The sequence below is a fragment of the Cnephaeus nilssonii genome (genome assembly GCF_951640355.1).
Source record: "Cnephaeus nilssonii genome assembly, chromosome: 13".
Classification (NCBI taxonomy): Eukaryota; Metazoa; Chordata; class Mammalia; order Chiroptera; family Vespertilionidae; genus Cnephaeus; species Cnephaeus nilssonii.
In genome coordinates, this window is record NC_137084.1 from 3,238,606 (window position 1) to 3,307,529 (window position 68,924).

General features: G+C 55.4%; 3 protein-coding genes across 3 annotated transcripts; all 3 read right to left on the reverse strand.

Moving 5' to 3' along the window:
* Positions 1 to 10,902: 10,902 nt before the first annotated feature.
* LOC307109956 (mammaglobin-A-like) lies at positions 10,903 to 13,829 on the reverse strand. The gene is made up of 3 exons (XM_079788954.1): positions 13,724 to 13,829; positions 13,149 to 13,336; positions 10,903 to 11,093 (listed from the first exon to the last, which is right to left on the reverse strand). The coding sequence occupies exons 1-3, from the start codon at positions 13,776 to 13,778 to the stop codon at positions 11,055 to 11,057; spliced, it is 282 nt and encodes a 93-aa protein (XP_079645080.1). The 5' UTR covers positions 13,779 to 13,829; the 3' UTR covers positions 10,903 to 11,054.
* A 14,269-nt stretch (positions 13,830 to 28,098) lies between these two features.
* LOC307109982 (secretoglobin family 1D member 2-like) lies at positions 28,099 to 29,858 on the reverse strand. Its single transcript, XM_079788981.1, has 3 exons — positions 29,802 to 29,858; positions 29,183 to 29,373; positions 28,099 to 28,223 (listed from the first exon to the last, which is right to left on the reverse strand). Exons 1-3 carry the CDS (start codon positions 29,854 to 29,856, stop codon positions 28,185 to 28,187), a joined length of 285 nt encoding a protein of 94 aa, XP_079645107.1. The 5' UTR covers positions 29,857 to 29,858; the 3' UTR covers positions 28,099 to 28,184.
* A 9,318-nt stretch (positions 29,859 to 39,176) lies between these two features.
* Positions 39,177 to 42,110, reverse strand: LOC307110292 (mammaglobin-A-like). Its single transcript, XM_079789354.1, has 3 exons — positions 42,005 to 42,110; positions 41,430 to 41,617; positions 39,177 to 39,367 (listed from the first exon to the last, which is right to left on the reverse strand). The coding sequence occupies exons 1-3, from the start codon at positions 42,057 to 42,059 to the stop codon at positions 39,329 to 39,331; spliced, it is 282 nt and encodes a 93-aa protein (XP_079645480.1). The 5' UTR covers positions 42,060 to 42,110; the 3' UTR covers positions 39,177 to 39,328.
* Between the last annotated feature and the right edge of the window lie 26,814 nt (positions 42,111 to 68,924).

Below are 68,924 nucleotides of genomic sequence, written 5' to 3' on the forward strand. Positions count from 1 at the left end.
GGCGGGAAAGGTTTCACTCTGACCCGTCCCCCTCCCCACCTACGGCACCCGGACCGGAGAGGGTCCTCCCGGCCGCTGGTGTCTGCGTGAAGGGACACTCACCGTCGGGGCAGCAAAGGGCCAGAGTGACCAGCAGCAGAGGCAGCGCCAGCTTCATGGTGCCTGTGGCCGGAGCGCAGCTGAGCCAACAGGAGCGAGAGGAGCTGGGTGAGCAGCCCGGGCGCCCCGGGCTCTTTGTACCCAGTGAGCCGCACGGTCCCGCCCACAGGGGACGGGGCAGGTCACAGGCCTGGCTTCCAGCGCCACAGCCCGGGGCCTTGGGCAGAGCCAGGCCTTGCTGGCACCTGCACGGCTCCCGGAGCCCCGCCCGAGGCGGGAGGGTCGCAGTGCGCACCCCTCGGGGGAGGGAGCCCCTGGGAGTCAGCTCCCTCCATGCGGACGGGTCCGCGTTCCCATCTCCTCACCCAGGGCCTGGCGCAGAGGGGGGTCGTAACGTGTCCCTGCGGGAGATAAGCGACCCCGAGTGCAGGAGCCATCAGTGTGGCTGGGCCGCCCCTTGAGGGCACACGGTGCCCGCTGTGCCAGGGCTGCTGCGGGCACTGGAGGGAGCCAGGTCCGCGGTATCCGCTTCCCCGGAGAAAACAGTGCCGAGAGGAGGACGGCCCTCCCACTGCCACCTTCCGACTCCAGCTCCTGTGTCAACGCCGCCACCCCCCCCCCCCCCCCGATTTCAGACCCATCAGCGCGCACGTGTCCTGGTGGACGCTCACGTGTCGGGTCAGGGGTGGCCCCTGTGGGCATCGGGCCCCGCAGCAGACGCGCCCGCAGGCCGGTCCTCCGCCTGTGCCGACCGCGGCAGCTGCTCCATGGGGCCAGGGAGGCCGCACAACTCGGAGAAAGGCCTTGGGGAGCAGGGGACAGGGCAGCGGACTTGAGGCCCCGCAGCGCAGACAGGATTGGGACCGGTGTCGGGCAGTGGGGACACGCGGACGGAAAGGGGGTGCGTGGCACCGAAGTTCTAGCTCAGCTGCGTGCCTCTGGGTTTCTGCCTCCATCCAGGGCTCTCGCTGACGGCCACCTCGTTCCTCACCGCTCAGCCTCCTCCTCCTTTTCTGTGCAGAAAGCTCCCGATGGCCACCTCGTGCTGGGGGCTGCGGGGCGGCAGGGGCTCGTCCTCCTCGCTGGAGGGGACGCACAGGAGCTCGGCCACTCGGCAGGACAGGGGGGCAGGTCCTTGTGAGCCACACGCCCTCTCACCTCACACCCGGCCCCGCACCTGCGACCCTGGGTCCCTATGGCACAGGGCCTGATGCTGACTGGGAAGCTGTGCGTGTCCGGAAGGCGGGGAGGGGGAACCTCTCTCTACTCTCTCTGTTTTCAATCCACCAGGGCCATGGGGAGCGCCAGCGGGCCCTCTGTCCCTGCTGGACGGGCACTCAGGCGGCAGCTGGGTGGGGCCTGAGCAGGAATCCACCCGGCAACCCTTAGGCGCACAGAGGGACGCTCAACCACTGAGCTGCCCCGCCAGGCTCTCGCTACTTTCTCTGTTTTCTGGGAACTAGAAGCTGCTGTGAACAAAGACCAGCAAACACAGAGGCTCTCCTCTTGTTGAAAACCTTCCCTTCGAACCAGGGGGCAGCACACAAAACGCCATCAACAAGTTGGTCATAATGAGCAGATAATTAATCAGCCGTCGGAGAAATCTAAGACGGCCTCGTGAGAAACGTAGTGAGCAGGATGGAAGCTGATGCTGGAGCTGAACACAGGGTCGGCCCGGGGGACACCCCTCCTCCCTGCAAACCTGTCGCCGTAGACCTAACAGACACAGTGGCCCCTTGGCGACGGGACCCGTGGCAGCAACAGAACACACTGACGTCCACACCCCTGCAGCCGGCACACCCTGAGGGGGCCCTCGCCGCCATGTGCTCAGAGACGGACGCGGGACCTGAGAGCCCCGCGCACACGCCCTGCTCCTAGGACACATGAGCGTGCTCAGTGCACCCCTGTCCTCAGACTGGGGCAGGTTCGGTCCTGCCACCTCGGGGTCCTAGCCGGCAGCGTCACACATCGCTGAGGATTCTGGGGTGGCGTGTGGGTCTCTCTTTCAAATGGGGGCCGTTTCCCTTAGGGGGGTGTGAGCAAGAGCCCACCTTCAGGGCCAGACTCCCGGGGCTCAAGCTCAGCTCTGGAGCTTCCCGCTTGTGGGGTCTAGCAGGTGCTGACCCTCCCTGCCTCAGTGTCCTCGTCTGTAAGACAAGGGGGCACCACGGATGTGTGAGGACCCGTGGGTTCATCCAGGACAAATGCTGGGCACAGTGCCTGGCCGTCAGCCTCAGCCATTCCAGTTCTGCAACGAAACGGAAACTGTGAGTGACAGGAGAACAGAACACATGCCTCGTCCCCAAAGGCAAACATCAGGCGACCTGACCACTCGGCCAGGAGGGCGCCGGCCTCCCCTCCGGGCTGCCCGCTCCTGCGCTGGCTCTGGATTTACTGGGATTGCTCTCAGTCACCACCAGCTGTCACTGCCCAGTCACTTCCCTGACTGTCTAATGGGCACATCGGAGTGAGGCTCACTGTGACTCCATAAGCCTTCACACGGGCATTGGAGTCAGGGTACAGGAGGGGGGTGGGGACAGGGATCATGTCCCCCGAGGCCTCGGGGTCTCTGCTCTCGGTCCTCAGCAGGATGCGCTGGCCACGCGGGCCCCTTGGGTCCCAGGGCCCCTCCCGCGCTCAGGTTCTAACTGGTCCCCAGGCGCCTGGGGGTGGAGGCGCCTCAGACATCACCTCTGGGTTGTGATGTCCCCGTAGCCTCTGGAGACACCGGTCCCCATGGGCCCCTCCCCGTCACACACATCCTGTTCCGTGTTACACGACGGAGGCGGCCACGTCGTGTCAGACCCTGCCGGCACTCACTCCACAGGTACAACTCTCGGTGCCAATGAGCAAGTGTCAGTGATGTTTGTGGAACTCTGTGTCAGTGGCCTCCCTGTCCTCGCATCCAATGAAACAAATAAGGACTCTTAGCCATGGCTGACAACTCCTTAAAAATAATTTTCATATATTTTTATTGGTTTCTGAGAGAAAGGGACAGGGAGAGAGTGATACAGACATTTATGATGAGAAAGAATCATTGATCCACTGCCTCCTGCACGCCTCCCAATGGGCATTGAGCAGGCAACCTGGGCACATGCCCTGACCGAGAATAAAACCGTGACCTCCTGGTTCATAGGTTGATGCTCAACCACTGGCCCCACTATAATAACTGTGAGTGATAGACCCAGGTCATTTCTGACCCATAGAACCGAGTGACATGGCTCATTCTCTTCACATCCGTACACTCATGGGACAAGCATGTTTGGAGTCAGGCCCCTAAGGATGGAGCCAGGACTGAAAGGGCTGCCATGAACCCATTCCAGCATGTGATAATTACAAGAGTTCCCTCCAAAGGTTGATGGGACTTGGGCGGCTCAACAAGGCTGAGCCACACATGTAGTTTACCTGTTGCAATGGCTAAATGGCACTTCCCCCAAACCTGAATAGGCTTGTCTGCTGCCAGACAGCTCAGGGCATCTTATTGCCTCCTGTTGGCCAGACACCTGACCAGCTGTAGGCTATTCCCCAAACTGACAATGCTTCTGTTATCCTACCCTTGGAAGTGTATTCTCTCCCCCTTGCCTTAGGACAGTGGTCCGGGAATAGCCTACAGCTGTTCAGGTGTTTGGCCAACAGGAGGCAAGAAAATGCCCTGGTCTTTATTCACAGCAGCTTTTAGTTCCCAGAAAACAGGGAGAAAGTAGCGAGAGCCTGGCCGGTCAGCTCAGTGGTTGATATTTAGCCAACAGTGCCAAATATCAACAGTACAACGATTGAAATTTCTTTGGAGAGCCCAATTTTTTAAACTTAAACTTCTTCTAACGCCACTTCTTCAAAATAGGCTCACCCAGGCCATGGTATTTTGTGGAAGAGCCACACTCAAGGGGCCAAAGAGCCCCATGTGGCTCGCGAGCCAAAGTTCGCCGACCACAGCCTTAGGACAAATTGTGTTAAATAAATACCACGGGGTCCTGAGACAAGAGTGAGTCTTTAGCTCCTTTAGCTGAAGATCCTCTGACCCCCAATGCCTTTCAAAATTATCTTTGTCCCCGGACTCTTTAATCATCTACGCGCAGCCCCTTTCTCCAGAATGCTGAACCCTTTGTAAGGGTGGGAAAAGAATCCCGACATTATGAGGCCCTAACGAGGGACACCAATAAAGGGCCTCCGTTTGATCAATAAATAACACCCCCATCGACACAGAACATGAAACCTGGCCTCCTTCAGCGCATTAAGAGACGCACTGATCAACAGCATTTCGCTTTGATAAGAAGCATCAAAAACTGGAGGGTCCCGGATGGCGCCCAGATCACCAACGTACCTCACCTTACACACTCCACAAGCCACGCCACTGCTTCTCCCCTGCCCTTGTGCACTGAGCCCGAGATCCAGGCCCCAGGCTCCCGGGACACACATGAGCTCTGCCCACGCCTCGCCCCCCACAGAGCGCCTGCCGCAGCCCCTGCACCCAGCGATGCTCTGACTTCCTGCTCCGTGCTCTGAGCTGCAGAGGGATCCCACGACGTGGGGGGGGGGGGGGGGGGGGGGTCGGGGGGGGGCATCAGAGATGGTCTCCTTCCTCTGCTCTTCAACTCTCGCCAGAACTCAGTCGTCCTGTGGGGGCTCAGTGTCCTCTGTCTTTCCAGCAGGTCAGCAATGAAAGGGAGGCGCCCGGCCGGCCTGGCTCAGGGGTTGAGCCTCCACCTATGAACCAGGAGGTCACGGTTCCTGAGTTGCGGGCTCAATCCCCACCCCCCACCCCATTCCTCCTCTGCACAGAAAGCTGCTCGCTCTAGGGAGTTTCTCCAGCCCTTGCTGGGTCCGCAATCCCACTGCGGTTACCTCTCAGCAGGAGCCCCCCTGCGCTCTATCCTCCTGGAGCCTCTTCTCACCAGATGTGGCCACCTCTCTCCTCCCCCTGCCCCGCCCTCGTACTGGGGACTTGACTGCTTTTTCTTCAGTATCCCTCTGTGGTTGATAAGGCCACGTTGTGATTTTGTATTTAATATTTGGGGGGAATTTCAAAGGAGGATGGGCAGACATGGACGCCAGGTTCAATCTGTGCTGTGGACTCAGCCCAGGTGACGTGGATTCCCATTGGGGTCGGGGCTTTGACCTTGCTTTGGCCAATGGAGTGCATTTATGGGGGTTTTTAAGGAAACGTAACTCCCTCTCGCTCCCCTTTGGACATTGTTTCTCTCCAACAGCTTGGTCTCCGACACTGGATGACAGTGACAGAGGAGAGGCCGTGGTGATGGGGTGACAGTGACAGAGAGGAGAGGCCGTGGTTATGGGGTGACAGTGACAGAGGAGAGGCCGTGGTTATGGGATGACAGATACAGAGGAGAGGCCGTGGTGATGGGGTGACAGTGACAGAGGAGAGGCCGTGGTTATGGGGTGACAGTGACAGAGGAGAGGCCGTGGTGATGGGGTGACAGTGACAGAGAGAAGAGGCCGTGGTTATGGGATGACAGTGACAGAGGAGAGGCCGTGGTGATGGGATGACAGTGACAGAGGAGAGGCCGTGGTGATGGGACGACAGTGACAGAGAAGAGGCCGTGGTGATGGGATGACAGTGACAGAGGAGAGGCCGTGGTGATGGGATGACAGTGACAGAGGAGAGGCCGTGGTGATGGGATGACAGTGACAGAGGAGAGGCCGTGGTTATGGGATGACAGTGACAGAGGAGAGGCCGTGGTGATGGGGTGACAGTGACAGAGGAGAGGCCGTGGTGATGGGGTGACAGTGACAGAGGAGAGGCCGTGGTGATGGGGTGACAGTGACAGAGGAGAGGCCGTGGTGATGGGGTGACAGTGACAGAGGAGAGGCCGTGGTGATGGGGTTACAGTGACAGGGGAGAGGCCTTGGTTATGGGGTGACAGTGACAGAGGAGAGGCCTTGGTGATGGGGTGACAGTGACAGAGGAGAGGCCGTGGTGATGGGATGACAGTGACAGAGGAGAGGCCGTGGTGATGGGGTGACAGTGACAGAGGAGAGGCCGTGGTGATGGGGTTACAGTGACAGAGGAGAGGCCATGGTGATGGGGTGACAGTGACAGAGGAGAGGCCGTGGTGATGGGATGACAGTGACAGAGGAGAGGCCGTGGTGATGGGATGACAGTGACAGAGGAGAGGCCGTGGTGATGGGGTGACAGTGACAGAGGAGAGGCCATGGTGATGGGGTGACAGTGACAGAGGAGAGGCCGTGGTGATGGGGTGACAGTGACAGAGGAGAGGCCGTGGTGATGGGGTTACAGTGACAGAGGAGAGGCCATGGTGATGGGGTGACAGTGACAGAGGAGAGGCCTTGGTGATGGGGTGACAGTGACGGAGAGGAGAGACCGTGGTGATGGGGTGACAGTGACAGAGAGAAGAGGCCGTGGTGATGGGGTGACAGTGATGGAGAGGAGAGGCCGTGGTGATGGGGTGACAGTGACAGAGAGAAGAGGCCGTGGTGATGGGGTGACAGTGACAGAGAGGAGAGGCCGTGGTGATGGGGTGACAGTGACAGAGGAGAGGCCGTGGTTATGGGGTGACAGTGACAGAGAGGAGAGGCCGTGGTGATGGGGTGACAGTGACAGGGGAGAGGCCGTGGTGATGGGATGACAGTGACAGAGAGGAGAGGCCGTGGTTATGGGATGACAGTGACAGAGGAGAGGCCGTGGTGATGGGGTGACAGTGACAGAGGAGAGGCCGTGGTGATGGGGTGACAGTGACAGAGGAGAGGCCGTGGTGATGGGATGACAGTGACAGACCGGAGAGGCCTTGGTCTTAGAACAGACCTGCCTCCTCGGCAGCAGGTGCAGCCACGCTTTCCACTCCACATCCCCTCACTGACCAGCTGCCCGGGCCCTGGCCGTGTGGCTCCCTTGGTTGGAGCCCCGTCCTCTCCGTCTCCAGATGCCAAGGGAACTTCAGAGCTGAGTCCAGGCCGCATGGATGGACGGACAATCACCTGGTATCTGGGTCGTTTGCAAACCTTTTGCAGGTGAGGGCGGGGTTCCCATGCCTGCTCTTCTCTCCTAGACCTTCTCGAAGGACGTTTGCATCATGGAATCCCAGAGGGAGCCCACTACCACGCTCCTGCCCAAGCAGAGTTTACCCAGCATGCACTGCTGCTCAGCAGACAAAGCTGCCCACAGCCCAGACGGAGCCAGGAAGCCTCTGAGCCTTAGGAGACCTGAGCGAGACAGGGAGTGGCAGGTGGGCAAGGGGACGGGCTACAGTTAGGGGCGGGCTTGGCACGCGTGGTTGGGTCCTGTGGAAGCAAGAGAGCCTGGATTAGGGGTGGGGAACCTCTTCTTCCGCCAAGGGCCATTTTGATATTTATAGCATCCCGCGTGGGCCATACAGAATTATCAGCTTTCAAATGAGCCTGCTAACTTGGAGCACACATTTCATTGGCTCGTCCCAAATGCCTTGGCAGGGCGACCACATGATTTCTGGGCCTCATACAGCCTGCGGGCCGGACGTTCCCCACCCCGGACGAACCTGCGTCATCCACCTTCACTCTGACCCGGTGGAGATCATCACCAACTCTAGTCCCGGAATGTGGTCGGTCATTCGCACCATAGCCTTAATGGGGAGGGCGCGGGTGGGGGAAATGCTGTGTAACAGTGACTTTTAAAGAGCAATAAGTTTTAAATTTTGATCATTTTTTTCGTCTATAGTTCCTGCTCTTTTGCCATGTGTAAGAAATCCGTGCCAAACATAGAGACACTGCAATTTTGTCCTATTTTCTTCTAGGAGTTTTATATTTTTAGATTTTACAGTTAGTCCTATGATACATCAGGAGTTAAATCTGATATACTGGTGGGGCTGGAGATTTTTTAATGTAGCCAGTTGTTCCAAATCAATTTGTTGAGACGCATCCTTCCCCCACGGGATTGCTTCTCCACCTTGGTGAAAAGCCACGTGACCCTATGGACAGAGTTCTGGTTCTGGTCTCTACAGTTCCTTAGCTCTGTTTGTTCATCTTTACATCGAGACCATGCCATCCCGACTACTGTAGCTTTGTGGTACATTTGGAAGTCATGTAGTATTGCCCCTCCAAATTTGTTCTATTTTTCAAAAGTGTTTTAGCTATTGTAGGTCCATTGCAATTAAATATAAATTTTGCAACCAGATTTTTCATAAACTTGCCAAAACAAAACAAGCCTATCTGGACTTTGGTTGAGAGTTCATTGCATTAAACCCATAAATCTATTTGGAGAAACTGACATCTTAAGAATATGCTTCCTATCCATGAACAGTATGTGTATCCCATGTAGGTCTTCCTGAATTCCTCTCAGCAATATTTTATACGTTTTACTCTACAGGTCTTTCGTGTCTTTTATTCAGTTTACTAGAGGCCTGGGGCATGAAAATTCATGAACTGGAGGGGGTGGTCCCTCAGCCGGGCCTGCCCCCTCTCACAGTCTGGGAGCCCTCATGTATTGGTTTCCCTCGTTTGGGCGCCATATGCCGGGATTCTTTGCCCAGACTTACGAAGGGTTCAGCATTCTGGAGAAAGGGGCTGATGTGTAGATTCAAGGAGGAGTCCAAAGATGAACGATAATTTTGAAAGGCATTGGGGGGGTCAGAGGAGCTACAGCTGAAGGAGCTAGAAGACTACTTCCTTGTCTAGGACCCCATGCTATTTATTTGACACAATTTGTCCTAAGACAAGGTGGAGATATACACTTCAAAGGGTAAGGTTTCAAGGGGTATACAGAAGCATTGTCAGTTTGGGGAATAACCTACAGCTGTGCAGGTGTTTGACCAACTGGAGACAAGAAAATGCCCTGAGCTGCCTGGCAGGAGACAATCCTATTCAGGTTTGGGGGAGGTGCCGTTTAGCCGTTCCAACAGGTAAACTACATATGTGGCTCACCCTTGTTCAGCCGCCCAAGCTTCACCAACCTTTGGGTGAAACTCGTGTAATTATTACATGCTGGAATTGGTTCCCGGCACCCTCAGGGTCGGGAGGCAACCCGGCGATCAGGGCAAGGCGATGCCCCCATCACACCTCTGCTGCTGCCACTGCCGGCAGCACAAGCATTGGCTGGCCCTTGTTAGGGGAGCCTCAGGCGGGCCTGGGCAGATGGGCAGATGACATCCAAGGCTTGCCTGCACCTCGGGCCGGCCCTGGGTGGCTGGGGGCTGAGGCGACTGGGCGCTACCATCTTTGAGTGCATGGCAGTCAATTAGCATATTCTCTCCTTATTGGCTGTGGGCACCGCCATCTTTGTCAGGGCGTGGCTGTCAATTAGCATATTCCCTCTTTAGTAGATAGGATTCCTAAGAGTTTTGATAATATTAGACATTTTTAAATTGCACTTTCTGATTGTTCAAGAATATAGTAATAAAATTAATTTTTGTATATTTATCTTATATCCTGCAACCATGCTAAACTCGCTTAACCCTTTGGTAGACACTCTGAGATTTTCTACAAGTCATCTCTGAAAATAGTTTTACACTTTATCTTAGCCAAAGTAGTGGTTTTACCTCCATCATTTTTGGCATTGGTCATTTCTTTCTCTTCATCCTGTTCAGTCTAGACAGGTGTATGGATTGTTTTTGAGCTTCTCAAAGAACCCGCTTTTGGTTTAAATATTTTCTATAACTTTTTCCCAATGTCATCGATTTCTGCTCCACCTTTGTTATTTCCCTCCTTCTGCTTATACTTTTACTAGAGGCCTGGTCACGAATTCATGCCTAGCTGGGGTTCTGCCGGGAGATGAGGACCTGAGAGGTTGGGGGGCAACCCCGCCCCCAATAGGGGTATGGATGGCCGATCCGTGGCGGGTCTGGCGGGGGGGGGGGGCAGGGAAGGGCCCCCACAGACACTGACTCTGCTGGCACCTTGACCTTGGAGTTCCCAGTCTCAATAAATGTTTGCTTAAGCCTCCTGGTCTATGTACCTCCTTAAGCAGCCTGAGCGGACTAGGACAGTATGTACGGTCTGTATCCACTCAGAACTCTGTGCTTATCATGTCTCGATGTGTAAAAATATAGAGTTTTCAACTGAGGTACCATTTCCTTTCAACTCAGCAACGTTCAGAACGCAGGGCCTTCAGCGGCTCCACCACCATGTCCACGCCCACGGCAAAGGGACAGACGCCTCTCCCAACGGCCGGGTCCAGCAGGAGCAAAGGCAACTTCCCAAAGGCCTCAGAGCCCAAGACTGCATGGCCCACGAGTTCTCACTAAAGAAATGTGTGTGTGCACGCGCAGGTGTGCATGTGTGCGTGTGTGCGCTTGTGTCTGTGAGTGTGTGTGTCTGTGAGTGTGTGTGTTTGTGTGTGTGTGCCTGTGTGCATGTGTGTGTGTGTGCGTGTGTGTGAGTGTGTGTTGGGTAAGCTATAAGCTGTGGGTTGGGGAAAGGGTCCTTTGCCTGGGCCTAGTGGTGTAGGGGGCCGGGGTGTTCTGGAGAAGTGGGAGGACATTCAAGCCAGGATGGAGCCCCGCTTTGCCCGAGTCCCTCTCTCACTGCTCTGTTCCCTCCCCGCCCCTCGGTCAGGAACAGAGAGCAGACAGAGGGGAGCCCGGCCCTGGGAGAGGGTGCAGTGTGGACTTGAGGACATGGGGGCGTCCTGGAGCCTGAGCGCCCGAGGTCGGATCAGAAGGTCCCAAGAGGTGGGGGGAGGGCACTTTCCCAGGGACAGGGTCCTGTTGGGCTCAGGATGGTCAGGGGCAGGGCACCCTGCAGATCCCTGCGTCTCAGCCACGGGTTCTGAACTGAGCGCCCGTGTCCCAGCGTGTGCGCAGCGCAGTGTGCGGGAGTCTCCGCGGGCCCCGTTTGGTCAGTCACCCAAGAGAGCGCTGGTGTGCAGGCACTTTATTGAAATGAATGTGGGGAGGTTTCAACAATGTCTTGCGGTTTCAGGATCTAAAGGCCCAGAGGGGCGCTAAGCTGTGGTCTGCCGGGGAGAGTCCTGGCTGGCCGGTCTGTCGTCGGAGGAAAGGCCGTGTGGGTCAGTAGGAGGCACACTGCTCACTGTTGTATATGGCGTCCTGGAAAACAGACAGAGTTATCCCTCCCACTCTCCCACCAAGGCCCCTGAGCACAGACGTGGCCTCTCCTCGTCCTCCCGCCACGGAGAGGAGCGGGCGCGGGCGTTCAGCCGGGGTCTCCCCTTGTTCTGGGGCTCAGGAGGCAGTGCCTGAGGTCGAGGCCGCGCTGCTTCCAGACCCGTCCCCCCGGGCGCTGGGCGCTGGTCCCTGCGTGTGTCCTCCGCTGGGGACGAGGCCTCCGTGCCCAGGCTGTGCTGCCCCTGCTCCGTGTCTCAGCCCCAACACGCGCCCGTGAGCAGCTGGGGGGCTGCGGGCCTGCACCCGGATGCCGGCCACGTGCCTGTGGCCACAGAGCTGAGGACACGCGCACCCGAGGGGCTCGTCTGACCTCCGTTTGCAAAGAGAAGGCCGCACCCGCCATGGAGGGCTGCTGAGGCTTTCAGGTGGAACCACGGTGAGCGCCTGTCCCAAAGCGGGACCCTCCCTCCCCAACGTACAGCTTCGTCCTGTGACGGTCCCCACCTCCAGGGCCTCTCCTCTCGCCCAAGTGCAGCGCCAGGCCCTGAGCGCCCCCTCCATCCTCCCCCCCCACTTCCCGGAGGCCACGCTCTCAGAGACCGGCCTGCACACATCCCAGCAGGTGCCTTCCCCACGCGCTTGGATTCCTCCTCGTTCTTGCAGGTCCCCCAGCTCGTCAGCAGCCCGGCGTCAGGAAGCGCTCCATCACGCAGAGCGGATGTCTCTGCCGTGGCCAGACCTCCCACTGCTGCCCGGACTGCTCCCCGGGGCTATTAGGGTGGGGACTGACCGCCAGGAAGGACTGAGCCCTCTCTTCTCTAATCAGAGAGACGGGCTCACCGTTTACACTGACTCTTGTTTCAACAACCCGCCCCCCCTGGCGGTTCCCAGCCGAGGTTTCCCCTGTCACTCACGGGGCTGCCGCAGGCCCAGGCCGGCCGGCCAGGTGCACTGGCCGACGTGGGTGCCCCAAGGGCCCGGGCACCGCGTTCCTGAGAGTGGGCTCTCCTGACGGGTGACTCTGCTCTCTTGTGAAGAGTCTTTGTTCAAAAATGTATTTTTATTGGTTTCAGAGAGGAAGGGAAAGGGAGAAAGAGATTGAAACATCAATGATGAGAGAGAATCATTGATTGGCTGCCTCCTGCACGCCCCCTACTGGGGATCTAGCCTGCAACCCAAAAGTGTGTCCTTGACCCAAATCAAACCCGGGACCCCTCAGTCCCCAGGTAGAAGCTCTATGCCCTGAGCCAAACCGCCCAGGCAGTGGTCTGCAGACTCCTTAGTCAACAGAGCCAAATACCAACAGCACAACGATTGAAATTTCTTTTGAGAGCCAAATTTTTTAAACTTAAACTTCTTCTAACGCCACTTCTTCAAAATAGACTCGCCCAGGCCGTGGTATTTTGTGGCTCGCGAGCCGCAGTTTGCCAACCACGGCCTAGGGCTTTAGAAAATGCTTTGAAATGCTTTCCTACCTGTGTTTCTCACTCTGAAACTTGAGGGTCGTCTCGAGAATCAGAGCTTTGGGGCCTGAGGGGTAGACAAGCCTTTGCCCACACGCTCTCCTCCCTCGTGGCCTCTCTCACAGAGAGACTCCACCACGTGGGCAGGCCCAGCAGCCCCAGGCCTCGGACGGCTTCCTGGATGTGAAACTATTCACACTCCCAACAACCACATTCCCTGAGATGACATGAAGCGTGATCAGCACTTGCTTTCAAGACGTCATTGCCACCCTAGCTGGATGGGCTCAGTGGAGGGAGCACTGGCCTGAAGGGTCCTGGGTTTGATTCCGGGCAAGGGCACATGACTGGGTTGTGGGCTCGATCCCCAGCAGTTGACATGCACCAGGCAGCCGATCCATGATTCTCTCTCATCACTGATGTTTCTATCTCTCTCTCTCCTTCTCCCTTCCTCTCTGAAATCCATAAAAATACATTTTAAAAAATAATAATTGAGAAAAAAGTAGTTAGTAGCGGACTGAGAGCCCGCTGGTCCCTGGCCAGAGCGGCCAGAGCGGGAAGAAGAGGCCGCCATTACCATCATCACGGAGACGTTGCTCAGGGTTTCGTTGCTCTGGTCGAGAAAGCACTGCTTAAACTTCCTGAGGGCGTTCTCAGTCGGTTTATTCGGGATGAACTCCTTAATGTCTTCGATGAATTGAGACTGGGACTCTGCAGGATCAATGGTCTTATCGATCACATACTCTATGTCTGCGCAGCCAGAACCTGGGAAGAAAGCACACAAAAGCGGGCTCAGACCCAGAGGCACCACCTCCTTGCTGGGCGTAACCATGACGATGGCCATCTTCTTACCTCCCTGGAGAGACAGACATTCAGAGAGCTTATGGGCAATGGTCGGAGTCCTCTGTTCTGGGAGAGCGAACTCGGGGTCTAGGATGTTCTCTGAGCCCCAGGATATCTGCCTCCTTGTCTCGCCTCCCGCACCCAATGCCCCCAGCTCCCTGGCTTCCACAGCCCAGAGAGCCAAACACGATGGAGCCAGGAAGATGGCAGAGAAATGAGGTGCTCTGGCCTGGGGCTTGGGGAGCAGGAGGTCTGCCCCAGGGGCCCTGACACCACCTCCCCCCGAAAGCCTGGCGCTGCCACACTCACCGGCATAGCAGTAAAGGGGGAGGGCGGTCAGCATGAGCACCACCGCCAGCTTCATGGCTCAGGCAGCTGCTGCGGGCTGGTCACTCGGACGTGGCCGGGAAGAAGGACTCACTTAGGAGGTGAGAGCCCAGACTCCTTCTTTTATTCTCCTGGCGGCCACTTAGCCCCTCCCTCCGATGATGGGATGAGTCACGGGATGAACCTGGCGTTGGGCCCAGAAAGGACAGCGAGAATCATCTAGAACCCAGCCCGCCCGTGGTCAGTTTGTAGAAACCAAGGAATCAGAGCCTTAAAAACCCTCATAGATTTCATAACGGCAATCATGGAAACGAAATTAGATAAAATTAATGCTGAAGTGCTTGCTAAATAAAGTAAGTTACAGCATTGTGAGTCTGTGTTCTCATTCTTGTTTTATTAATATTTGGTCCTCACTTATCTCTTCCTCCTCCTCCAGCTCTTCCTCCCCCTCCACGTGTCTCCTCCCCTCCCCTTCTCCTTCTAGCCCCCTTACTCCTCTCTGTTTTCTTCTGCTTCTTCTATAAGGTACGGACATCTTCATGTTCCCTGCCTGTGCCTCCTGCCTCACCAATCACCTGGGCTGGGTGCAATACCACCCAGCACCTGTGGAGGGCAGACGTTCCTCACCTGTACACTCAGTCAGGTGCCTTCTGTTGGACAATAGCAATAGCTTCTCACCTTGGTTGAAGGTTGTTGGTACAAAGACTATCTCACTTAGTTAAGCCAATTTTATAAATCCTATATAATAGAAGGCTAATATGCAACTTGTGCCCTTGGCTGGGATTTCAACTGGGAGTTTGACCAGGAGGCGGAGATGGCTGGCCAACCGCCCACAGCCCCTATCCCCAGCGGCCCCCGCCCCTGATTGTCCCCTGCCACCCTGATTGGGGCCAGGGCTAGCTGGCCAACTGCCTGTGTCCCCTCCCTACATGCCCCCTTTGACTGGCCTGATTGGCCCGATCAGGGCAGGCTGGCCGGACTCCACCCATGCACAAATTCATACACTAGGCCTCTAGTTTAGTTATAAATGTAGACTTACATTTTGTTCCGTTTTGTTAGCTTTAGGGTTTTCCTTCCACTGATTCAGGAGATGATGTGAGAAGTACAATCCCTGATGCTTAAGGGAGGCAGCACTGGATGGTGGGAGATATCTGGGCCCGTGCAGATATGGATTTGCATCTTGGATGCCACCGCTAACCACGAAGTGACCTTGGGAAAGAGAGTGCTGATTGTCCCGAGCTTCCGTTTCTACAACGAGCATAAATGACACCGAGGCGGCTTTTGTAAGAATGCCAGGCACTCCACATAGAAGCTGAGCACAGGGCCTAGGAAGGGTAATCATGACTAAACCACAGGTTTCATCTACACATCCATGCATACATACATACACATATATACATACATACTTTCATCCATCCATCCATCCATCCATCAATCTATCCATCCACCTGTCATCCTCACATCCATCCTTCCAACCATCCATCTACAGTCAACATCTATCCAAATATCCATCCATCCATCCATCCATCCATCCATCCATCCATTTCTTTATGCATCCATGTTCATAACAACCAGGATTCTCCTAAGCCTGGGCCCTGTGGTTCATGTCACAGATTCAGCCATAGGAACGAGTTAAAGCAGGAACTTACACCTGTGCTGCTTACCTCGAACTGGAAGTTAATAAACAAGCTTCCCATTGAATCCTATCTAATAAAAGAGTAATATGCAAATTGCCCATCACTCCAACACACAAGATGGATGCCCCATGTGGACACAAGATGGCCACCACAAGATGGCCTACAGGGGAGGACAGTTGGGAGGGATTAGGACTGCAAAGGAGGGCAGTTGTGGGTGTCAAGCCAGAAGGGGAGGACAGTTAAGGGTGACCAGGCTGGCAGAGGAGGGAAGTTGAGGGCAACCGGGTGTGTAGGGAAGGGCAGTTGGGGGCGACCCAGACCAGTAGGGAGAGCAGTTGGGGGGGACCAGGCCTGCAAAGGAGGGCAGTTAGGGGTGACCAGGCCTGCAGGGGAGGGCACTTAGGGGCAATCAGGCTGGCAGAAGAGCCGTTAGGCATCAATCAGGCTGGCAGGGGAGTGGTTAGGGGGTGATCAGGCTGGCAGGCAGAAGCAGTTAGGGGCAATGAGGAGGAAGGCAGGGAGGCGAACAGTTGGGAGCCAGCAGTCCTGGATTGTGAGAGGGATGTCGGACTTTCCATTTAGGCCCGATCCTACTGGGATCAGGCCTAAACGGGAAGTTGGGCATCCCTTGAGGGGTTCCAGATTGGAGAAGAGGCAGGATCGGCTGAGGGACACCCCCCCTCAGGCACGAATTTTGTGCACCGGGCCTCTACTATGAGATAAAGGAAAGTGATTGTGTTGTGAACAACAGAATACAGCAAGGGCAGCATCCTGCAGGAGGTCCCGGCAGGCGATCCCACCAGGACTCCTTCGGTTGTGTGCCATTTCCTGCATCAGTGAACAGTGACTCCCAGGGACCTGCTGGATAGGAGTGTTCTAGGAGAGGCAACATCAGATACCGAGGCCCTGAGTGCGATGGCACTCGGCGAGTGAAGGGAAGCCTGGAAAGTGGGCCCCTCGGTGTCAGACAGGCAGGACGCCTCATGAGAGAGAAAACTCACATCAGTGTAAGTGGCGCCAGCATGAAGCAACAAGAGAGCCGACGTGGCTTTGAGTAAAGAAAGAGACATGGGTGAGAGCGCCTGAGAGGTGAGCCAATAGGTAATGAGCCGTGAATGCACTGTCCTCTGTGTGGATGGTTTGGGACCCATTTCTTTCCATCATTCAGCTGCACCCCAAGTTTCCAAGCACAATATTGACTTAGGAAGACGCTAGGAATAAGGAAGGTGGTGTTCTTATGTGTGCACTGTCTCCCTGTTGACCGTTGTTGGCCATCATTCCAAAGGCACGTGAATGACAGTCATAATGAATGGGAGACTTCCTCCTAGAACAGGACTCAGTGAGGGCTCTGCTGGTGTCCGTGGTTAAGGACCTGCCCTGTTGTCTGCTGGACAGTGGTCCTCATAGCAAAAGCGACCCCCTGTCGTGTACGATGAGTCTGTGTTTCTTTACTTCCATGTATTCTCCAGAGCCCACGATGACCGTTCTCAGGTGCGTCAATGATCTATGACTCGGCTCACAAGAGACTCATTTAAAGAAAGTGTTCACCAAGAGAAACCAATATGGTGGCATAAGGTAAACACTTGTACATGCTGCATCTCACAACCACACCAAAACTACAACTAAAAGACAAAACGTCTATCACCCACAACCACAGGAAACCTAGCTGAGTAGAAGTTCTAGAACTAGAAGAAAAGAGAAGAGCGCATTGAGAATGGGTAGGATGTGCACAGGCGTGAAAAAGCAGAGGTACGGAGGCGCACGTAGATGGATAGCGACTGGGTGCGCTGTTTTTTTCAATCCGAAGGGCGACACAAGCTCCTGACTGCTCTGAACTCCAGTTTCCGGTGAGACTCTGGGGACACAGACTTCTACAGGGAGAAGCGGGACTATCTGCCATCGGGTGGGAAAGTGAGGATGGCTCTCTTGCAGAGGTGTGCAAGGTAATCATTGTTTGCTGCTCTGGGTTGTGGGGCACGTGGACGTGGAAACGTGGAGATGCAGAGAAGGCTGACTGGCAGCCATCGCTGTTTGCCATGCCCTACTGATTGCCTGAGACCCCGCCCCTCCCAATTTACAAACCCACCCAAACTGTGAGCAGTGGCTTTTGCATATGAATGGCCTGCCCTATCGCAGCTCAACCTAACAAACTGCAGCTGGGTCAGCTCCAAAACTTCCAAACCCCAAGCAAAGAGGAGAAATCTGAAGATCTTGCTGTAGCTCCTGCTGGCTGGCCTCAAACAGTAGCTGGCCTGCACCTCCTTGGAGATCCAGGAGCCAGTGTACCTAATGGTCAGTGTGAGACGACACCAGATTTCTACTCTCCACACCCATAAGTGACACACTCAAGATGCAGATTCAGTGAGCACCAAAGCCCCACTGAAGCAAGTACTGCCCCATAAGGGTGTCTCCAGCACAGCAGTTCTTCCATTATAGACACAGCAGGTCCTCACAGCTAATTGGCCTGGAGGCCAATTCCTACCAGTGTTCCAACAGCAATCAAGGCTTAACTACAACAAGACCGTGCACTCAGCCCACAAAGGGGTGCACCAAGAGTGTCCACCTCAGGTGATTGGGGAGGCTGAACCACTGGGCCCTGTAGGTCACCTACCACACAAAGCCACTCCATCAACACAGGGAAGCAGCCAAAATGAGGAGACAAAGAAACATGTCATGAATGAAAGAAATGGAGGAAAGCAAACTACTGGATATAGACTTCAAAACCACAGTTATAAGGTTACTCAAGAATCTTCTAGAAACCACTGAGGAACTTAGTGAGACCTTTCAGAATCTTAATAAGAATGCCAAAAAAAAAAAAAAAAAGGAAAACGACCAGTCAGAAATTAAGCATACACTGTCTGAAATAAAGAATAATATTCAGAAATTCAACAGTAGACCAAAGGACCCCAAGAATCAAACCAAAGATTTGAAATATGAGGAAGCAAAAAAACACCAAACCAGAAAAACAAAAAGAAAAAAGAATCCAAAAATATGAAGTTAGTGTAAGGAGTCTCTGGAACAACTTCAAGCGTACCAACATCCAAATTATGGGGGTACCAGAAGAGAGTGAGCAAAATATTGAAACCTATTAGAAGAAATAATGACAGAAAACTTTCCCTACCTGGTGAAAGAAATAGACTTACAAGTCCAGGAAGCACAGAGAACCCCAAACAAGAGGAATCCAAAGAGGACCACACCAAGACTCATCATGATTAAAATGCCAAGGGCAAAAGACAAAGAGAGAATCTTGAAGCAGCAAGAGAAAAACAGTTAGTTACCTACAAGAGATTACCCATACGACTGTCAGCTGATTTATCAACAGAAACTATGCAGGCCAGAAAGTAATAGCAAGAAATATTCAAAGTGATGAACAGCAAGAACCTACAACCAAGATTAGTCTACCCAGCAAAGCTGTCATTAAAATCGAAGGTCAGATAAAGAGCTTCACGGACAAGAAAAAGCTAAAGGAGTTCATCACCACCAAACCAGGATTATATGAAATGCTGAAGGGTATTCTTTAAGAAGAGGAAGAAGAAGAGAAAGGTCAAGATAAACATTATGAACAACAAAGTGACAACAAATACATATCTATCAACAAGTGAATCTAAAATTCAACTGAATAAAAAACTTTGATGAACAGAATAAACTGGTGAATATAATAGAATCAGGGGCATAGAAACGGAGTGGACTGCGAATTCTCGGGGGGAAGGAGGTGTGAGGGGTGCGGGAAGAGTTTGGACAAAAATCTTACACCTATGGTTGAGGACAGTGGCGGGGAGTAAGGGCATGGGGTCGGGGGGGGTGGGAATCGGTTGGAGGGGAGCTATGGGGGGGGGGGAGAAGAGGAACATCTGTAATAATCTGAACAATAAAGATTTATTTAAAAAAAATAAAAATAAAGGAAGTGTTCACAAACAGAAATAGATAAACCAAAGTCCACATGCTTGTATTGCTGGCCTGATGGTTTCTGCTCCAAATAGTCCTTAGACCCAGGTCCCCAAATTCAGTTCAGAAACTGAAGCACGGAAGTCCACTTTGGTTTCCGTGTTGGTGTGGCATCTCTTGGCCACCTGCTGTGACAGACCATGCTGCAGAGGTGAGCTCTCCAGGCAGAGGGCACATAATGTGCGGTGAGAGAGGATGGTGTTTGCTCAGTGCTTAGGCCCCACAAGTGGCGAGAGGCACTGACACTGACGTCATGGTTATTTGGGGTCTGGCCATGCTTAGTGACAGTCACAGCACTCAGTGAGGGCCGTTCCTATGCTCAGTGACTCCTGCACTGAGACAAAGCCTGTGAGAGGTGGTCAGGTGTAGCTGATCTGTGAGCTTCTCATTCTTTGTGAGTTTGCGGTAGAAATAGGCTTCACTGTATTTGGACGCAAGAAACCTTCTACTTTACTTTTCCCCCGATTCTGTAAACAGGCTCTGCCCCGGGCTTCCAGGGCTGTTGAGACACAAACCTCAACGATGTTCTTGGAGGTGAGCCTCTTCTTCCTTAAGATCATGCCAGCATCTGGAAGCTGTCCGGGGAGGTACTTTCCCAGGACGGAAACTCAGGACAGGGCCTGGTCTTGGAGACATCTTGATGGCAGTGAGATGTGTATTGATCTTGGCGCCTCCCATGCCTTGAGCCAAGCCGGACGTGGGAGTGTCACCGCGGGGTCTCTTGGTACAAGGGGAAGAGGCCTAGGCTTGTTGTGAGGCCTGAATGACTTACAGCCCGTAAGTCCTCAGAACAGCGCTGGCCGCAGAGTAGGTGCTGTCTACACATCAGCTGCCAGTGATTCATTATAAACCAGAGAGGGCTCTTCTATTAAACCCTGGAGGCCAAGGAAGACCACTACAGACCAGGGACCTTCCTGCTCCTCTCCATCCTCCAAGAGACGTAGAGATCATCCCGTTCAGATACGAGGGGAACGGTCAAAGTTGACAGTTAAGCACTGTATTTCGATCCATTCTTACCTGATATTTTTCTGACTCCTTGAAGGAGTTTCATGAGATCCAGTTTATGCAGATCATCTCTGTTGAACGTAGTCTACATGGCGTTGGCCTTTGAACCTTCTCAATACCCAGCTGCTCCCTGTGCTACTTGCTTCAGGTTCAGGAGAGCATGAATGGCAAATAGTGAGACAGCGCTTACTTCCTGCGGAGCACTGGTGACCACCTCTCTTTGTCTTCACAACAACAACCCAATGAGGAGAGAGATGGGGAAATTTAGTGTCCACCTGGGGCACCTCAGCAGGGAGAAGAGGCCACTAAATGCATGGAACGCCAGGGCAGCAGCATAGACCAGGATCCTCCTGAGCAAACTGAGATGTGTGGTCTCCCTCCCAGGAGGTAGGGTCACCATTTCTCCCCAGCTGCACACAGTGGGACCACAGAGGTCAAGTCCCTTGACCAAGGGCACACAGCTAGTGGGGGGCAGAGCCGGGAAAGCAGCCAGGTGTTGTGACATCAGAGACAGGTCTCCTTAGTGTGACCCGTATGGCCCTTCAGGTGATGACTCAGATGGAGTCCTGGGACCTGGACTTGCCCAGCTGCCCTGTGTGGACGCCAGGTGGAGGTCTGGACTGGGCCCGCAGTTTTGTGCTCGAGGTCTTTGGTCCAGGTGAAGTCTCCTCCACTGTCCCAGCCTGAGTCCCTTTAGCTTGAAACTCTTTATTTGTTCCCGATGCCACAGCACAGACAGCCCATTTCCTGTTTGAAAACGAAGCCTTGAATCTCTGGGGATCACCTTCCCAAGACCCCGTGGCTCCTGGGTGCACCTTTGTCCTGGTGACCAGGACCTGACCTCATGGCCCTTTCCCCCTGTTGAGTCCTAGAGGTCATGACCTGGGCTTTTCTGGTCTGTGAGTGACAACAGTGATACAGTAGGTGTCTAATTAGGTGTGTAACTTCTTTGAGGAACAGGATTTGAGATTCTATAAAGAATTCTCTAGTGCGGCCTCCATGGCTCAGTGGTTGAGTGTCAACATATGAACCAGGAGGGCACTTTTCCATTCCCGGTCAGGGCACATGCGCAGGATGTGGGCTCAATCCCCAAGTTGGGGCATGCAGGAGGCAACCAAGCAATGATTCTCTGTCATCACTGATGTTTCTATCTCTCTTTTCCTCTCCCTTCATCTCTGAAATCAATAAATATATATCTTTAAAAAAGAATTCTCTGATCATATAACATGTTTTATTATTGGGTCTAGTTAGAAAGAGATGTGCATTATAACTAGAAAATCTAATGAAGGCACGGCTCATGCCCCACACTAAACCCAGGCATCAGCCTGAGATCCTGGTGCTAACACCGAGTCCTTTGTGCTTCTGGATAAAAGTGTGGCATCACCATAGGTGCGACCAGGTCAGGAGAGGAAGCAGTTGGAGCTCTGACATCCAGGCCCCGGGCCACCGCTGTCCTGGTCCCCAGCAGTAAACATCAGCTTGATCCCATCTAACCGGATCCATCTAATGCCTGGGGACAGGGACCGGATTTGGAAGCTGAGTCAGGATCAGGTGCCACCTCCAGCCAGTTCTCCTTGGCTCCTTCACGAAAACCCTGACCTTTACATAACTTGTTCTTTATACAAAATGTGTGGTTACATACTTAATCCCAAACTCATGACAGTCCATATGGGTCATTCAAGTTTACACCATTATCTTCTGTATTCCGGTACTAATTTCCCTCCAGTTCACGCCCACACTTTCTCGCTAACCCCAGGCCTCCAGAGTGGGCACCTCTGGCCCTCAGGGGCGTCACAAAGGGAATATGGGACATCTAATAACACACATCCTTTTTAATTCATCTTTCTTGTTGGAAGTGTCACAGAGGTCCCCTTTCCACCATGGACCCACTCCACCCCACGCCGACCCCTCTCCAGGTTGCTAATACATGTTTCCAATGTTAGACACTCCGCTCTCTCCCAGGGCTCATTTCCTCCCTCCTTACCCAACCCTGTGAATATTTGTCCCAGTCCAGAGATACCTGTGTGTCCTCACAGGTGGGTGGTGTGCTATTGGCATCCACTGGGTGAGAGCAGGTTTGCTGCTAAACGGTCCGCAGTGCTCAGGGCATCCACCAGAAGAGAACTCTTCTCCATCCAGTGGCTCCAGAGCTGTGGCTGGTGGAGTGTGAGGTGGTCTCGCCCTCAGTGGACAGTGAGTGGAGCCTCAGTGCAGACCTAGGCCCACAGGAGTGGGGCCGTGTGTCCTCCAGCTCGGAGCTCAGCCTCTGGGTGGGGACTTCGCCAGGCTGGTCCTCACTCCTGGAGGGCCGCACGCGCTCCTGTCAGTCACCCTCACAGACTTTGTCCTTCCGGGTCCAGCCCTGTCCTCAGCTCCTCACAGAGCTTCTCTTCCTACAGAATGCGCGCTCCTCAGGCTTGGTCTCCCTTGGATGTCTGTGTGCCTTTCATGTCTGTGATAGAAGATCCTGCTGGTGACACACCTCAGCTCTCCTCTGCCCTGTCTTAGGCCCTGACCTTTCACATGCTAATTGATTTCTTAAGGCTGTGGTCGGCAAACTGCGGCTCCCGAGCCACATGCTGCTCTTTGGCCCCTTGAGTTTTTTGTAAAGGCCAGCTTAGGAGTACTCTAATTAAGTTAATAATAATGTCCCTACCTATATAGTTTAAGTTTAAAAAATTTGGCTCTCAAAAGAAATCTCAATCGTTGTACTGTTGATATTTGGCTCTGTTGACTAATGCGTTTGCCGACCACTGCCTTAAGGAAATCCATTAATCCTTTCCACAAAACACATCACATTTCCCCTAAGTTTGGTTTAGCCTAGAAGCCAAGTTATCTGAAATGTTTTACACCATTTTATCCTATTTTTTGCCAAATTTTATCCCCAACCATTTATTGCTCTTTTTCTTTACTCCTGGCATTCCGTTGCATTTCTGTCTTACAACTTCCTGTCATTTTATACATTTTTATTTGGAAACTAGTGCCCCCGTGCACTGATTCGTGCACATTGAAAGGAAATTAATTAGAAGGTGACTGGTGGGGCACGACTGGGCAAGATGGGCCGGACATGCCCTGGAGCCAACCTCCCACAGTCCCTCCCCGGTTTGAAGGGAATCTTCGGGGTGAGCGGTCCCTCGGCCTGGCATGTGGGGATGGGGCCGAAACTGGATCTCTGACATCCCCCAAGGGGTCCTGGATTGAGAGAGGGCAGTTCTCAGGTGATGCATCCTGGAATCGGGCTTCCTCCTCTCTGATTCGGGTGTGTGTCACCCGAGATCCGCTGCTGCCAAGTCACTGCAACTGGACAGCTCCTGCGCTGAGCGTCTGCCCCCTGGTGATCATTGCGCATCATAGCCACCGGGCAGACGGTTGGATGGTCGGACGGTCACTTAGCCTTTTATATACATAGATAATGGTATAGGAGCATTGTTCCATAAAGAAAATATTGGAAGACAGCTTTCCTGAGAACATGAGCACTGTGCCTCCTGCTGTGGAAACACTTGTGAGGAATACAGATTCATCTATGAGCATCTATGTTCTCTCCCGTGTTTACTGGGTTCCATGCCTTGTGTGTTGTGTGTTTTTTCATCGATTCCTTTTTGTAGAGCAGACCTTCTCCCCTCCTCTGAGGGAAAGAACTTAGCAGATAGACTTTTGAAGATCTGCATCCAGAAACATCTTCATTTCTTCCTGCTGACGTGGCCGTGAGCTGCATGGAGGAGGCTGGTCCTGTTCACTCACAGGTCAGAGCCTCAGGAGTGTCAGTGTCACTCGGTGGCTCCAGGCTTGTGTGGATTCTGTTTTGTTCCCAGCCTTGCCTGGGACGTGCGTCTCCTCCTGAAAGGAGCTCCTTCCTTAGGGCCCTGTTCCAGAAAGGCGCACAGAGGTGTCTGATGTGGGGCATGAGTGAGCTAGTCCCTCTCATATTCTCTTTTTAAATATATTTTTATTGATTTCAGAGAGGAAAGGAGACGGAGAGAGAGGTAGAAACATCAATGCTGAAAGAGAATCTTTGATCGAGCCACAACCCATGTGCCCTGACCGGGAATGGAACCGTGACCTCCTGGTTCCTAGGTCGATGCTCAGCCACGGAACCGCGCTGGCCGGGCCCATTTCATATTCCTCCCTGTGGGGAGATTTGCTTGATGTAATTCTTTGGTGACTTTCTTTCCACCTGGATCGCTCTCATTTTCCAATCCTGTGGGTTGGACCTCCTGAATGGAAGCCTTGCCCTGCTGTGCTTCTCTCTCACATTTCTGGTCTTCTAGGCCGTTGTCACTCTATTCTGCTTTGTCTTCCAAATGCTTTATAATTTTCCAACCATCGTATTTTGTATTTGCCCAGAGCAGCTTGTTTTACTTTGAATGTTTATCCCCATGAAGACGCCAGCAGAGCACAGTCACCGAGCTTTCTGAAGACCCGGGACGGGGCTCCACGGGTGAGCGCTCTTCCTGGCCCCGAGGGTTTAGAGCAGTCCCACGGGACACGGATCCATGAAGAGCTTGCCCGGCTTCTGTCTCTGTCCGTTTTGATGCCGTCGATACGTCAGAAACGATGGTGGCCTCTGGGAGGAAAAGCAGAAGGAAAGGAGGGAAGGAAGGCGAGGTGTTGGCTGGGACGCGAGGGGAGGTTGTGGAGCGCACACAGGCCTGAGGAGACTGCTTTCTGAGCGCAGACACCCAGGTCCCACTCTAGGAAGCGAGTGGACAGCAGACATGGCCTAACGTGAGGTGTGACAGCCTGGAGGGTGTATGGGGTGGGATGCAGGCCCCGCTCCAGCTTCCGGGTGTCTTTACGCCGTCTCTCAGAGCTCTAAGGTGTTCGGGGGCTTTTCCTGTGTGTTTGGTAAAACATACACAACATACCATTTACCGTTTTCACCTTATTTGCGTGTAGCATTCACTGGCATTGCTGCATGCACTGTCCTTATGTCACCTCTGTCCATCCACATTCAACCCCAACAGGGCTTCCCCATCAAACAGTCACCTCCCCTCCCCCAGCCCCGCCTGTGCAGCCTGTGGCCCCTCCCCCATGGCCAGCAGCTCAGGGGAAAGGCCTCTGCAGACCCAGGTCTCCCAGGGGCAGAGCCTGGGAGTGAGGATGGGCCTGCAGCTGCCAGGCTGGCAGGGCGGGGAGGTCTGTGAGGGGGTGATCGAGGGCAGGGTCCCAGGGCACCTGCTATGCTGGGAGCTGCTCACCCTCAGGCAGAGCCTTGCTGTCCCCCCAGGTCAGCGGGCCCCGCCTCCCAGGCACTGGGGGCCGCCCTGCAGGCGGGGAGGTGAGGCCTGGGGACCACCTGGGCTCTTCCCACCGAGATCCCCACACCTTAGTCCTGGGTGAGGCTGGGGCATCCCTGCTTTGGCATCTTCCCGGCGGGTTCTGAGAGGACCAGAGCCAGGCTGCAGGGGCCATGGGAGGACATGCTTCGTCCCCACGTCCGGTGGTGGTGACGGTCTGCTGCGTCCTGTACGGTTCGGGATCGGAGGAGGGGCCGACTCACAAAGGAAAATGCCATACAAGAAACACCCATGTGGAAGGCATGGGGGTCAGACAGAAACCTCTTTGGTGAAGAGGCACCCGAGACTGGATCCCCTCTGCTCTTTATTCACTCTGAATACACATTTGCCCTTTAGCAATGCCTACAGCCGATCAAAGGTAAAGTTTGGGAAACAATGTCAAGGTTACCAGGTCGGAACTCGCCTGGAGCCATGGCCATCACAGCAGGAGCAGAGCTTGTGCTGATAGTCAGCCCTGCTGGACATCCATGTCCATTGGCCTTCCACTGTCTCTTTTTGATGTTTAACTGCCGTTTGCTTTAGCCTCGACAATGACGACAATGGACTCTCACCTTCCTGGAGACCAAGCTCCAGGAAACGGGAGGCAGGACTGTGACCTTCCCGGACCCCAGGGGCTGCTCGCTGCTGGCAAACGCTGAGGTTGTTTACGAATCACAGCCATGGGTGATTCCATTTGTCCTTTCGTGTCAGGAATGCACTCACTGTTCTCACCACCACTCTGCGATGCGAATAGTACGTCACAGAAAGACGCAGAGAGAACACACGGCTCACTCTGCCTGTGTGTGCATGTGTCTCACTGTGTGCGTATCTGTCTATGTTCATTTCTGCCTGTGTGCATGTCTGGCTATATGCATGTCTCTCTGTGTGCATGTCAGTGTGCGTGCATGTGTGTATGCATCAGTCTTGCTACGCGTATATCACAGGGAGGTCTCTGTGTAAAAATGTGTATCTCTGTGAGGGTCGCTGAGTGTAAATTGTGTGTCTGTGCATAAAGGTTCATTTTAGGGGTGAGAGTGAGAGAGGGCCCATGAGGGGAGACGTGGAATGAACCACACAGAGGAGGTCACCTGTCCTGTGCAGGGAGCAATGTGGAGGCAGAGGGACCCCAACATGACCAGGTGTGGGGGGGTGACCAACGTGAGTGGCCTATAGACAATGATGGCGGGGCACAGACCCGGGCAGAGCAGGGACAGGAGGGAGGGTGCGGGGACGGTCGTGCCAGGCCCTGTGTGCGGCGCCAGCGGGGGCCTGGCCCTCCCGGCGGGACTCCAGCCTGTGTCTCTCAGGCTGTGGCAAGAGCTCAAGAATCCTGCGTCCTCCAAGCGCAGGCGGAGACTGAGCGCGTCCTGGGCGTCAGAAGAGAGGCAGCTGAGTGTGCGTGTCCCGCGGTGACACCTGCGCACTCGCTGTGGAGCGCGGGGCGTTGGGAGCAGGAGGTAACCATGGCTGGGCCCGCAGTCCTGGGGGCATCATGTGCCCTCCTCAGGGGAGGAGCTGAGGACTCACGGTAAGTCCTCGTCCTGGAAACAGGGGGGCCAGGGCCTAGGCTCTCAGGTGCAGAAGGGCCGACCCCTTCCTGTGGAGGTCGCTGTGGTGTGGGTGCGCAGGCGCACGGCAGGGAGGGCAGCTCCATCCAGGGGGCCGGGTAGGAGCCTTGGGCACAAGCGGGAGGGACGCGGGCAGGACGGTGACGATGGCTGTGCAGATGGAAGGACAGGCCGTGCGAGGGAGGGGGCCGTGGAGGGGGCACGGGGTGACTCTCTGTGTCAGGCTCAGAGGAGCTGCAGTGGGGTCTGAGCCCCCACAAGTTCCCCGCCCTGAGCCCTGGGCGTCCTTTCTTTCCTGTGGGGACTTGGCAGCTGCCATCCACGGGCAGGTGTTGAGTGTGAGCGACCACCCTGGGTGTCCTGGGTCCACTCTCTGCCTTCCCCCAAGTGGGGGAGGGGCAGGGGGTTCACAGGAAGGAGGCGCAATGGGAGCTCCGCGGGGCCCTGCAGCCCCAGAGCCGGACCCGGCCTGCCATCCGCCGCCAGCGGGAAGCCGCCAGGAAGAGCTGCCCCTGGGCTCGCAGCCAGCAGGCCCCGCACCGGGTCTGGGCAGACAGACCGCGGCCTCCTGTCCTGGCCCCTGGGGAGCAGGCCCTGATCCACAGCGGGTCCTGGAGCAGCCGCTGGGCACGAGGCCAGAGCGCTCAGGCGTCCGGTGGCTGCGAGGGCGCCTCGGGGACGGAGGAGCGGAGCCTGCGTGGCTCATGCGGGGCCCGGGCCTGGGCGGCCTGTGCAGGGACCCGGGCTGGGCCCGGAGCCCGCGTTCCCTCTGTGATCCCTGCCGCCAGGCCCACGGTCACTGCCCATCGGGTCAGCGGGATGCACTGTTGTCACCCCCCACGGCCCATCATGATGCCCCTCCCCCTCCCCGCCACGGCCAGAGACCGGATTAAAACAAGACAGGCAGAGACGTGCAGGGCAAGTGGTTTATTGAAGCAAGACGTTGAAACCTCTGCATTTTCCAGGGAAGGTCAGCGCATCATTGGGAGACAGGGGCCCTCTCAGATAAGGTTTAGGAAAGCTGCCTTTTACACTCGGAGTTGACAATCTTCTGAAATAGACCAAGAGAGACAGGCTGTCAGTCAGGCTGCCCCTGGAGAGGTCGCGGGCAGAGTGTGTTCACAACCAAGACGCGGAGACATTGCAACCAGCGAAGGCACACGGGGCAGCGGGCGGCCAGGGAGCGGGTGGGGAGTTCAGTGGTCCCGGTGCCGGCACAGCCACAGACACGCCACCAAGAGCCCTGGCCACGGCCGGACACAGAGCCCGAGGGGCCCAGGAGCGGCCTCGGGTTTCTGATGGAGCCGGGAGGGGGACAAAGGGGGCCAACACCCGGGATGTGCTTTCTCTGAGTCCCAGGTCCCAGGACGGGACTTTTCACTCCAGAGTGGACACCGGGGGCAGGGCGGGGAGAGGGGGCAGGGCCGGATGGCAGGAGCCGTGTGGGGACACGTGCTTAAAGCTCAACCAATTCAGGGATGGAGGAGCTGAGCCCCCCATCCCCCTCCCCCCAATGTCTGATTTCCTCAGAGAGACAGGGAGGCGGTCAGCTCCACCCGTGGCCCCAGAGGACAGACCTGGAGGCCCTGCCCTCTGGCCTGATGGCTGAGCTGCCAGAGTCCGAAGCCTCCCTCCTAACGGGGCAGGGCCAGCTCCCGCCCTCCCCTGCCTCCCCCTGCGCACCCCACCCCACAGCATTCCCCAGGGACAGTGCCTCCTGCCTGGGGTGAGGGTCGCCCTGGAGAACGCTCCCAGGCAGGGAGGCAGCGGTGCCTGGCCGTCACCATCAGCTCCTGGGCCGCTGTCCGCCCTCGGGACACAGGGAGCCTGCAGCCCAGGGAGGGGCCTGCAGAGGCTGTGCCGCCTGTGGCTGGCTCAGCGGGGGTCGGGTCACCATCCAGCCATGGCCAAGGCCCCTCTCTCACAGCCCTTCCCCCCTGTGCCCCCAGGGCAGCGCCCTCCCCCCGCCTGCCCAGGAGCTGAGTCTGGCAGAAAGGAGAACGAAGTTACCACAAAGTGGGCCACTGCTAATCGGTCGAACGTGGGGATCTTGTCTACGCATCTCTTCACTAGCAGTTCGGCCTGCATCGCCTCTGCAGGGGCATCGAACTTTTTAATCTTCTCATTGAAGGACGCTTTACTCCCCAACAGGAAGGTTGACATCACAGAACTAAGGGCCGGACAGACTTCCGCAGCATTAGCTGGAGCCGAAGAGAGAGAAACACAATCGATGTAGGAAAGTCGCTTTCCCGCGGCTCTGTGGCCCCAGAACCAGACCGGAACCAGGGCGGGAAGGGCTCCTCGGTGACAATGCACCTCCCCCAGGCCTCACGGCGCCAGGTCACAGAGCACGCAGCGGAGCCAGGATGGCGCCCAGGTGACGCCCTGGTCACTCTCACCCGTTGTCACGTACACCTAGGGCTTCCCCAGATCCCCGGCTGTGCCCCACTCACTGTCCCTGGATTTCAGACTCAGCTCTGCCTCTCAATAGAGCCCCTCCTGGGCTTTGGGGGCTGGTGCACCGGGGGCGGGAAAGGTTTCACTCTGACCCGTCCCCCTCCCCACCTACGGCACCCGGACCGGAGAGGGTCCTCCCGGCCGCTGGGGTCTGCGTGGAAGGGACACTCACCGTCGGGGCAGCAAAGGGCCAGAGTGACCAGCAGCAGAGGCAGCGCCAGCTTCATGGTGCCTGTGGCCGGAGCAGCTGAGCCAATAGGAGCGAGAGGAGCTGGGTGAGCAGCCCAGGCGCCCAGGGCTCTTTGTACCCAGTGAGCTGCACGGTCCCGCCCACAGGGGACGGGCAGGTCACAGGCCTGGCTTCCCGCCTGCCCTTCCTCGCGGAGGCTGATGCCATCCGTCAGCGCCACACCCGGGGCCTTGGGCAGAGCCAGGCCTTGCTGGCACCTGCACGGCTCCCGGAGCCCCGCCCGAGGCGAGAGGGTCACAGTGCGCACCCCTCGGGGGAGGGAGCCCCTGGGAGTCAGCTCCCTCCATGCAGACGGGTCCGCGTTCTCATTTCCTCACCCAGGGCCTGGCACAGAGGGGGGTCCGCACGTGTCCCTGCGGGAGATGAGCGACCCCAAGTGCAGGAGCCATCAGTGTGGCTGGGCCGCCCCTTGAGGGTACACGGTGCCCACTGTGCCAGGGCTGCTGCGGGCGCTGGAGGGAGCCAGGTCCGCGGTGTCCGCTTCAACAGAGAAAACAGTGCCGAGATGACGGCCCTCCCACCGCCACCTTCCGACTCCAGCTCCTGTGTCACCGCCGCCCCCCACCCCCGATTTCAGACCCATCAGCACGCACGTGTCCTGGTGGACGCTCACGTGTCGGTTCAGGGGTGGCCCCTGTGGGCATCGGGCCCCGCAGCAGACGCACCCGCAGGCCGGTCCTCCGCCTGTGCCGACCGCGGCAGCTGCTCCATGGGGCCAGGGAGGCCGCACAACTCGGAGAAAGGCCGTGGGGAGCAGGGGACAGGGCAGCGGACTTGAGAGACCGTCAGACGGAAGCGGGTGCTGGCACGGAAGTTCTAGCTCAGCTGCGTGCCTCTGGGTTTCTGACTCAATGCAGGGCTCTCGCTGACGGCCACCTGGTTCCTCACCGCTCAGCCTCCTCCCTGCTGGACGGGCACTCAGGTGGCAGCTGGGTGGGGCCTGAGCAGGAATCCACCCGGCAACCCTTAGGCGCACAGAGTGACGCTCAACCACTGAGCTGCCCCGCCAGGCTCTCACTACTTTCTCTGTTTTCTGGGAACTAGAAGCTGCTGTGAACAAAGACCAGCAAACACAGAGGCTCTCCTCTTGTTGAAAACCTTCCCTTCGAACCAGGGGGCAGCACACAAAAAGCCATCAACAAGTTGTCATAATGAGCAGGTAATTAATCAGCCGTCGGAGAAATCTAAGACGGCCTCGAGAGAAACGCAGTGAGCAGGGATGGAAGCTGATGCTGGATCTGAATACAGGGTCGGCCCCGGGGACACCCCTCCTCCCTGCAAACCTGTCGCCGTGGACCTAACAGACACAGTGGCCCCTTGGCGACGGGACCCGTGGCAGCAACAGAACACACTGACGTCCACACCCCTGCAGCCGGCACACCCTGAAGGGGCCCTCACCGCCATGTGCTCAGAGATGGAAGCGGGACCTGAGAGCCCCGCGCACACACCCTGCTCCTAGGACACAGGAGCGCTCAGTGCACCCCTGTCCTCAGACTGGGGCAGGTTCGGTCCCGCCACCTCGGGGTCCTAGCCGGCAGCGTCACACATCGCTGAGGATTCTGGGGTGGCGTGTGGGTCTCTCTTTCAAATGGGGGCCGTTTCCCTTAGGGGGGTGTGAGCAAGAGCCCACCTTCAGGGCCAGAATCCCGGGGCTCAAGCCCAGCTCTGGAGCTTCCCGCCGTGGGGTCTAGCAGGTGCTGACCCTCCCTGCCTCAGTGTCCTCGTCTGTAAGACAAGGGGACACCACGGATGTGTGAGGACCCGTGGGTTCATCCAGGACAAATGCTGGGCACAGTGCTTGGCCGTCAGCCTCAGCCATTCCAGTTCTGCATGAAATGGGAAACTGTGAGTGACAGGAGAACAGAACACATGCCTCGTCCCCAAAGGCAAACATCAGGCGACCTGACCACTCGGCCAGGAGGGCGCCGGCCTCCCCTCAGGGCTGCCCGCTCCTGCGCTGGCTCTGGATTTACTGGGATTGCTCTCACCCACCACCAGCTGTCACTGCCCAGTCACTTCCCTGACTGTCTAATGGGCACATCGGAGCGAGGCTCACTGTGACTCCATAAGCCTTCACACGGGCATTGGAGTCAGGGTACAGGAGGGGGGTGGGGACAGGGATCATGTCCCCCAAGGCCTCGGGGTCTCTGCTCTCGGTCCTCAGCAGGATGCGCTGGCCACGCGGGCCCCTTGGGTCCCAGGGCCCCTCCCGCGCTCAGGCTCTAACTGGTCCCCCGGCGCCTGGGGGTGGAGGCGCCTCAGACATCACCTCTGGGTCGTGATGTCCCCGTAGCCTCTGGAGACAACGGTCCCCATGGGCCCCTCCCCGTCACACACATCCTGTTCCGTGTTACACGACGGAGGCGCCCACGTCGTGTCAGACCCTGCCGGCACTCACTCCGCACGTACAACTCTCGGTGCCAACAAGCAAGCGTCAGTGATGTTTGTGGAACTCTCTGTCAGTGGCTTCCCTGTCCTCGCTTCCAATGAAACAAATAAGGACCTTTAGCCGAGGCTGACAATTCCTTAAAAATAATTTTAATATATTTTTATTGGTTTCTGAGAGAAAGAAAGAGGGAGAGAGAGATAGAGACATCCATGATGAGAGATAATCATTGATCCACTCGGCAGGACAGGGGGGCAGGTCCTTGTGAGCCACACACCCTCTCACCTCACCCCCGGCCCTGCACATGAGACCCTGCACGCCCCCCAATGGGCATTGAGCCTGCAATCCGGACATGTGACCTTGACCGAGAATGGAGTCGTGACCTCCTGGTTCATAGGTCAATGCTCAACCTCTGCCCGCACTCTAATACCTGGGAGTGATAGACCCAGGTCATTTCTGACCCATAGAACTGAGTGACATGGCTCATTCTCTTCACATCCGCACACTCATGGGACAAGCATGTTTGGAGTCAGGCCCCTAAGGATGGAGCCAGGACTGAAAGGGCTGCCGGGAACCCATTCCAGCATGTGATAATTACAAGAGTTCCCTCCAAAGGTTGGTGGGACTTGGGCGTCTCAACAAGGCTGAGCCACACATGTAGTTTACCTGTTGCAAACGGCTAAATGGCACTTCCCCCAAACCTGAATAGGCTTGTCTGCTGCCAGACAGCTCAGGGCATTTTATTCCTTCCTGTTGGCCAAACACCTGACCAGCTGTTGGCTATTCCCAAAACTGACAATGCTTCTGGTACCCTCCCCTTGGAAGTGTATTCTCTCCCCCTTGCCTTAGGACAGTGGTCCGGGAATAGCCTACAGCTGTTCAGGTGTTTGGCCAACAGGAGGCAAGAAAATGCCCTGGTCTTTATTCACAGCAGCTTTTAGTTCCCAGAAAACAGGGAGAAAGTAGCGAGAGCCCTGCCGGACAGCTCAGTGGTTGATATTTAGCCAACAGAGCCAAATATCAACAGTACAACGATTGAAATTTCTTCTGAGAGCCCAATTTTTTAAACTTAAACTTCTTCTAACGCCACTTCTTCAAAATAGGCTCGCCCAGGCCGTGGTATTTTGTGGAAGAGCCACACTCAAGGGACCAAAGAGCTGCATGTGGCTCGCGAGCCAAAGTTCGCCGACCACAACCTTAGGACAAATTGTGTTAAATAAATACCACGGGGTCCTGAGACAAGAGTGAGTCTTTAGCTCCTTCAGCTGAAGATCCTCTGACCCCCAATGCCTTTCAAAATTATCTTTGTCCCCGGACTCTTTAATCATCTACGCACAGCTCCTTTCTCCAGAATGCTGAACCCTTCGTAAGGCTGGGAAAAGAATCCCGGCATTATGACGCCCGAACGAGGGTCACCAATAAAGGGCCTCTGTTTGATCAATAAATACCCCCCCCCCCCCATTGATATAGAACATGAAACCTGGCCTCCTTCAGCGCATTAAGAGACGCACTGATCAACAGCATTTCGCTTTGATAAGAAGCATCAAAAACTGGAGGGTCCCGGATGGCGCCCAGATCACCAACGTACCTCACCTTACATGCTCCACAAGCCACGCCACTGCTTCTCCCCTGCCCTTGTGCACTGAGCCTGAGATCCAGGCCCCAGGCTCCCGGGACACGCATGAGCTCTGCCCACGCCTCGCCCCCTACAGAGCGCCTGCCGCAGCCCCTGCACCCAGCGATGCTCTGACTTCCTGCTCCGTGCTCTGAGCTGCAGAGGGAGCCCACGACGTGGGAGTCGGGGGGGGGGGGGGGGGGGCTGGGCATCAGAGATGGTCTCCTTCCTCTGCTCCTCGACTCTCGCCAGAACTCAGTCGTCCTGTGGGGGCTCAGTGTCCTCTGTCTTTCCCGCAGGTCAGCAAGGAAAGGGAGGCGCCCGGCCGGCCTGGCTCAGGGGTTGAGCATCCAGCTATGAACCGGGAGGTCACGGTTCCTGTGTTGCGGGCTCAATCCCCACCCCCACCCCATTCCTCCTCTGCACAAAAAGCTGCTCGCTCTAGGGAGTTTCTCCAGCCCCTGCTCGGCCCGCACTCCCGCTGCGGTTACCTCTCAGCAGGTGCCCGCCCTGCGCTCTATCCGAGTGGAGACTCTTCTCACCAGATGTGGCCACCTCTCTCCTCCCCCCCCCCCCCCCCCACCGCCCCGGCACTGGGGACTTGACTGCTTTTTCTTCAGTATCCCTCTGTGGTTAAGACCACGTTGTGATTTTGTATTTAATATTTGGGGGGAATTTCAAAGGAGGATGAGCAGACATGGACGCCAGGTTCAATCTGTGCTGTGGACTCAGCCCAGGTGACGTGGGTTCCCATTGGGGTCGGGGCTTTGACCTCGCTGCACCCAATGGAGTGCGTTTATGGGGGTTTTTAAGGAAACGTAACTCCCTCTCGCTCCCCTTTGGACATTGTTTCTGTCCGACAGCTTGGTCTCCGACACTGGATGACAGTGACAGAGAGGAGAGGCCGTGGTGATGGGGTGACAGTGACAGAGGAGAGGCCGTGGTGATGGGATGACAGTGACAGAGGAGAGGCCGTGGTGATGGGGTGACAGTGACAGAGGAGAGGCCGTGGTGATGGGGTGACAGTGACAGAGGAGAGGCCGTGGTGATGGGGTGACAGTGACAGAGGAGAGGCCATGGTGATGGGGTGACAGTGACAGAGGAGAGGCCGTGGTGATGGGATGACAGTGACAGAGGAGAGGCCGTGGTGATGGGGTGACAGTGACAGAGGAGAGGCCGTGGTGATGGGATGACAGTGACAGAGGAGAGGCCGTGGTGATGGGATGACAGTGACAGACCGGAGAGGCCTTGGTCTTAGAACAGACCTGCCTCCTTGGCAGCAGGTGCAGCCACGCTTTCCACTCCACATCCCCTCACTGACCAGCTGCCCGGGCCCTGGCCGTGTGGCTCCCTCGGTTGGAGCCCCGTCCTCTCCGTCTCCAGATGCCAAGGGAACTTCAGAGCTGAGTCCAGGTAGCGCAGACGGACAATCACCTGGTATCTGGGTCGTTTGCAAACCTTTTGCAGGTGAGGGCGGGGTTCCCATGCCTGCTCTTCTCTCCTAGACCTTCTGGAAGGACGTTTGCATCATGGAAGCCCAGAGGGAGCCCACTACCACGCTCCTGCCCAAGCAGAGTTTACCCAGCATGCAATGCTGCTCAGCAGACGAAGCTGCCCACAGCCCAGACGGAGCCAGGAAGCCGCTGTGCCTTAGGCGACCTGAGCGAGACAGGGAGTGGCAGGTGGGCAAGGGGATGGGCTACAGTTAGGAGCGGGCTTGGCACACGTGGATGGGTTCTGTGGAAGCAAGAGAGCCTGGATTAGGGGTGGGGAACCTCTTCTTCCGCCAAGGGCCATTTGGATATTTATACCATCCCGCGTGGGCCATACACAATTATCAGCTTTCAGATGAGCCTGCTAACTTGGAGCACACATTTCATTGGCTCGTCCCGAATGCCTTGGCAGGGCGACCACATGATTTCTGGGCCTCATACAGCCTGCGGGCCGGACGTTCCCCACCCCGGACGAACCTGCGTCATCCACCTTCACTCTGACCCGGTGGAGATCATCACCAACTCTAGTCCCGGAATGTGGTCGGTCATTCGCACCATAGCCTTAATGGGGAGGGCGCGGGTGGGGGAAATGCTGTATAACAGTGACTTTTAAAGAGCAATAAGTTTTAAATTTTGATTTTTTTCATCTATAGTTCCTGCTCTTTTGCCATGTGTAAGAAATCCGTGCCAAACATAGAGACACTGCAATTTTGTCCTATTTTCTTCTAGGAGTTTTATATTTTTAGATTTTAGAGTTAGTCCTATGATACATCAGGAGTTAAATCTGATATACTGGTGGGGCTGGAGATTTTTTAATGTAGCCAGTTGTTCCAAAACAATTTGTTGAGACGCATCCTTCCCCCACGGGATTGCTTCTCCACCTTGGTGAAAAGCCACGTGACCCTATGGACAGAGTTCTGGTTCTGGTCTCTACAGTTCCTTAGCTCTGTTTGTTCATCTTTACATCGAGACCATGCCATCCCGACTACTGTAGCTTTGTGGTACATTTGGAAGTCATGTAGTATTGCCCCTCCAAATTTGTTCTCATTTTTCAAAAGTGTTTTAGCTATTGTAGGTCCATTGCAATTAAATATAAATTTTGCAACCAGATTTTTCATAAACTTGCCAAAACAAAACAAGCCTATCTGGACTTTGGTTGAGAGTTCATTGCATTAAACCCATAAATCTATTTGGAGAAACTGACATCTTAAGAATATGCTTCCTATCCATGATCAGTATGTGTATCCCATGTAGGTCTTCCTGAATTCCTCTCAGCAATAGTTTATACGTTTTACTCTACAGGTCTTTCGTGTCTTTTATTCAGTTTACTAGAGGCCTGGGGCATGAAAATTCATGAACTGGAGGGGGTGGTCCCTCAGCCGGGCCTGCCCCCTCTCACAGTCTGGGAGCCCTCATGTATTGGTTTCCCTCGTTTGGGCGCCATATGCCGGGATTCTTTGCCCAGACTTACGAAGGGTTCAGCATTCTGGAGAAAGGGGCTGATGTGTAGATTCAAGGAGGAGTCCAAAGATGAACGATAATTTTGAAAGGCATTGGGGGGGTCAGAGGAGCTACAGCTGAAGGAGCTAGAAGACTACTTCCTTGTCTAGGACCCCATGCTATTTATTTGACACAATTTGTCCTAAGACAAGGTGGAGATATACACTTCAAAGGGTAAGGTTTCAAGGGGTATACAGAAGCATTGTCAGTTTGGGGAATAACCTACAGCTGTGCAGGTGTTTGACCAACTGGAGACAAGAAAATGCCCTGAGCTGCCTGGCAGGAGACAATCCTATTCAGGTTTGGGGGAGGTGCCGTTTAGCCGTTCCAACAGGTAAACTACATATGTGGCTCACCCTTGTTCAGCCGCCCAAGCTTCACCAACCTTTGGGTGAAACTCGTGTAATTATTACATGCTGGAATTGGTTCCCGGCACCCTCAGGGTCGGGAGGCAACCCGGCGATAAGGGCAAGGCGATGCCCCCATCACACCTCTGCTGCTGCCACTGCCGGCAGCACAAGCATTGCTGGCCCTTGTTAGGGGAGCCTCAGGCGGGCCTGGGCAGATGTGCAGATGACATCCAAGGCTTGCCTGCACCTCGGGCCGGCCCTGGGTGGCTGGGGGCTGAGGCGACTGGGCGCTACCATCTTTGAGTGCATGGCAGTCAATTAGCATATTCTCTCCTTATTGGCTGTGGGCACCGCCATCTTTGTCAGGGCGTGGCTGTCAATTAGCATATTCCCTCTTTAGTAGATAGGATTCCTAAGAGTTTTGATAATATTAGACATTTTTAAATTGCACTTTCTGATTGTTCAAGAATATAGTAATAAAATTAATTTTTGTATATTTATCTTATATCCTGCAACCATGCTAAACTCGCTTAACCCTTTGGTAGACACTCTGAGATTTTCTACAAGTCATCTCTGAAAATAGTTTTACACTTTATCTTAGCCAAAGTAGTGGTTTTACCTCCATCATTTTTGGCATTGGTCATTTCTTTCTCTTCATCCTGTTCAGTCTAGACAGGTGTATGGATTGTTTTTGAGCTTCTCAAAGAACCCGCTTTTGGTTTAAGTATTTTCTATAACTTTTTCCCAATGTCATTGATTTCTGCTCCACCTTTGTTATTTCCCTCCTTCTGCTTATACTTTTACTAGAGGCCTGGTCACGAATTCATGCCTAGCTGGGGTTCTGCCGGGAGAAGTGGACCTGAGAGGTTGGGGGGCAACCCCGCCCCCAATAGGGGTATGGATGGCCGATCCGTGGCGGGTCTGGCGGGGGGGGGGGGGCAGGGAAGGGCCCCCACAGACACTGACTCTGCTGGCACCTTGACCTTGGAGTTCCCAGTCTCAATAAATGTTTGCTTAAGCCTCCTGGTCTATGTACCTCCTTAAGCAGCCTGAGCGGACTAGGACAGTATGTACGGTCTGTATCCACTCAGAACTCTGTGCTTCTCATGTCTCGATGTGTAAAAATATAGAGTTTTCATCTGAGGTACCATTTCCTTTCAACTCAGCAACGTTCAGAACGCAGGGCCTTCAGCGGCTCCACCACCATGTCCACGCCACCGGCAAAGGGACAGACGCCTCTCCCAACGGCCGGGTCCAGCAGGAGCAAAGGCAACTTCCCAAAGGCCTCAGAGCCCAAGACTGCATGGCCCACGAGTTCTCACTAAAGAACTGTGTGTGCGCACGAGCAGGTGTGCGTGTGTGCGTGTGTGCGCTTGTGTCTGTGAGTGTGTGTGTTTTTGTGTGTGTATGTGTGTGTGTTTGTGTGTGCGTGCATGTGTGTGTGTTTGTGTGTGTGAGTGTGTGTGTGTGAGTGTGTGTGTTGGGTAAGCTATAAGCTGTGGGTTGGGGAAAGGGTCCTTTGCCTGGGCCTAGTGGTGTCAGGGGGCCGGGGTGTTCTGGAGAAGTGGGAGGACATTCAAGCCAGGATGGAGCCCCGCTTTGCCCGAGTCCCTCTCTCACTGCTCTGTTCCCTCCCCGCCCCTCGGTCAGGAACAGAGAGCACCCAGAGGGGAGCCCGGCCCTGGGAGAGGGTGCAGTGCGGACGTGAGGACATGGGGGCGTCCTGGAACCTGAGCGCCTGAGGTCGGATCAGAAGGTCCCAAGAGGTGGGGGGAGGGCACTTTCCCAGGGACAGGGTCCTGTTGGGCTCAGGATGGTCAGGGGCAGGGCACCCTGCAGATCCCCGCGTCTCAGCCACGGGTTCTGAACTGAGCGCCCGTGTCCCAGCGTGTGCGCAGCGCAGTGTGCGGGAGTCTCCGCGGGCCCCTTTTGGTCAGTCACCCAAGAGAGCGCAGGTGTGCAGGCACTTTATTGAAATGAATGTGGGGAGGTTTCAACAATGTCTTGCGGTTTCAGGATCTAAAGGCCCAGAGGGGCGCTAAGCTGTGGTCTGCCGGGGAGAGTCCTGGCTGGCCGGTCTGTCGTCGGAGGAAAGGCCGTGTGGGTCAGTAGGAGGCACACTGCTCGCTGTTGTATATGGCGTCCTGGAAAACAGACAGAGTTATCCCTCCCACTCTCCCACCAAGGCCCCTGAGCACAGACGTGGCCTCTCCTCGTCCTCCCGCCACGGAGAGGAGCGGGCGCGGGCGTTCAGCCAGGGTCTCCCCTTGTTCTGGGGCTCAGGAGGCAGTGCCTGAGGTCGAGGCAGCGCTGCTTCCAGACCCGTCCCCCCGGGCGCTGGGCGCCGGTCCCTGCGAGTGTCCTCCGCTGGGGACGAGGCCTCCGTGCCCAGGCTGTGCTGCCCCCGCTCCGTGTCTCAGCCCCAACACGCGCCCGTGTGCAGCTGGGGGGCTGCGGGCCTGCACCCGGATGCCGGCCACGTGCCTGTGGTCACAGAGCTGAGGACACGCGCACCCGAGGGGCTCGTCTGACCTCCGTTTGCAAAGAGAAGGCCGCACCCGCCATGGAGGGCTGCTAAGGCTTTCAGGTGGAACCACGGTGAGCGCCTGTCCCAGAAGCGGGACCCTCCCTCCCCAACGTACAGCTTCGTCCTGTGATGGTCCCCACCTCCAGGGCCTCTCCTCTCGCCCAAGTGCAGCGCCAGGCCCTGAGCGCCCCCTCCATCCTCCCCACCCCCTTCCCGGAGGCCAAGCTCTCAGAGACCAGCCCGCACACATCCCAGCAGGTGCCTTCCCCACACGCTTGGCTTCCTCCTCGTTCTTGCAGGTCCCCCAGCTCGTCAGCAGCCCGGCGTCAGGAAGCGCTCCATCACGCAGAGCGGATGTCTCTGCCGTGGCCAGACCTCCCACTGCTGCCTGGACTGCTTCCGGGGGCTGTTAGGGTGGGGACTGACCGCCAGGAAGGACTGAGCCCTCTCTGCTCTAATCAGAAAGACGGGCTCACTGTTTACACTGACTCTTGTTTCAACAACCCGCCCCCCCTGGCGGTTCCCAGCCGAGGTTTCCCCTGTCACTCACAGGGCTGCCGCAGGCCCAGGCCTGCCGGCCGGCCACATACACTGGCCGACGTGGGTGCCCCAAGGGCCCAGGCACCGCGTTCCTGAGAGTGGGCTCTCCTGACCGGTGACTCTCTGCTCTCTTGTGAAGAGTCTTTTTTCAAAAATGTATTTTTATTGGTTTCAGAGAGGAAGGGAAAGGGAGAAAGAGATTGAAACATCAATGATGAGAGAGAATCATTGATTGGCTGCCTCCTGCACGCCCCCTACTGGGGATCTAGCCTGCAACCCAAAAGTGTGTCCTTGACCCAAATCAAACCCGGGACCCCTCAGTCCCCAGGTAGAAGCTCTATGCCCTGAGCCAAACCGCCCAGGCAGTGGTCTGCAGACTCCTTAGTCAACAGAGCCAAATACCAACAGCACAACGATTGAAATTTCTTTTGAGAGCCAAATTTTTTAAACTTAAACTTCTTCTAATGCCACTTCTTCAAAATAGACTCGCCCAGGCCGTGGTATTTTGTGGCTCGTGAGCCGCAGTTTGCCAACCACGGCCTAGGGCTTTAGAAAATGCTTTGAAATGCTTTCCTACCTGTGTTTCTCACTCTGAAACGTGAGGGTCGTCTCGAGAATCAGAGCTTTGGGGCCTGAGGGGTAGACAAGCCTTTGCCCACACGCTCTCCTCCCTCGTGGCCTCTCTCACAGAGAGACTCCACCACGTGGGCAGGCCCAGCAGCCCCAGGCCTCGGACGGCTTCCTGGATGTGAAACTATTCACAGTCCCAACAACCACATTCCCTGAGATGACGTGAAGCGTGATCAGCACTTGCTTTCAAGACGTCAGTGCCACCCTAGCTGGATGGGCTCAGTGGAGGGAGCACTGGCCTGAAGGGTCCTGGGTTTGATTCCGGGCAAGGGCACATGACTGGGTTGTGGGCTCGATCCCCAGCAGTTGACATGCAGCAGGCAGCCGATCCATGATTCTCTCTCATCACTGATGTTTCTATCTCTCTCTCTCCCGCTCCCTTCCTCTCTGAAATCAATAAAAATACATGTTAAAAAATAATAATTGAGAAAAAAGTAGTTAGTAGCGGACTGAGAGCCCGCTGGTCCCTGGCCAGAGCGGCCAGAGCGGGAAGGAGAGGCCGCCATTACCATCATCACGGAGACGTTGCTCAGGGTTTCGTTGCTCTGGTTGAGAAAGCACTGCTTAAACTTCCTGAGGGCGTTCTCAGTCGGTTTATTCGGGATGAACTCCTTAATGTCTTCGATGAATTGAGACTGGGACTCTGCAGGATCAATGGTCTTATCGATCACATACTCTATGTCTGCGCAGCCAGAACCTGGGAAGAAAGCACACAAAAGCGGGCTCAGACCCAGAGGCACCACCTCCTTGCTGGGCGTAACCATGACGATGGCCATCTTCTTACCTCCCTGGAGAGACAGACATTCAGAGAGCTTATGGGCAATGGTCGGAGTCCCCTGTTCTGGGAGAGCGAACTCGGGGTCTAGGATGTTCTCTGAGCCCCAGGATATCTGCCTCCTTGTCCCGCCTCCCGCACCCAATGCCCCCAGCTCCCTGGCTTCCACAGCCCAGAGAGCCAAACACGATGGAGCCAGGAAGATGGCAGAGAAATGAGGCGCTCTGGCCTGGGGCTTGGGGAGCAGGAGGTCTGCCCCAGGGGCCCTGACACCACCTCCCCCCGAAAGCCTGGCGCTGCCACACTCACCGGCATAGCAGTAAAGGGGGAGGGCGGTCAGCATGAGCACCACCGCCAGCTTCATGGCTCAGGCAGCTGCTGCGGGCTGGTCACTCGGACGTGGCCGGGAAGAAGGACTCACTTAGGAGGTGAGAGCCCAGACTCCTCCTTTTATTCTCCTGGCGGCCACGTAGTCCCTCCCACAGATGATGGGATGAGTCACGGGATGAACCTGGCGTTGGGCCCAGAAAGGACAGCGAGAATCATCTAGAAGCCAGCCCGCCCGTGGTCTGTTTGTAGAAACCAAGGAATCAGAGCCTTAAAAACCCTCATAGATTTCATAACGGCAATCATGGAAACGAAATTAGATAAAATTAATGCTGAAGTGCTTGCTAAATAAAGTAAGTTACAGCATTGTGAGTCTGTGTTCTCATTCTTGTTTTATTAATATTTGGTCCTCACTTATCTCTTCCTCCTCCTCCAGCTCTTCCTCCCCCTCCACGTGTCTCCTCCCCTCCCCTTCTCCTTCTAGCCCCCTTACTCCTCTCTGTTTTCTTCTGCTTCTTCTATAAGGTACAGAGATCTTCACATTCCCTGCCTGTGCCTCCTGCCTCACCAATCACCTGGGCTGGGTGCAATACCATCCAGCACCTGTGGAGGGCAGACGTTCCTCACCTGTACACTCAGTCAGGTGCCTTCTGTTGGACAACAGCAATAGCTTCTCACCTTGGTTGAAGGTTGTTGGTACAAAGACTATCTCACTTAGTTAAGCCAATTTTATAAATCCTATATAATAGAAGGCTAATATGCAACTTGTGCCCTTGGCTGGGATTTCAACTGGGATTTTGACCAGGAGGTGGAGCTGGCTGGCCAACCACCCACAGCCCCTATCCCCAGCGGCCCCCGCCCCTGATTGTCCCCTGCCACCCTGATTGGGGCCAGGGCTAGCTGGCCAACTGCCTGTGTGCCCTCCCTACATGCCCCCTTTGACTGGCCTGATTGGCCCGATCAGGGCAGGCTTGCCGGACTCCACTCATGCACAAATTCATACACTAGGCCTCTAGTTTAGTTATAAATGTAGAGTTACATTTTGTTCAGTTTTGTTAGCTTTAGGGTTTTCCTTCCACTGATTCAGGAGATGATGTGAGAAGTAGAATCCCTGATGCTTAAGGGAGGCAGCACTGGATGGTGGGAGATATCTGGGCCCGTGCAGATATGGATTTGCATCATGGATGCCACCGCTAACCACGAAGTGACCTTGGGAAAGAGAGTGCTGGTTGTCCCCAACTTCCGTTTCTACAACGAGCATAAATGACACCGAGGCGGCTTTTGTAAGAATGCCAGGCACTGCACATAGAAGCTGAGCACAGGGCCTAGGAAGGGTAATCATGACTAAACCACAGGTTTCATCTACACATCCATGCATACATGCATACACATATATACATACATACTTTCATCCATCCATCCATCCATCCATCCATCAATCTATCCATCCACCTGTCATCCTCACATCCATCCTTCCAACCATCCATCTACAGTCAACATCTATCCAAATATCCATCCATCCATCCATCCATCCATCCATCCATCCATTTCTTTATGCATACATGTTCATAACAACCAGGATTCTCCTAAGCCTGGGCCCTGTGGTTCATGTCACAGATTCAGCCATAGGAACGAGTTAAAGCAGGAACTTACACCTGTGCTGCTTACCTCGAACTGGAAGTTAATAAACAAGCTTCCCATTGAATCCTATCTAATAAAAGAGTAATATGCAAATTGCCCATCACTCCAACACACAAGATGGATGCCCCATGTGGACACAAGATGGCCACCACAAGATGGCCTACAGGGGAGGACAGTTGGGAGGGATCAGGACTGCAAAGGAGGGCAGTTGTGGGTGTCAAGCCAGAAGGGGAGGACAGTTAAGGGTGACCAGGCTGGCAGAGGAGGGAAGTTGAGGGCAACCGGGTGTGTAGGGAAGGGCAGTTGGGGGGGACCCAGACCTGTAGGGGAGAGCAGTTGGGGGGGACCAGGCCTGCAAAGGAGGGCAGTTAGGGGTGACCAGGTCTGCAGGGGAGGGCACTTAGGGGCAATCAGGCTGGCAGAAGAGCAGTTAGGCATCAATCAGGCTGGCAGGGGAGTGGTTAGGGGGTGATCAGGCTGGCAGGCAGAAGCAGTTAGGGGCAATGAGGAAGGCAGGGAGGCAAACAGTTGGGAGCCAGCAGTCCTGGATTGTGAGAGGGATGTCGGACTTTCCATTTAGGCCCGATCCTACTGGGATCAGGCCTAAACGGAAAGTTGGGCATCCCTCGAGGGGTTCCAGATTGGAGAAGAGGCAGGATCAGCTGAGGGACACCCCCCCTCAGGCACGAATTTTGTGCACCGGGCCTCTACTATGAGATAAAGGAAAGTGATTGTGTTGTGAACAACAGAAAACAGCAAGGGCAGCATCCTGCCGGACGTCCCGGCAGGCGATCCCACCAGGACTCCTTCGGTTGTGTGCCATTTCCTGCATCAGTGAACAGTGACTCCCAGGGACCTGCTGGATAGGAGTGTTCTAGAAGAGGCAACAGCAGGTACCGAGGCCCTGAGTGCGATGGCACTCGGCAAGGAAAGGGAAGCCTGGAAAGTGGGCCCCTCGGTGTCAGACAGGCAGGACGCCTCATGAGAGAGAAAACTCACATCAGTGTAAGCGGCGCCAGCATGAAGCAACAAGAGAGCCGACGTGGCTTCGAGTAAAGAAAGAGACATGGGTGAGAGCGCCTGAGAGGTGAGCCAATAGGTAATGAGCCGTGAATGCACTGTCCTCTGTGTGGATGGTTTGGGACCCATTTCTTTCCATCATTCAGCTGCACCCCAAGTTTCCAAGCACAATATTGACTTAGGAAGACTATGGAATAAGGAAGGTGGTGTTCTTATGTGTGCACTGTCTCCCTGTTGACCGTTGTTGGCCATCATTCCAAAGGCACGTGAATGACAGTCATAATGAATGGGAGACTTCCTCCTAGAACAGGACTCAGTGAGGGCTCTGCTGGTGTCTGTGGTTATGGACCTGCCCTGTTGTCTGCTGGACAGTGGTCCTCATAGCAAAAGCGAACCCCTCTCGTGTACGATGAGTCTGTGTTTCTTTACTTCCATGTTTTCTCCAGAGCCCACGATGACCGTTCTCAGGTGCGTCAATGATCTATGACTCGGCTCACAAGAGACTCATTTAAAGAAAGTGTTCACCAAGAGAAACCAATATGGTGGCATAAGGTAAACACTTGTACATGCTGCATCTCACAACCACACCAAAACTACAACTAAAAGACAAAACGTCTATCACCCACAACCACAGGAAACCTAGCTGAGTAGAAGTTCTAGAACTAGAAGAAAAGAGAAGAGCGCATTGAGAATGGGTAGGATGTGCACAGGCGTGGAAAAGCAGAGGTACGGAGGCGCACGTAGATGGATAGCGACTGGGTGCGCTATTTTTTTCAATCCGAAGGGAAACACAAGCTCCTGACTGCTCTGAACTCCAGTTTCCGGTGAGACTCTGGGGACACAGACTTCTACAGGGAGAAGCGGGACTATCTGCCATCGGGTGGGAAAGTGAGGATGGCTCTCTTGCAGAGGTGTGCAAGGTAATCATTGTTTGCTGCTCTGGGTTGTGGGGCACGTGGACGTGGAAACGTGGAGATGCAGAGAAGGCTGACTGGCAGCCATCGCTGTTTGCCATGCCCTACTGATTGCCTGAGACCCCGCCCCTCCCAATTTACAAACCCACCCAAACTGTGAGCAGTGGCTTTTGCATATGAATGGCCTGCCCTATCGCAGCTTAACCTAACAAACTGCAGCTGGGTCAGCTCCAAAACTTCCAAACCCCAAGCAAAGAGGAGAAATCTGAAGATCTTGCTGTAGCTCCTGCTGGCTGGCCTCAAACAGTAGCTGGCCTGCACCTCCTTGGAGATCCAGGAGCCAGTGTACCTAGTGGTCAGTGTGAGACGACACCAGATTTCTACTCTCCACACCCATAAGTGACACACTCAAGATGCAGATTCAGTGAGCACCAAAGCCCCACTGAAGCAAGTACTGCCCCATAAGGGTGTCTCCAGCACAGCAGTTCTTCCATTATAGACACAGCAGGTCCTCACAGCTAATTGGCCTGGAGGCCAATTCCTACCAGTGTTCCAACAGCAATCAAGGCTTAACTACAACAAGACCGTGCACTCAGCCCACAAAGGGGTGCACCAAGAGTGTCCACCTCAGGTGATTGGGGAGGCTGAACCACTGGGCCCTATAGGTCACCTACCACACAAAGCCACTCCATCAACACAGGGAAGCAGCCAAAATGAGGAGACAAAGAAACATGTCATGAATGAAAGAAATGGAGGAAAGCAAACTACTGGATATAGACTTCAAAACCACAGTTATAAGGTTACTCAAGAATCTTCTAGAAACCACTGAGGAACTTAGTGAGACCTTTAAGGATCTTAACAAGAATGCCAAAAAAAAAAAAAAAAAGAAAGAAAAAAGGAAAACGACCAGTCAGAAATTAAGCATACACTGTCTGAAATAAAGAATAATATTCAGAAATTCAACAGTAGACCAAAGGACCCCAAGAATCAAACCAAAGATTTGAAACATGAGGAAGCAAAAAAACACCCAACCAGAAAAACAAAAAGAAAAAAGAATCCAAAAATATGAAGTTAGTGTAAGGAGTCTCTGGAACAACTTCAAGCGTACCAACATCCAAATTATGGGGGTACCAGAAGAAGAGAGTGAGCAAAATATTGAAAACCTATTAGAAGAAATAATGACAGAAAACTTTCCTTACCTGGTGAAAGAAATAGACTTACAAGTCCAGGAAGCACAGAGAACCCCAAGCAAGAGGAATCCAAAGAGGAACACACCAAGACACATCATGATTAAAATGCCAAGGGCAAAAGACAAAGAGAGAACCTTGAAAGCAGCAAGAGAAAAACAGTTATTTACCTACAAGAGAGTACCCATACGACTGTCAGCTGATTTCTCAACAGAAACTATGCAGGACAGAAGGGAATAGCAAGAAATATTCAAAGTGATGAATAGCAAGAACCTACAACCAAGATTAGTCTACCCAGCAAAGCTATCATTTAGAATTGAAGGTCAGATAAAGAGCTTCACGGACAAGAAAAAGCTAAAGGAGTTCATCACCACTAAACCAGGATTATATGAAATGCTGAAGGGTATTCTTTAAGAAGAGGAAGAAGAAGAGAAAGGTCAAGATAAACATTATGAACAACAAAGTGACAACAAATACATATCTGTCAACAAGTGAATCTAAAATTCAACTGAATAAAAAACTTTGATGAACAGAATAAACTGGTGAATATAATAGAATCAGGGGCATAGAAACGGAGTGGACTGCGAATTCTCGGGGGAAGGGGGTGTGAGGGGTGCAGGAAGAGTTTGGACAAAAATCTTACACCTATGGTTGAGGACAGTGGCGGGGAGTAAGGGCATGGGGTCGGAGGGGGGGGATCGGTTGGAGAGGAGCTATGGGGGGGGGGGAAGAGGAACATCTGTAATAATCTGAACAATAAAGATTTATTTTTAAAAAATAAAAATAAAGGAAGTGTTCACAAACAGAAATAGATAAACCAAAGTCCGCATGCTTGTATTGCTGGCCTGATGGTTTCTGATCCAAAAAGTCCTTAGACCCAGGTCCCCAAATTCAGTTCAGAAACTGGAGCACGGAAGTCCACTTTGGTTTCCGTGTTGGTGTGGCATCTCTTGGCCACCTGCTGTGACAGACCATGCTGCAGAGGTGAGCTATCCAGGCAGAGGGCACATAATGTGCGGTGAGAGAGGATGGTGTTTGCTCAGTGCTTAGGCCCCACAAGTGGCGAGAGGCACTGACACTGACGTCATGGTTATTTGGGGTCTGGCCATGCTTAGTGACAGTCACAGCACTCAGTGAGGGCCGTTCCTATGCTCAGGGACTCCTGCACTGAGACAAAGCCTGTGAGAGGTGGTCAGGTGTAGCTGATCTGTGAGCTTCTCATTCTTTGTGAGTTTGCGGTAGAAATAGGCTTCACTGTATTTGGACGCAAGAAACTTTCTACTTTACTTTTCCCCCGATTCTGTAAACAGGCTCTGCCCCTGGCTTCCAGGGCTGTTGAGACACAAACCTCAACGATGTTCTTGGAGGTGAGCCTCTTCTTCCTTAAGATCATGCCAGCATCTGGAAGCTGGCTGGGGAGGTACTTTCCCAGGACAGAAACTCAGGACAGGGCCTGGTCTTGGAGACATCTTGATGGCAGTGAGATGTGTATTGATCTTGGTGCCTCCCATGCCTTGAGCCAAGCCGGACGTGGGAGTGTCACTACGGGGTCTCTTGGTACAAGGGGAAGAGGCCTAGGCTTGTTGTGAGGCCTGAATGACTTACAGCCCGTAAGTCCTCAGAACAGCGCTGGCCGCAGAGTAGGTGCTGTCTACACATCAGCTGCCAGTGATTCATTATAAACCAGAGAGGGCTCTTCTATTAAACCCTGGAGGCCAAGGAAGACCACTACAGACCAGGGACCTTCCTGCTCCTCTCCATCCTCCAAGAGACGTAGAGATCATCCCGTTCAGATACGAGGGGAAAGGTCAAAGTTGACAGTTAAGCACTGTATTTCGATCCATTCTTACCTGATATTTTTCTGACTCCTTGAAGGAGTTTCATGAGATCCAGTTTATGCAGATCATCTCTGTTGAACGTAGTCTACATGGCGTTGGCCTTTGAACCTTCTCAATACCCAGCTGCTCCCTGTGCTACTTGCTTCAGGTTCAGGAGAGCATGAATGGCAAATAGTGACACAGCGCTTACTTCCTGCGGAGCACTGGTGACCACCTCTCTTTGTCTTCACAACAACAACCCAATGAGGAGAGAGATGGGGAAATTTAGTGTCCACCTGGGGCACCTCAGCAAGGAGAAGAGGCCACTAAATGCATGGAACGCCAGGGCAGCAGCATAGACCAGGATCCTCCTGAGCAAACTGAGATGTGTGGTCTCCCTCCCAGGAGGTAGGGTCACCATTTCTCCCCAGCTGCACACACTGGGACCACAGAGGTCAAGTCCCTTGACGAAGGGCACACAGCTAGTGGGGGGCAGAGCCGGGAAAGCAGCCAGGTGTTGTAACATCAGAGACAGGTCTCCTTAGTGTGACCCGTATGGCCCTTCAGGTGATGACTCAGATGGAGTCCTGGGACCTGGACTTGCCCAGCTGCCCTGTGTGGACGCCAGGTGGAGGTCTGGACTGGGCCCGCAGTTTTGTGCTCGAGGTCTTTGGTCCAGGTGAAGTCTTCTCCACTGTCCCAGCCTGAGTCCCTTTAGCTTGAAACTCTTTATTTGTTCCCGATGCCACAGCACAGACAGCCCATTTCCTGTTTGAAAACGAAGCCTTGAATCTCTGGGGATCACCTTCCCAAGACCCCGTGGCTCCTGGGTGCACCTTTGTCCTGGTCACCAGGACCTGACCTCATGGCCCTTTCCCCCTGTTGAGTCCTAGAGGTCATGACCTGGGCTTTTCTGGTCTGTGAGTGACAACAGTGATACAGTAGGTGTCTAATTAGGTGTGTAACTTCTTTGAGGAACAGAATTTGAGATTCTATAAAGAATTCTCTAGTGCGGCCTCCATGGCTCAGTGGTTGAGTGTCAACATATGAACCAGGAGGGCACTTTTCCATTCCCGGTCAGGGCACATGCGCAGGATGTGGGCTCAATCCCCAAGTTGGGGCATGCAGGAGGCAACCAAGCAATGATTCTCTGTCATCACTGATGTTTCTATCTCTCCTTTCCTCTCCCTTCATCTCTGAAATCAATAAATATATATCTTTAAAAAAGATTTCTCTGATCATATAACATGTTTTATTATTGGGTCTAGTTAGAAAGAGATGTGCATTATAACTAGAAAATCTAATGAAGGCACGGCTCATGCCCCACACTAAACCCAGGCATCAGCCTGAGATCCTGGTGCTAACACCGAGTCCTTTGTGCTTCTGGATAAAAGTGTGGCATCACCATAGGTGCGACCAGGTCAGGAGAGGAAGCAGTTGGAGCTCTGACATCCAGGCCCCGGGCCACCGCTGTCCTGGTCCCCATCAGTAAACATCAGCTTGATCCCATCTAACCGGATCCATCTAATGCCTGGGGACAGGGACCGGATTTGGAAGCTGAGTCAGGATCAGGTGCCACCTCCAGCCAGTTCTCCTTGGCTCCTTCACGAAAACCCTGACCTTTACATAACTTGTTCTTTATACAAAATGTGTGGTTACATACTTAATCCCAAACTCATGACAGTCCATATGGGTCATTCAAGTTTACACCATTATCTTCTGTATTCTGGTACTAATTTCCCTCCAGTTCACGCCCACACTTTCTCGCTAACCCCAGGCCTCCAGAGTGGGCACCTCTGGCCCTCAGGGGCGTCACAAAGGGAATATGGGACATCTAATAACACACATCCTTTTTAATTCATCTTTCTTGTTGGAAGTGTCACAGAGGTCCACTTTCCACCATGGACCCACTCCACCCCACGCCGACCCCTCTCCAGGTTGCTAATACATGTTTCCAATGTTAGACACTCCGCTCTCTCCCAGGGCTCATTTCCTCCCTCCTTACCCAACCCTGTGAATATTTGTCCCAGTCCAGAGATACCTGCGTGTCCTCACAGGTGGGTGGTGTGCTATTGGCATCCACTGGGTGAGAGCAGGTTTGCTGCTAAACAGTCCGCAGTGCTCAGGGCATCCACCAGAAGAGAACTCTTCTCCATCCAGTGGCTCCAGAGCTGTGGCTGGTGGAGTGTGAGGTGGTCTCGTCCTCAGTGGACAGGGAGAGGAGCCTCAGTGCAGACCTAGGCCCACAGGAGTGGGGCCGTGTGTCCTCCAGCTCGGAGCTCAGCGTCAAGGTGGGGACTTCGCCAGGCTGGTCCTCACTCCTGGAGGGCCGCACGCGCTCCTGTCAGTCACCCTCACAGACTTTGTCCTTCCGGGTCCAGCCCTGTCCTCAGCTCCTCACAGAGCTTCTCTTCCTACAGAATGCGCGCTCCTCAGGCTTGGTCTCCCTTGGATGTCTGTGTGCCTTTCATGTCTGTGATAGAAGATCCTGCTGGTGACACACCTCAGCTCTCCTCTGCCCTGTCTTAGGCCCTGACCTTTCACATGTTAATTGATTTCTTAAGGCTGTGGTCAGCAAACTGCGGCTCCCGAGCCACATGCTGCTCTTTGGCCCCTTGAGTTTTTTGTAAAGGCCAGCTTAGGAGTACTCTAATTAAGTTAATAATAATGTCCCTACCTATATAGTTTAAGTTTAAAAAATTTGGCTCTCAAAAGAAATCTCAATCGTTGTACTGTTGATATTTGGCTCTGTTGACTAATGCGTTTGCCGACCACTGCCTTAAGGAAATCCATTAATCCTTTCCACAAAACACATCACATTTCCCCTAAGTTTGGTTTAGCCTAGAAGCCAAGTTATCTGAAATGTTTTACACCATTTTATCCTATTTTGTGCCAAATTTTATCCCCAACCATTTATTGCTCTTTTTCTTTACTCCTGGCATTCCTTTGCATTTCTGTCTTACAACTTCCTGTCATTTTATACATTTTTATTTGGAAACTAGTGCCCCCGTGCACTGATTCGTGCACATTGAAAGGAAATTAATTAGAAGATGACCAGTGGGGCACGACTGGGCAAGATGGGCCGGACATGCCCTGGAGCCAACCTCCCACAGTCCCTCCCCGGTTTGAAGGGAATCTTCGGTGTGAGCGGTCCCTCGGCCTGGCCTGTGGGGATGGGGCCGAAACTGGATCTCTGACATCCCCCAAGGGGTCCTGGATTGAGAGAGGGCAGTTCTCAGGTGATGCATCCTGGAATCGGGCTTCCTCCTCTCTGATTCGGGTGTGTGTCACCCCAGATCCGCTGCTGCCAAGTCACTGCAACTGGACAGCTCCTGCGCTGAGCGTCTGCCCCCTGGTGATCATTGCGCATCATAGCCACCAGGCAGACGGTTGGATGGTCGGACGGTCACTTAGCCTTTTATATACATAGATAATGGTATAGGAGCATTGTTCCATAAAGAAAATATTGGAAGACAGCTTTCGTGAGAACATGAGCACTGTGCCTCCTACTGTGGAAACACTTGTGAGGAATACAGATTCATCTATGAGCATCTATGTTCTCTCCTGTGTTTACTGGGTTCCATGCCTTGTGTGTTGTGTGTTTTTTCATCGATTCCTTTTTGTAGAGCAGACCTTCTCCCCGCCTCTGAGGGAAAGAACTTAGCAGATAGACTTTTGAAGATCTGCATCCAGAAACATCTTCATTTCTTCCTGCTGACGTGGCCGTGAGCTGCATGGAGGAGGCTGGTCCTGTTCACTCACAGGTCAGAGCCTCAGGAGTGTCAGTGTCACTCGGTGGCTCCAGGCTTGTGTGGATTCTGTTTTGTTCCCAGCCTTGCCTGGGACATGCGTCTCCTCCTGAAAGGAGCTCCTTCCTTAGGGCCCTGTTCCAAAAAGGCGCACAGAGGTGTCTGATGTGGGGCATGAGTGAGCTAGTCCATCTCATACTCTTTTTAAATGTATTTTTATTGATTTCAGAGAGGAAGGGAGACGGAGAGAGAGGTAGAAACATCAATGCTGAGAGAGAATCTTTGATCAGCTGCCTCCTACATGCCCCCTACGGGGGATCGAGCCCACAACCCATGTGCCCTGACCGGGAATGGAACCGTGACCTCCTGGCTCCTAGGTCAATGCTCAGCCACGGAACCGCACTGGCCGGGCCCATTTCATATTCCTCCCTGTGGGGAGATTTGCTTGATGTAATTCTTTGGTGACTTTCTTTCCACCTGGATCGCTCTCATTTTGCAATCCTGTGGGTTGGACCTCCTGAATGGAAGCCTTACCCTGCTGTGCTTCTCTCTCACAACCTGGTCTTCTAGGCCGTTGTTACTCTATTCTGCTTTGTCTTCCAAATGCTTTATAATTTTCCAACCATCGTATTTTGTATTTGCCCAGAGCAGCTTGTTTTACTTTGAATGTTTATTCCCATGAAGACGCCAGCGAAGCACAGTCACCAAGCTTTCTGAAGACCCGGGACGGGGTCCCACGGGAGAGCGCTCTTCCTGGCCCCGAGGGCTTAGAGCAGTCCCACGGGACACGGATCCATGAACAGCTTGCCCGGCTTCTGTCTCTGTCCGTTTTGATGCCGTCGATACGTCAGAAACGATGGTGGCCTCTGGGAGGAAAAGCAGAAGGAAAGGAGGGAAGGAAGGCGAGGTGTTGGCTGGGACGCGAGGGGAGGTTGTGGAGCGCACACAGGCCTGAGGAGACTGCTTTCTGAGCGCAGACACCCAGGTCCCACTCTAGGAAGCGAGTGGACAGCAGACGGTGCCTGACGTGAGGTATGACAGCCTGGAGGGTGTATCGGGTGGGATGCAGGCCCCGCTCCCGCTTCCGGGTGTCTTTACGCCGCCTCTCAGAGCTCTAAGGTGTGTGGGAGCTTTTCCTGTGTGTTTGGTAAAACATACACAACATACCATTTACCGTTTTCACCTTATTTGCGTGTAGCATTCACTGGCATTGCTGAATGCACTGTCCTTATGTCACCTCTGTTCATCCATATTCAGCCCAACCAGGGGCTCCGCATCAAACAGTCACCTCCCCTCCCACAGCCCCTCCTGTGCAGCCTGTGGCCCCTCCCCCATGGCCAGCAGCTCAGGGGAAAGGCCTGTGCAGACCCTGGTCTCCCAGAGGCAGAGCCTGGGAGTGCGGATGGGCCTGCAGCTGCCAGGCTGGCAAGGCAGGGAAGTTTAGGCAAGCGGGTGATCGAGGGCAGGGTCCCAGGACACCTGCTATGCTGGGAGCTGCTCACCCTCAGGCAGAGCCTTGCTGTCCCCCCAGGTCAGCGGGCCCCGCCTCCCAGGCACTGGGGGCTGCCCTGCAGGCGGGGGAGGTGAGGGCTGAGGAACACCTGGGCTCTCCCCACCGAGATCCCCACACCTTAGTCCTGGGTGAGGCGGGGGCATCCCTGCTTTGGCATCTTCCCGGCGGGTTCTGAGAGGACCCGAGCCAGGCTGCAGGGGCCATGGGAGGACATGCTTCGTCCCCACGTCCGGTGGTGGTGACGGTCTGCTGCGTCCTGTACGGTTCGGGATCGGAGGAGGGGCCGACTCACAAAGGACAATGCCATACAAGAAACACCCATGTGGAAGGCATTGGGGTCAGACAGAAACCTCTTTGGTGAGGAGGCACCCGAGACTGGGTCCCCTCTGCTCTTTATTCACTCCAAATACACATTGCCCTTTAGCAATGCCTACAGCAGATCAAAGGTAAAGTTTGGGAAACAATGTCAAGGTTATCAGGTCGGAACTCGCCTGGAGCCATGGCCATCACAGCAGGAGCAGAGCTTGTGCTGATAGTCAGCCCTGCTGGACATCCAAGTCCATTGGCCTTCCACTGTCTCTTTTTGATGTTTAACTGCCGTTTGCTTTAGCCTCGACAATGGACGACAATGGACTCTCACCTTCCTGGAGACCAGGCTCCAGGAAACGGGAGGCAGGACTGTGACCTTCCCGGACCCCAGGGGCTGCTCGCTGCTGGCAAACGCTGAGGTAGTTTATGAATCACAGCCATGGGTGATTCCATTTGTCCTTTCGTGTCAGGAATGCACTCACTGTGTTCTCACCACCACTCTGCGATGCGAATAGTACGTCACAGAAAGACGCAGAGAGAACACACGGCTCACTCTGCCTGTGTGTGCATGTGTCTCACTGTGTGCATATCTGTCTATGTTCATTTCTGCCTGTGTGCATTTCTGGCTATATGCATGTCTATCTGTGTGCATGTCTGTGTGCGTGCATGTGTGTATGCATGAGTCTTGCTATGCGTATATCACAGGGAGGTTTCTGTGTAAAAATATGTATCTCTGTGAGGGTCGCTGAGTGTAAATTGTGTGTCTGTGCATAAAGGTTCATTTTAGGGGTGAGAGGGAGAGAGGGCCCATGAGGGGAGACGTGGAATGAACCACACAGAGGAGGGAGGTCACCTGTCCTGTGCAGGGAGCAATGTGGAGGCAGAGGGACCCCGACATGACCAGGTGTGGGGGGGTGACCAACGTGAGTGGCCTATAGACAATGATGGCGGGGCACAGACCCGGCAGAGCAGGGACAGGGGGGAGGGTGCGGGGACGGTCATGCCAGGCCCTGTGTGCGGCACCAGCGGGGGCCTGGCCCTCCCGGCGGGACTCCAGCCTGTGTCTCTCAGGCTGTGGCAAGAGCTCAAGAATCCTGCGTCCTCCAAGCGCAGGCGGAGACTGAGTGCGTCCCGGGCGTCAGAAGAGGCAGCTGAGTGTGCGTGTCCCGCGGTGACACTGCGCGGTGACACCTGCGCTGTGGAGCGCGGGGCGTTGGGAGCAGGAGGTACCCATGGCTGGGCCCGCAGTCCTGGGGGCATCATGTGCCCTCCTCAGGGGAGGAGCTGAGGACTCACGGTAAGTCCTCGTCCTGGAAACAGGGGGGCCAGGGCCTAGGCTCTCAGGTGCAGAAGGGCCGACCCCTTCCTGTGGAGGTCGCTGTGGTGTGGGTGTGCAGGCGCACGGCAGGGAGGGCAGCTCCGTCCAGGGGGCCGGGTAGGAGCCTTGGGCACAAGCGGGAGGGACGCGGGCAGGACGGTGACGATGGCTGTGCAGATGGAAGGACAGGCCGTGCGAGGGAGGGGGCCGTGGAGGGGGCACGGGGTGACTCTCTGTGTCAGGCTCAGAGGAACTGCAGTGGGGTGTGAGACCCCACAAGTTCCCCGCCCTGAGCCCTGGGAGTCCTTTCTTTCCTGTGGGGACTTGGCAGCTGCCATCCACGGGCAGATGCTGAGTGTGGGTGACCACCCTGGGTGTCCTGGGTCCGCTCTCTGCCGTCCCCCAAGTCGGGGAGAGGCAGGGGGTTCACAGGAAGGAGGCGCAATGGGAGCTCCGCGGGGCCCTGCAGCCCCAAAGCCAGACCCGACCTGCTATCCGCCGCCAGCGGGAAGCCGCCAGGAAGAGCTGCCCCTGGGCTCGCAGCCAGCGGGCCCCGCACCGGGTCTGGGCAGACAGACCGCGGCCTCCTGTCCTGGCCCCTGGGGAGCAGGCCCTGAGCCACAGCGGGTCCTGGAGCAGCCGCTGGGCACGAGGCCAGAGCGCTCAGGCGTCCGGTGGCTGCGAGGGCGCCTCGGGGACGGAGGTGTGGAGCCTGCGTGGCTCATGCGGGGCCCAGGCCTGGGAGGCCTGTGCAGGGACCCGGGCCGGGCCCGGAGCCCCCGTTCCCTCTGTGATCCCTGCCACCAGGCCCACGGCCACTGCCCATCCGGTCAGCGTGATGCATTGTTGTCACCACCCACGGCCCCTCATGATGCCCCCCCCACGGCCCCTCATGATGCCCCCCCCCCCCACTCCACAGCCAGAGCCCAGGATAAAACATGACAGGCAGAGACATGCAGGGCAAGTGGTTTATTGAAGCAAGACGTTGAAACCTCTGCATTTTCCAGGGAAGGTCAGCGCATCATTGGGAGACAGGGGCGCTCTCAGATAAGGTTTAGGAAAGCTGCCTTTTACACTCGGAGTTGACAATCTTCTGAAATAGACCAAGAGAGACAGGCTGTCAGTCAGGCTGCCCCTGGAGAGGCCGCGGACAGAGTGTGTTCACAACCAAGACGCGGAGACAATGCAACCCGCGAAGGCACACGGGGCAGCGGGCGGCCAGGGAGCGGGTGGGGAGTTCAGTGGTCCCGGTGCCGACACAGCCACAGACACGCCACCAAGAACCTTGGCCACGGCCGGACACAGAGCCCGAGGGGCCCAGGAGCGGCCTCGGGTTTCTGATGGAGCCGGGAGGGGGACAAAGGGGGCCAACACCCCGGGATGTGCTTTCTCTGAGTCCCAGGTCCCAGGACGGGACTTTTCACTCCAGAGTGGACGCGGGGGGCAGGGGGAGGGGGGTGATGGGGCGGTGGCTGGGGCCGGACGGGAGGGGCCGCGGGAGGATCTGCTGCGGAGATCTGCAGCCCCGACAGGGACCTGCTACTGGTGGCACACTGACGTGTCCACACTGAGGCCCTGCGCATGGGGCCACGTGCTTAACGCCCGGCCTCATTCGAGGGTGGAGGAGCTAACCCCCTCCCCCCAATGTCTGATTTCCTCAGAGACAGGGAAGCGGTCAGCTCCACCCGTGGCCCCAGAGGACAGACCTGGAGGCCCTGCCCTCTGGCCTGATGGGTGAGCTGCCAGAGCCCGCAGCCTCCCTCCTGACGGGGCAGGGTCAGCTCCCGCCCTCCCCTGCCTCCCCCTGCGCACCCCAACCCACAGCATTCCCCAGGGACAGCGCCTCCTGCCTGGGGTGAGGGTCGCCCTGGAGAACGCTCCCAGGCAGGGAGGCAGCGGTGCGTGGCCGTCACCATCAGCGCCTGGGCCACTGTCCGCCCTCGGGACACAGGGAGCCTGCAGCCCAGGGAGGGGCCTGCAGAGGCTGTGCAGCCCGAGGCTGGCTCAGCGAGGTCGGGTCACCATCCAGCCATGGCCACGGCCCCTCTCTCACAGCCCTTCCCCTCTGTGCCCCCAGGGCAGCGCCCTCCCCCCGCCTGCCCAGGAGCTGAGCAGCAGTCTCGCGCAGAAAGGAGAATGAAGTTACCACAAAGTGGGCCACTGCTAATCGGTCGAACGTGGGGATCTTGTCTACGCATCTCTTCACTCGCAGTTCGGCCTGCATCGCCTCTGCAGGGGCATCGAACTTTTTAATCTTCTCATTGAAGGACGCTTTACTCCCCAACAGGAAGGTTGACATCACAGAACTAAGGGCCGGACAGACTTCCGCAGCATTAGCTGGAGCAGAAGAGAGAGAAACACAATCGATGTAGGAAAGCCGCTTTCCCGCGGCTCTGTGGCCCCAGAACCAGACCGGAACCAGGGTGGGAAGGGCTCCTCGGTGACAATGCACCTCCCCCAGGCCTCACGGCGCCAGGTCGCAGAGCACGCAGCGGAGCCAGGATGGCGCCCAGGTGACGCCCTGGTCACTCTCACCCGTTGTCACGTACACCCAGGGCTTCCCCAGATCCCCGCTGTGCCCCACTCACTGTCCCTGGATTTCAGACTCAGCTCTGCCTCTCAATAGAGCCCCTCCTGGCCTTGTCTGGCTCCTGGGGAGGGAGCTGTTAACCTCAGCCTTCCAGGGAAGGTAGACGGAGGTCCTAGCAGAGGGCCCAGAGGGAGACAATACAGGCGGAGGGGAGGGGGGAAGGCTATGAGTGAGGGAGGGGGCTCTGGGGCTCAGTCTACCACTAGGACCAGGACATGGGACAGAGAGGGCTCCCGCTTAACCAAGGACGTCTGGAGGTCACATCCGACGCTGATGCCCAGAAAAGACTGGCTCCTTGGCTCCGCCCTGATGGACAGGCCTCCCCAGAGGGTCACAGGGGCTGGGCTGACTTTCCACCCCGTGGGTTGTGCTGAGACCTGCAGGAACCACGTTCTGGGTCTGTATTCTCCGTCCCCACCCTCAGGCCTCTGCAACCGCCTGCAGCTGGGACTGAGCCCCACCAGGCCCCTCCCACCTGAGAGACAGCCGCCTGCAGGGAGGTGGAGGGTCAGGTCAGAGGCCGCCCTGCAGGGAGGTGGAGGGTCAGGTCAGAGGCCACCCTGCAGGGAGGTGGAGGGTCAGGTCAGAGGCCGCCCTGCAGGGAGTTGGAGGGTCAGGTCAGAGGCCGCCCTGCAGGGAGATGGAGGGTTGGGTCAGAGGTCGCCCTGCAGGGAGTTGGAGGGTCAGGTCAGAGGCCGCCCTGCCAGGAGGTGGAGGGTTGGGTCAGAGGTCGCCCTGCAGGGAGGTGGAGGGTCGAGTCAGAGGCCGCCCTGCAGGGAGGTGGAGGGTGGGTCAGAGGCCTCGGGAGAGAGGACGGGGTTCGGAAAGTCAGGCGGAAGGGAGCCCTAAAGGACTGGGCTCAGCCCCGAGGGTGGGAGGACAGGCCCGTCACCGGGACACGGGCAGCCTCACGGAGCCTCTGCTGCTGGAACATTCTGAGTCTGAGCCCAGGAGTCCACCGGCCTCGGGCTCCACCGGCCCCGAGAGACGCTGAGGGGACGTCGGGGAGACCAGGGCGGCCTCGGCCCCCCCTTCCCGCCATCGCCATTCCCTCCTGGGCGCCGTGACCAGGAGGAGAGGCCTGGGGACGCCGCCTGTGTCCCGGTCACCGCGCTGCCGGGCCGAGCCCTGACCCACAGGAAGCAGACTCCGTCCTGCTGCTTCTGCATCAGCCCAGGCGGGCGAGGGGCTTCCGACGGGACCCCGCACCTGCCTGCAGTGCTTTCCAGAGTCCCGGGACGGGACACCCCGAGTCCTGGGCTTTGGGGGCTGGTGCACCGGGGGCGGGAAAGGTTTCACTCTGACCCGTCCCCCTCCCCACCTACGGCACCCGGACCGGAGAGGGTCCTCCCAGCCGCTGGGGTCTGCGTGGAAGGGACACTCACCGTCGGGGCAGCAAAGGGCCAGAGTGACCAGCAGCAGAGGCAGCGCCAGCTTCATGGTGCCTGTGGCCGGAGCGCAGCTGAGCCAACAGGAGCGAGAGGAGCTGGATGAGCAGCCCAGGCGCCCAGGGCTCTTTGTACCCAGTGAGCCGCACGGTCCCGCCCACAGGGGACAGGCAGGTCACAGGCCTGGCTTCCCGCCTGCCCTTCCTCGCGGAGGCTGATGCCATCTGACAGCGCCACACCCGGGGCCTTGGGCAGAGCCAGGCCTTGCTGGCACCTGCACGGCTCCCGGAGCCCTGCCCGAGGCGGGAGGGTCGCAGTGCGCACCCCTCGGGGGAGGGAGCCCCTGGGAGTCAGCTCCCTCCATGCAGACGGGTCCGCGTTCCCATTTCCTCACCCAGGGCCTGGCACAGAGGGGGTCCGCACGTGTCCCTGCGGGAGATGAGCGACCCCAAGTGCAGGAGCCATCAGTGTGGCTGGGCAGCCCCTTGAGGGTACACGGTGCCCGCTGTGCCAGGGCTGCTGCGGGCACTGGAGGGAGCCAGGTCCGCGGTGTCCGCTTCCCCGGAGAAAACAGTGCCGAGAGGACGGCCCTCCCACCGCCACCTTCCGACTCCAGCTCCTGTGTCAACGCCGCCCCACGATTTCAGACCCATCAGCACGCACGTGTCCTGGTGGACGCTCACGTGTCGGTTCAGGGGTGGCCCCTGTGGGCATCGGGCCCCGCAGGAGATGCACCCGCAGGCCGGTCCTCCGCCTGAGCCGACCTTGGCAGCTGCTCCATGGGGCCAGGGAGGCCACACAACTCGGAGAAAGGCCGTGGGGAGCAGGGGACAGGGCAGCGGACTTGAGGGACCGTCAGACGGAAGCGGGTGCTGGCACGGAAGTTCTAGCTCAGCTGAGTGCCTCTGGGTTTCTGACTCAATGCAGGGCTCTCGCTGATGGCCACCTGGTTCCTCACCGCTCAGCCTCCTCCCTGCTGGACGGGCACTCAGGTGGCAGCTGGGTGGGGCCTGAGCAGGAATCCACCAGGCAACCCTTCGGCGCACAGAGTGACGCTCAACCACTGAGCTGCCCCGCCAGGCTCTCACTACTTTCTCTGTTTTCTGGGAACTAGAAGCTGCTGTGAACAAAGACCAGCAAACACAGAGGCTCTCCACTTGTTAAAAACCTTCCCTTCGAACCAGGGGGCAGCACACAAAAAGCCATCAACAAGTTGTCATAATGAGCAGGTAATTAATCAGCCGTCGGAGAAATCTAAGACGGCCTCGAGAGAAACGCAGTGAGCAGGGATGGAAGCTGATGCTGGAGCTGAATACAGGGTCGGCCCGGGGACACCCCTCCTCCCTGCAAACCTGTCGCCGTGGACCTAACAGACACAGTGGCCCCTTGGCGACGGGACCCGTGGCAGCAACAGAACACACTGACGTCCACACCCCTGCAGCCGGCACACCCTGAGGGGGCCCTCGCCGCCATGTGCTCAGAGAAGGACGCGGGACCTGAGAGCCCCGCGCACACACCCTGCTCCTAGGACACAGGAGCGCTCAGTGCACCCCTGTCCTCAGGCTGGGGCAGGTTCGGGCCCGCCACCTCGGGGTCCTAGCCGGCAGCGTCACACATCGCTGAGGATTGTGGGGTGGCGTGTGGTCTCTTTCAAATGGGGGCCGTTTCCCTTAGGGGGTGTGAGCAAGAGCCCACCTTCAGGGCCAGAATCCCGGGGCTCAAGCCCAGCTCTGGAGCTTCCCGCCGTGGGGTCTAGCAGGTGCTGACCCTCCCTGCCTCAGTGTCCTCGTCTGTAAGACAAGGGGGCACCACGGATGTGTGAGGACCCGTGGGTTCATCCAGGACAAATGCTGGGCACAGTGCCTGGCCGTCAGCCTCAGCCATTCCAGTTCTGCATGAAATGGGAAACTGTGAGTGACAGGAGAACAGAATACACGCCTCGTCCCCAAAGGCAAACATCAGGCGACCTGACCACTCGGCCAGGAGGGCGCCGGCCTCCCCTCAGGGCTGCCTGCTCCTGCGCTGGCTCTGGATTTACTGGGATTGCTCTCAGTCACCACCAGCTGTCACTGCCCAGTCACTTCCCTGACTGTCTAATGGGCACATCGGAGCGAGGCTCACTGTGACTCCATAACCCTTCACACGGGCATTGGAGTTAGGGTACAGGAGGGGGTGGGGACAGGGATCATGTCCCCCGAGGCCGCGGGGTCTCTGCTCTCGGTCCTCAGCAGGATGCGCTGGCCACGCGGGCCCCTTGGGTCCCAGGGCCCCTCCCGCGCTCAGGCTCTAACTGGTCCCCAGGCGCCTGGGGGTGCAGGCGCCTCAGACATCACCTCTGGGTCGTGATGTCCCCGTAGCCTCTGGAGACACCGGTCCCCATAGCCCCTCCCCGTCACACACATCTGGTTCCGTGTTACACGACAGAGGCGCCCACGTCATGTCAGACCCTGCAGGCACTCACTCCGCAGGTACAACTCTAGATGCCAACAAGCAAGCGTCAGTGATGTTTGTGGAACTCTGTGACAGTGGCCTCCCTGTCCTCGCTTCCAATGAAACAAATAAGGACTCTTAGCCGAGGCTGACAATTCCTTAAAAATAATTTTAATATATTTTTATTGGTTTCTGAGAGAAAGAAAGAGGAAGAGAGAGATAGAGACATCCATGATGAGAGAATCATTGATCCACTCGGCAGGACAGGGGGGCAGGTCCTTGTGAGCTACACACCCTCTCACCTCACCCCCGGCCCTGCACATGAGACCCTGTACGCCCCCCAATGGGCATTGAGCCTGCAATCCGGGCATGTGACCTTGACCGAGAATGGAATCGTGACCTCCTGGTTCAAAGGTCAATGCTCAACCTCTGCCCGCACTCTAATACCTGGGAGTGATAGACCCAGGTCATTTCTGACCCATAGAACTGAGTGACATGGCTCATTCTCTTCACATCCGCACACTCATGGGACAAGCATGTTTGGAGTCAGGCCCCTAAGGATGGAGCCAGGACTGAAAGGGCTGCCAGGAACCCATTCCAGCATGTGATAATTACAAGAGTTCCCTCCAAAGGTTGGTGGGACTTGGGCGTCTCAACAAGGCTGAGCCACATATGTAGTTTACCTGTTGCAAACGGCTAAATGGCACTTCCCCCAAACCTGAATAGGCTTGTCTGCTGCCAGACAGCTCGGCATTTTATTCCTTCCTGTTGGCCAAACACCTGACCAGCTTAGGCTATTCCCAAAACTGACAATGCTTCTGGTACCCTCCCCTTGGAAGTGTATTCTCTCCGCCTTGCCTTAGGACAGTGGTCCGGGAATAGCCTACAGCTGTTCAGGTGTTTGGCCAACAGGAGGCAAGAAAATGCCCTGGTCTTTATTCACAGCAGCTTTTAGTTCCCAGAAAACAGGGAGAAAGTAGCGAGAGCCTGGCCGGTCAGCTCAGTGGTTGATATTTAGCCAACAGTGCCAAATATCAACAGTACAACGATTGAAATTTCTTCTGAGAGCCAAATTTTTTAAACTTAAACTTCTTCTAAGGCCACTTCTTCAAAATAGGCTCGCCCAGGCCGTGGTATTTTGTGGAAGAGCCACACTCAAGGGGCCAAAGAGCTGCATGTGGCTCGCGAGCCAAAGTTCGCCGACCACAACCTTAGGACAAATTGTGTTAAATAAATACCACGGGGTCCTGAGACAAGAGTGAGTCTTTAGCTCCTTTAGCTGAAGATCCTCTGACCCCCAATGCCTTTCAAAATTATCTTTGTCCCCGGACTCTTTAATCATCTACGCGCAGCTCCTTTCTCCAGAATGCTGAACCCTTCGTAAGGCTGGGAAAAGAATCCCGGCATTATCACGCCCGAACGAGGGTCACCAATAAAGGGCCTCTGTTTGATCAATAAATAATCCCCCCCCCATTGATATAGAACATGAAACCTGGCCTCCTTCAGCGCATTAAGAGACGCACTGATCAACAGCATTTCGCTTTGATAAGAAGCATCAAAAACTGGAGGGTCCCGGATGGCGCCCAGATCACCAACGTACCTCACCTTACACGCTCCAAAAGCCACGCCACTGCTTCTCCCCTGCCCTTGTGCACTGAGCCTGAGATCCAGGCCCCAGGCTCCCGGGACACGCATGAGCTCTGCCCACGCCTCGCCCCCTACAGAGCGCCTGCTGCAGCCCCTGCACCCAGCGATGCTCTGACTTCCTGCTCCGTGCTCTGAGCTGCAGAGGGAGCCCACGACGTGGTAGTCGGGGGGGGGGGGGGGGGGGGGGGGGGCTGGGCATCAGAGATGGTCTCCTTCCTCTGCTCCTCGACTCTCGCCAGAACTCAGTCGTCCTGTGGGGGCTCAGTGTCCTCTGTCTTTCCCGCAGGTCAGCAAGGAAAGGGAGGCGCCCGGCCGGCCTGGCTCAGGGGTTGAGCATCCAGCTATGAACCGGGAGGTCACGGTTCCTGTGTTGCGGGCTCAATCCCCACCCCCACCCCATTCCTCCTCTGCACAGAAAGCTGCTCGCTCTAGGGAGTTTCTCCAGTCCCTGCTCGGCCCGCACTCCCGCTGCGGTTACCTCTCAGCAGGTGCCCCCCCTGCGCTCTATCCCCGTGGAGACTCTTCTCACCAGAGGTGGCCACCTCTCTCCTCCCCCCACACCGCCCCGGCACTGGGCACTTGACTGCTTTTTCTTCAGTATCCCTCTGGGGTTGGTAAGGCCACGTTGTGATTTTGTATTTAATATTTGGGGGGAATTTCAAAGGAGGATGGGCAGACCTGGACGCCAGGTTCAATCTGTGCTGTGGACTCAGCCCAGGTGACGTGGGTTCCCATTGGGGTCGGGGCTTTGACCTCGCTGCGCCCAATGGAGTGCGTTTATGGGGGTTTTTAAGGAAACGTAACTCCCTCTCGCTCCCCTTTGGACATTGTTTCTGTCCGACAGCTTGGTCTCCGACACTGGATGACAGAGACAGAGGAGAGGCCGTGGTGATGGGGTGACAGTGACAGAGGAGAGGCCGTGGTGATGGGATGACAGTGACAGAGAGGAGAGGCCGTGGTGATGGGGTGACAGTGACAGAGGAGAGGCCTTGGTGATGGGGTGACAGTGACAGAGGAGAGGCCGTGGTGATGGGATGACAGTGACAGAGGAGAGGCCGTGGTGATGGGATGACAGTGACAGAGGAGAGGCCTTGGTGATGGGGTAGCAGTGACAGAGGAGAGGCCGTGGTGATGGGGTGACAGTGACAGAGGAGAGGCCGTGGTGATGGGGTGACAGTGACAGAGGAGAGGCCGTGGTGATGGGGTGACAGTGACAGAGGAGAGGCCGTGGTGATGGGGTGACAGTGACAGAGGAGAGGCCGTGGTGATGGGATGACAGTGACAGAGGAGAGGTCGTGGTGATGGGGTGACAGTGACAGAGGAGAGGCCGTGGTGATGGGGTGACAGTGAGAGAGGAGAGGCCGTGGTGATGGGGTGACAGTGAGAGAGGAGAGGCCGTGGTGATGGGGTGACAGTGACAGAGGAGAGGCCGTGGTGACGGGGTGACAGTGAAAGAGGAGAGGCCGTGGTGATGGGGTGACAGTGACAGAGGAGAGGCCGTGGTGATGGGATGACAGTGACAGAGGAGAGGCCGTGGTGATGGGATGACAGTGACAGACCGGAGAGGCCTTGGTCTTAGAACAGACCTGCCTCCTTGGCAGCAGGTGCAGCAACCCTTTCCACTCCACATCCCCTCACTGACCAGCTGCCCGGGCCCTGGCCGTGTGGCTCCCTCGGTTGGAGCCCCGTCCTCTCCGTCTCCAGATGCCAAGGGAACTTCAGAGCTGAGTCCAGGTAGTGCAGACGGACAGTCACCTGGTATCTGGGTCGTTTGCAAACCTTTTGCAGGTGAGGGCGGGGTTCCCATGCCTGCTCTTCTCTCCTAGACCTTCTGGAAGGACGTTTGCATCATGGAAGCCCAGAAGGAGCCCACTACCACGCTCCTGCCCAAGCAGAGTTTACCCAGCATGCACTGCTGCTCAGCAGACGAAGCTGCCCACAGCCCAGATGGAGCCAAGAAGCCGCTGTGCCTTAGGCGACCTGAGCGAGACAGGGAGTGGCAGGTGGGCAAGGGGATGGGCTACAGTTAGGGGCGGGCTTGGCACGCGTGGATGGGTCCTGTGGAAGCAAGAGAGCCTGGATTAGGGGTGGGGAACCTCTTCTTCCGCCAAGGGCCATTTGGATATTTATAGCATCCCGCGTGGGCCATACAGAATTATCAGCTTTCAGATGAGCCTGATAACTTGGAGCACACATTTCATTGACTCGTCCCGAATGCCTTGGCAGGGCGACCACATGATTTCTGGGCCTCATACAGCCTGCGGGCCGGACGTTCCCCACCCCGGACGAACCTGCGTCATCCACCTTCACTCTGACCCAGTGGAGATCATCACCAACTCTAGTCCCGGAATGTGGTCGGTCATTCGCACCATAGCCTTAATGGGGAGGGCGCGGGTGGGGGAAATGCTGTATAACAGTGACTTTTAAAGAGCAATAAGTTTTAAATTTTGATTTTTTTCATCTATAGTTCCTGCTCTTTTGCCATGTGTAAGAAATCCGTGCCAAACATAGAGACACTGCAATTTTGTCCTATTTTCTCTAGGAGTTTTATATTTTTAGATTTTACAGTTAGTCCTATGATACATCAGGAGTTAAATCTGATATACTGGTGGGGCTGGAGATTTTTTAATGTAGCCAGTTGTTCCAAAACAATTTGTTGAGACGCATCCTTCCCCCACGGGATTGCTTCTCCACCTTGGTGAAAAGCCACGTGACCCTATGGACAGAGTTCTGGTTCTGGTCTCTACAGTTCCTTAGCTCTGTTTGTTCATCTTTACATTGAGACCATGCCATCCCGACTACTGTAGCTTTGTGGTACATTTGGAAGTCATGTAGTATTGCCCCTCCAAATTTTTTCTCATTTTTCAAAAGTGTTTTAGCTATTGTAGGTCCATTGCAATTAAATATAAATTTTGCAACCAGATTTTTCATAAACTTGCCAAAACAAAACAAGCCTATCTGGACTTTGGTTGAGAGTTCATTGCATTAAACCCATAAATCTATTTGGAGAAACTGACATCTTAAGAATATGCTTCCTATCCATGAACAGTATGTGTATCCCATGTAGGTCTTCCTGAATTCCTCTCAGCAATATTTTATACGTTTTACTCTACAGGTCTTTCGTGTCTTTTATTCAGTTTACTAGAGGCCTGGGGCATGAAAATTCATGAACTGGAGGGGGTGGTCCCTCAGCCGGGCCTGCCCCCTCTCACAGTCTGGGAGCCCTCATGTATTGGTTTCCCTCGTTTGGGCGCCATATGCCGGGATTCTTTGCCCAGACTTACGAAAGGTTCAGCATTCTGGAGAAAGGGGCTGATGTGTAGATTCAAGGAGGAGTCCAAAGATGAACGATAATTTTGAAAGGCATTGGGGGGGTCAGAGGAGCTACAGCTGAAGGAGCTAGAAGACTACTTCCTTGTCTAGGACCCCATGCTATTTATTTGACACAATTTGTCCTAAGACAAGGTGGAGATATACACTTCAAAGGGTAAGGTTTCAAGGGGTATACAGAAGCATTGTCAGTTTGGGGAATAACCTACAGCTGTGCAGGTGTTTGACCAACTGGAGACAAGAAAATGCCCTGAGCTGCCTGGCAGGAGACAATCCTATTCAGGTTTGGGGGAGGTGCCGTTTAGCCATTCCAACAGGTAAACTACATATGTGGCTCACCCTTGTTCAGCCGCCCAAGCTTCACCAACCTTTGGGTAAAACTCGTGTAATTATTATATGCTGGAATTGGTTCCCGGCACCCTCAGGGTCGGGAGGCAACCCGGCGATAAGGGCAAGACGATGCCCCCATCACACCTCTGCTGCTGCCACTGCCGGCAGCACAAGCATTGGCTGGCCCTTGTTAGGTGAGCCTCAGGCGGGCCTGGGCAGATGGGCAGACGACATCCAAGGCTTGCCTGCACCTCGGGCCGGCCCTGGGTGGCTGGGGGCTGAGGCGACTGGGCGCTACCATCTTTGAGTGCATGGCAGTAAATTAGCATATTCTCTCCTTATTGGCTGTGGGCACCGCCATCTTTGTCAGGGCGTGGCTGTCAATTAGCATATTCCCTCTTTAGTAGATAGGATTCCTAAGAGTTTTGATAATATTAGACATTTTTAAATTGCACTTTCTGATTGTTCAAGAATATAGTAATAAAATTAATTTTTGTATATTTATCTTATATCCTGCAACCATGCTAAACTCGCTTAACCCTTTGGTAGACACTCTGAGATTTTCTACAAGTCATCTCTGAAAATAGTTTTACACTTTATCTTAGCCAAAGTAGTGGTTTTACCTCCATCATTTTTGGCATTGGTCATTTCTTTCTCTTCATCCTGTTCAGTCTAGACAGGTGTATGGATTGTTTTTGAGCTTCTCAAAGAACCCGCTTTTGGTTTAAGTATTTTCTATAACTTTTTCCCAATGTCATCGATTTCTGCTCCACCTTTGTTATTTCCCTCCTTCTGCTTATACTTTTACTAGAGGCCTGGTCACGAATTCATGCCTAGCTGGGGTTCTGCCCGGAGAAGAGGACCTGAGAGGTTGGGGGGCAACCCCGCCCCCAATAGGGGTATGGATGGCCGATCCGTGGCGGGTCTGGCGGGGGGGGGCAGGGAAGGGCCCCCACAGACACTGACTCTGCTGGCACCTTGACCTTGGAGTTCCCAGTCTCGATAAATGTTTCCTTAAGCCTCCTGGTCTATGTACCTCCTTAAGCAGCCTGAGCGGACTAGGACAGTATGTACGGTCTGTATCCACTCAGAACTCTGTGCTTATCATGTCTCGATGTGTAAAAATATAGTTTTCAACTGAGGTACCATTTCCTTTCAACTCAGCAACTTTCAGAACGCAGGGCCTTCAGCGGCTCCACCACCATGTCCACGCCAACGGCAAAGGGACAGACGCCTCTCCCAACGGCCGGGTCCAGCAGGAGCAAAGGCAACTTCCCAAAGGCCTCAGAGCCCAAGACTGCATGGCCCACGAGTTCTCACTAAAGAAATGTGTGTGTGCATGCGCATGTGTGCATGTGTCCGGGTGTGTGCTTGTGTCTGTGTGTGTGTTTGTGTGTGTGCATGTGTGTGTGTGTGCGTGCATGTGTGTGTGTGTTTGTGTGTGTGTGAGTGTGTGTGTGTGAGTGTGTGTGTTGGGTAAGCTATAAGCTGTGGGTTGGGGAAAGGGTCCTTTGCCTGGGCCTAGTGGTGTAGGGGGCCGGGGTGTTCTGGAGAAGTGGGAGGACATTCAAGCCAGGATGGAGCACCGCTTTGCCCGAGTCCCTTCTCTCACTGCTCTGTTCCCTCCCCGCCCCTAGGTCAGGAACAGAGAGCACCCAGAGGGGAGCCCGGCCCTGGGAGAGGGTGCAGTGTGGACCTGAGGACATGGGGGCGTCCTGG

Bases quoted from the DNA above. Each gene is read 5' to 3' on its own strand.
- LOC307110292 (XM_079789354.1), bottom strand. From the start codon at position 42,059: ATGAAGCTGGCGGTGGTGCTCATGCTGACCGCCCTCCCCCTTTACTGC. The intron at 41,618-42,004 runs GTGAGTGTGGCA...CTTTCTTCCCAG, and splicing joins CCCCCTTTACTGCTATGCCG to GTTCTGGCTGCGCAGACATA. The intron at 39,368-41,429 runs GTAATGGCGGCC...TCTGTTTTCCAG, and splicing joins GCAACGTCTCCGTGATGATG to GACGCCATATACAACAGCGA.
- LOC307109956 (XM_079788954.1), bottom strand. From the start codon at position 13,778: ATGAAGCTGGCGGTGGTGCTCATGCTGACCGCCCTCCCCCTTTACTGC. The intron at 13,337-13,723 runs GTGAGTGTGGCA...CTTTCTTCCCAG, and splicing joins CCCCCTTTACTGCTATGCCG to GTTCTGGCTGCGCAGACATA. The intron at 11,094-13,148 runs GTAATGGCGGCC...TCTGTTTTCCAG, and splicing joins GCAACGTCTCCGTGATGATG to GACGCCATATACAACAGTGA.
- LOC307109982 (XM_079788981.1), bottom strand. From the start codon at position 29,856: ATGAAGCTGGCGCTGCCTCTGCTGCTGGTCACTCTGGCCCTTTGCTGC. The intron at 29,374-29,801 runs GTGAGTGTCCCT...CTTCGGCTCCAG, and splicing joins GGCCCTTTGCTGCCCCGACG to CTAATGCTGCGGAAGTCTGT. The intron at 28,224-29,182 runs GTAACTTCGTTC...GGTCTATTTCAG, and splicing joins TAGCAGTGGCCCACTTTGTG to AAGATTGTCAACTCCGAGTG.